This window comes from Mya arenaria, chromosome 9, assembly GCF_026914265.1.
Source record: "Mya arenaria isolate MELC-2E11 chromosome 9, ASM2691426v1".
Classification (NCBI taxonomy): domain Eukaryota; kingdom Metazoa; phylum Mollusca; class Bivalvia; order Myida; family Myidae; genus Mya; species Mya arenaria.
In genome coordinates, this window is record NC_069130.1 from 27,992,936 (window position 1) to 28,065,024 (window position 72,089).

The following is a 72,089-nucleotide window of genomic DNA, read 5'->3' on the forward strand; positions in this document are numbered from 1 at the left end:
TTGAGTGTGTGTTATTGCACACTGATACACTGGTATTAGACTTAGCACTATTGGAAATAAAAGAACTAGGTGGATACATGGAGGTTACTTGTCTAGAAGTGGAGGGTAAACCAGTGTGACTATGATTGCTGTGCCCAAATCCATTACCAGTGCCATGCCGGTCAAACGTCAGAACAGCTGTGCTGGTAACTTTAGTGCCAATCTTACTCGGTGGCTCACTAGAGACGCGATTTGGAGTAGCTATGTGACTGCCCCGAGATGAGACTGAGGTTATAGAATGTCTGTCTGTACCGGACTGAACACCGGACAGTAGATTGCCCAGTCTGCCCTTTTTCACCTTCATTGATGACCTGGATCTCTTCCGAGACTTCTTACCTGGAAGAATATTGTTATTGGAAGAATTTGATAATGCACTAAAAGTTTTCCAATACCAAAAACATCTAAATGCTTAATAATTCTTAGACAAAACGTGTGCTAAATAAGTTTCCATGACCAAAAAAGACTGATGAAAATACTCTTCAACATTTGTACATGAAAAAATAGGTCATACATGAAGAGTTCAATGATTAAAAAAAATAATTGTAGATTTTACAAAATGCATGTTGTCAAAATGAATTTTCAAATAATCAAGACTGAAGTATAAATTCCAACACATAAATCTGTTCTTGTTTTTTTTTTCAGTTAAACAGGAGGCATACCTCAATAGTCATTGTATGCACCATGCTATGCATGTGGGTATTGTTTCTGGCAATTTGTTTACCAAATTTTATTGAACGTCTTGGGAGGAAAAGTGTGCCAAGTGTTGGGCTTGAACCCACGACCGCCAGAACACTAGCATCGCACTCTAACCAACTGAGCTAATCAGGCAGCTGGTTCTTACCCACTCTTACTGGTGACACCAGTGAAGAAAACTTTGGGAGTAAAAGTTAGCCTGGTGTGGGGTTCAAACCCACGACCAATACAGCACAGTGCAGCCGGTTCTTACCCCCACAAACTTTATCTTTGAAAGACCTTTGAGTTATAGCCAAGGTCATTTTTTTGCATAATGTAGACAGCGAAATCAATTATTACAACATAACATGACATTTTTTTTTAAATATAGCCTACCTTTTTTTATATTTTCAATAGCACCATTGTGGTTTTGAGCATTGTTGGAGCCATTGGTTGTGGGAACAGTTTCTAGTTTCACATTGTTGTTTGAAATGCTTTTATATAATACCGGCTGACCGTCATTTTCTATCAGAGACTTTTTTATATCACCTATTGTCAGCAAAGTTTTTGATCTTGACTTTGGTCTGACATTTCCAGAGGAAAATAATAAACTGTCATCTACATTTCCTTCTAATAATTGAACATGTTTTGTTTTACGATAATTTTCTTGATTATTCAATTTATTGTCTGTACTGCTTTCATTAGCATATTCTTTATACACTTCTCTGAAAGGTAAACTCATAGCTGATATAGAGTCATTGTTCAAAGAGGTTCGACTTATTGAATCTAAATTAGTTTTACTGGAATGCAAAACGCTAACTGGAGAGGTGCGCTCAACAATTGGAACAGTTGTGAGCGTGCGTCCAAAACGGGAAAAATCGTATACTCCGGAATAAGACGCCACATTATTTGAATACATAGTGTAAGAAAAAATAATTGTCTTATACGATTGACATTTTTGAGCTGTTGACTATGGTTTGTGACAGCTGAAACCAATCAGCTGATTTTTTGACAGTTCACGAGCTGGAAGCCGCCATTTTTATTTACAAGACGCCATGGTAACGTGACCTTGACTGGTTATAGGTAGAGAACTGCCGACAAGAAAATGAGAACACATATGGGGTTCAATAGAAACGAGCCATTTTCCATTCACAGAAAATTATTAATATTAATGTATTTATTCAACAAATAAACGTTAATATTTGAGTCTATTATAACAATAAAATAAATTTCATTTATTGTTATAATTAACTCAAATATTAACATTTTGGATACAGTACAGGATTAACTTTAACAGCGTTGTTTTAAAAAAAATCACCGTTACACTTATTACGTATATCATACTCGAGCTTGAGTATACGGTATCATTACTGATGTGAAACACATACATACTATATAGTTATGAAACCTCTTTTGACAAAAACAACAACAACAACAATGACCGTTAAATCAAAACAAAATAGCCTATTTTCGCGAAAATAGCTGGCATTCGGAACTCCTCGGCCATTTTTTCAAAAACAACCTCGGATGTATGCCGGTACATCTGTTGAAGTAGTCCGTATTTTTTTTAATAAAAGCATTAATTAAATGTAGTGTTTAAGAGTTGTATTCATTGCTCTCAGTTTAAATTGATTGCCAGTGAAGTGTATTATTGCAAACATAATTACGATTCCCAAGAGTTAAGTCATAAATTTTAACTACTAAATAAGATTACTACGCGATCTATTTGCAGCGGACTTAAACGTACCACTTTTTAAGTATGTAAACCGTCCATATACATCCGAGGTTGTTTTTGAAAAAAATGGCCGAGGAGCTCCGAATGAATAGCTGGGCGATACTATTTCCCGGTCTCTCTTTGTAAAATCCGGTCTCATCCGGTCTCATAATTCCTTGGTTCATAACTTATGGCCTCGGGCAGCGGATTGCGTTGCCGATGTATGTTAAACTAATTTGACAATCTTATTTGCTTTTATATGTAACAAAATTGAATAAAATATATAAACATTATGTTTTAATTTATGCAAATTGTTATAGGTGTAAACTATTTATGCAATTTGTTATAGGTGTAAACTATTTATGCAATTTGTTATAGGTGTACACTATTATGTAGATATACGTCTCCATTTTTTCGTGCTATTCGCTAACATAGAATAAATTCGAATACTTTCGTCATGATTACACAACTTTAGCAGAATATATTTTATTTGTCTACTGGAACTTTGTAATGAATCTCTAACTGTTTAAGAAATATGATGCTGATTATATTATTTATTTTCAATTTTGGTTATATGGTAAAATCGTATTATTTCTAAACTTTATTAGAGCCTTTGCATAACAATCATTTATTCTATATCATTGCCTTTATTATAAACAACAATATTTTTTGAATATAAATTTGAGAAAAAATAGGTAGCGACATAACTAAATATGCAGTAGCCGAGCGTGTGTAATGAAACTGGCTAATCCGTTTATCATGTCCTTAACTAGGGACAGCCGCTAATCTCTGACACGCGTCACAGTGTGACGTGCATTGACACCTTTCATGGTATGACATTATTGTGTATTGTAATAAATTTGTATAAAGAGTTCGTTGAGAAAATATAAAAAGTATAATAATAATAATAATAATAATAATAATAATAATAATAATAATAATAATAATAATAATTTATTCCCCATGTTATGATAGTTGATCACTGTAAATCTTTTAGCATTCACCAGTCATTTAATATTGTTGCGTACTGTCAGCTATTAAAAACACGGTTACAATATTTTTATCAGTAAATAACATTTTGCATTAATGCAATACTTAGTAAAAAGTTAAATTTTATGGTTTTTTATCATTGCCTTAATTTATTATTTGTTTTATTAATATGAAATAATTATCATCAAATATCTAATATTTGTTTTCTTAACAACGTTAAACAACTGTAATCTTTTGCAATCCTATTACCCCCCGCGGTCATTCACACCTTCACGATCACGCCCGATACCTACTATAAAATTTTGAAAACAGAGACCGGATGAGACCGGGACCGGATGAGACCGGGACCGGGAAATAGTATCGCCCAAAATAGCTTGCTATATCATTATAATGAAATAAAGCAGAGATGTATGTATATACATACTTATATTTAAACGGAACATTATAGAAAAATGATTTTATGATGATTTTTTTTTTCTTTTTTTAAGTGAGTTTGAAAGATGTTTTTAAAAATAGCCTATTTCTGCGAAACAAGTCATATTATAATAAGTAAACATACCAGATATTACTGCACATAAGTTATTCGATTTAAACTGAACGTAATAGAAAAATGAATTTGATGACAAATTTAGCACCTTTACTATATTTTTGCGTATTTTTTAATAACCTTTTTCACGAAAATAGCCTTCAAAATCATAAATATTAAACAAACCAGAGATCATTGCACATTTACTCGTGGATTAAAGAGCATTCAGTTACATATGGATATATTTGTATTCTTGCTTTTTGTTGATAAATAAGCACGCTTTTATAAACATACTTGGAAATGAACTTTTGATGATTTGTGAAATGTCATCAATAATTAATATCAAATGTATCCATTTGCATCCAGGCCACATCACGGGGAGGCGCTCTTGTCATGGCCCGTGACTTCCCCTTCCCTCGTCATACATTGTTGTATTTACAAATGTACCTTAATTAACATCAGTTCAGTCATCGGCTGGTAGAAGGCTGTTAAGTTCTAGAGGACTGTGACCATAGTCGATGTGTTGTACACCCGGTGAGGCCACTATGATCTCCTTTCCCGACTACAGCCGCCTCTTAGAACTTGGAGTCGTTTCAGCCCTTTTCCTTTTAACCTGCTGTGGCTTTCTTCCAGCTGTTGGTGTCCTTTGAGTGGTTCTGTTCCCGTCAGCTGAAATGATTGTGTTTTGGGTCGATTTGCTAACGTCCATTAGAAATTTTCTTGTCCTTTGGCGCGAAGTTCTTCTGAGATGTTCGTCCAGTGGTCATTATCAGTTAGGTGGTGCAACTAATGGTCTGCAAGTCGAAAGTTGCCCATGTCTCTGGTCGCTCTGCATCACTCTTCTTGTTCTCCCTTGACAATTCCAAGAAGTGTTTCGATCAATTGTGGGAGGTCTTGCATCTTCCACTGAATAGCAGACTTTAGAACGTGGTTTGCGCTCTCACAGTTGTTGTTTGTCCAAGTCGGTGTTATTTTCCCTTTTATCACAGGTTCGATTATATGAGTATAAAGCAGTCGCAACAGTTTATTTCGAAGTAATTGATGCATTTCTTGTCGTCGACACCGCTGTCTTTTTCGTTGATTGTTTTTTCAAGGTTTCTGATCTCATATTGAACGTATCTATGTCCGTTGGTACAAGTAGACCGTCCTGACCGAATATATAAGAAATTATTTCGTCTCTTTCCTTTTTGGGATATCCAACGACGTTTTCCATATGTCTAATTGTGTTTTTCTTAAGATAGCGGGTACATAGCACGTGTATGCAACCAGGTAGTCATCGTCTGATGGCGTTCTTGAAGGTTAATTTTTCGTCGTTGCCTACTGTTACATGCTGAAGTTCGGTGTCTGTCAGATTGTCAGCAATGTCATAAAAAAATGAAGAGTACGCTCTTGTGGTCGAACTTTGATGAAGGAACTTCGGCCCAAAACAGATCGGATGATCGTTTGTTCGTCGTTTGATAACAGACATGTCCTTGTATACCGTTGGGATAACATGGAATTCCCCAAGATTATAAGTTTTGTCCATCCCCAGAACTGTGCCAATCCCCCCCCCCCCACACACACACACAGAAACGCTTGATGTCATTGATTTCTTGTTCTGTGGATAGTGTAACAATTTGATGTTGAAGTCCGCTCATATGTCACAATCTGTACAAATATATGTGACTTTGTCATTTCTTCAACGCAGATGATTTCGGTGTTTTTACTAGAACAATGTGTCGTTTTCTTCTTCTTTTTTTAATTTCGCATTTTACATTTCTTAGCTGTTTTTCGTTCCTTTGTTTGTCACAATCATCAGAGTTGGTCTGTTCGTTTCTCACTGATGGTTTGGTGCGTATGTACTTGGTGTTATTTTTTCGATCTTTAACAGAACCATAGTGCGCCCCTCCTGGAAATGTACCTATATATTTAACGATCGCTATGCTGTTTGACACATCCGGCATGACTGAGTCTGACTTCTCTATCCAGGTAACTCGTTTCTTGAACTGTTCTAGACAGGCAGGAAAAGCTTTCAGATGCTGGTAGAACCGATAGAAAGCTATGATAGAGTTTTCTTTTGAATGTGGATCGAACGGAATAAATTCGCGCTTGTTGTTAACTTTTTTATTGCACAGTATAGTCCTTTACGTTTGAACACCGTGATGAGCTTTCCGTCACGTTCAATATAGGTTGAACAAGGTGATGCACCACCGACCCATGCGCCGCAATCGTCCCAGAACTCGGACCGTTTACCACTTTGTCTTTTCCATGTCGCGGCTGTTGTTAAGCACAAAGTAATTGCCGTCTTCTCGCCCAGTTGGAATTTCTGTTAGAATGGTGTGTGGACCTTAATGTAAGTTTAAGGCTGTATCAAGGTCCATGAATTTTGTGAGTGATCTTGGAGTAAACATTTGTTCTACGTCCTGCACTTTGTCGTTCTCAGACGTAATGTCGTGTTCAGGCCTACCGCAAGGCTCAGACGTGTTGTCTTTCTTTGGTGTACACAAGATCTCGGCTGTACAATTATCAGTTTCTGAGTTTTGTTCAGATTTGGGTGATTCCTGAATAGTTGAGAGATCAGGTTTATGAATTGACTTAAATCGTTCGATTTCATCTATTTCATTATCGCTGTCAATCTCAATTTGCTCGTCAACTTCCATATCACGGCAGCTGTTTGGGGACCCGAAGATCGAGCCAATATCCTGTGCATCCAGATCCATCTTTTCAATTGGACCTGTGGTATGCAATAACGGCACGAAGTGGTTTGGTGACCATTCCAGTTTTCGTTTGGTTAAGAAGCTGTTCTTTCTCGGAGGATTTGTTTTGGTCCACATAAGTGTTATGATAGGCTTGTCGGGATCAACGGAAGGCTGTATTCATGTTCAAGAAATTAATTGTAATTAGTGGAGCCTTTCAAGTTGGGATACTGACTTTGATGTTGAGTACATTTGATAACGCCATCATGTTCCACATCGAAGCCCATTCCCCACTTCTTGAACAGTGGAGACGGTCTAAGTCTTATTCTGGACTGATCACAGACAGTTTTTTGTTTCTGTTGGTCACCATCTCTATGCAGCATCGGTAACGTAGCTCATGGCTTCTTGACTCATCACCAACAAGACTCGTCAAGAATGAATTAAACAAGTAGTCGCCGTTGCCAGTGCTGCGGAGTGCTGTATTGGAGGTAGCATATAGTACTCTGACAGGATGGAATTTAAAACGGGGTCTTTTGTCAGAACTGTCCAAATTCACCTTGCGCACAAGTAGTAACTCGCGCCTTACACCAACACGAAGTTGTTCAATACCTCAACGTGAGTCTTGTTCAAGTCTCTGCAGACCCTTTATCCAGCCGAACGAACCAGCGTGGGCGGTATGACACGACACACAATGGTGTACCGGAAAACTAGCTTATTTGTGACTTTGTTTTCTTAAAGTTTTGACAACTTTTTTTATTATATTTGACTAAGAATGAGCATTTTTTCGTACATGTCTGAGAACCAGTGATATAAGAGTGCAGACAAAGGATCAAATCACAGGTTTTCATATTTACGTTAAAAATAGATGTTTTGTGCCGAAAAATCATTTTTCTTAAAGCGTTAGTATGGAAGAAAACATACACGATTGAAACGTACTGAAAACAGGGAATAAACTGCCTGCATTCTCATTCTGCATGCATCGGACAGACGTAAATCTAACGCCTAGCATCATCGCTCTGTTACAAACATACGAGAATGACTGCCTAAGAAACAGCAATTATTGATATGGGAGGCTATTTACACCCCATAACTGGCATGAAGCATTTATGAAGAAATTCATGAAGATGCACATCGTTAAACATCGTTAAAATCGTAGGGGCACACGCTGTTATGGGGAGGTCACTGCGTAGGATATTTAGTTATTTCCTTAAGGAAGTGTTGTCTGCCATGCTTATTAAAATCTAAAACCAGTCGATTGATCGCACACGTGAAACAGAAGAAATTGTAAACAAACATTATCACAACCAATAATGCGGCCGTTGACAGAAGATGAAACTCGAACATTCTTCGAGAAATTATCAAAATAGTGCGTCTTATATTTTACGTTTACTTATGTTTTAAATTGGCAAAGCAAATTGAGAAATATGGAAATGTCATGTTATTTCGCGGCACCATGTAATAATTGACATGTTCTTGAGTAGTCATTCTAAAATGCCGTCCAGGCTTTTTTTTTAATGACTAGTTCTTGAGTAGATATACTACAACGTATCAATCACAGTTTTCGTATTATTGCATTACTTTCAACGTCTTAGAAACGTAAAAAATCTTGTCAAATTAAAAAAGTCTATGAACGTCTTATTTTTTAATGATACCTTCCTTTTGCGTTATTTTTATTTAATCAATTTTAAATTGGTAAACATTATATAGTGTAACGTTTCTTCCCTAACTAGCTCTGACATGCTACCTTTAATTAAACTATAAACCTATTCTCGGACTGCATTGTCCCAAAATTTAAGTATGAAATCAGTAATATATACAAGTGATTAACAAAGATTGCTTACAAAACCAATGATTGGAGAAATAATTATTATTCTTCAAGAATCAATGTTTAATTATGCCAAAACCAAAAACGCACAAACAGAAACACTACAACACCTATGCTATAACTTCAAACAGGACCAGCATACAAAACGCTTATAAACCAATCACAATATATCAGCGAAACCCACAGTCCTAAATGTATAGCTTTTACGGGGAATCAAACCATTGACCCTGTTCCGTCTGTATCGCAATGATCCAGGCTTACTAAGAGGCCAAAAAGAAACCCCACGGATGTCCGAACCTGGAAACTAGAAGCTGTAGCGCAATGCTTTACTTTAATTCTCCTAGCCTCCAATAGTTCAGAACCCGCCCTAAACAGTACAAAAAGATACTTCAAAGCTTCCCTGTATATTATTAACTTGATGTTCTCACATCGGCGTCGAGACACGAACTAACTATTTCGTTTTGTTTGTTTATTTGAGTTTATCAAGGTCTGCCCGCGCCCATTGGCTGCATTATGGCTTGACCCCGCCGTGACGCCATCACGACTTAAATTGTGTTTGAATGCCATAAGTGACATGAGATAGAAGTGACAGCATTGGAAGACTTGAAGAAACAGAGTGAGATACAAGAAATCCGGGTGCGATACCCTAGCTCTTTGCGAAGAGACTTCTTGGTTCTTTAACGTGCTCGGTGTAAAGCACCGATACACGGGATACAACTTTCCTGGGTAGGACCAGTACTGAGTACACCACTTTCCCAAGCACTACCCTTTAAATGCCAAGCGCCAGGCAAGGGAGCTACTTGTACCAGCTTTTAACGTCTTTCGGTATGACGCGGCCCGGGATCGAACCCACGACCTCCCGCTCCGTAGGCGGACGCTTAACCACAAGGCCACGGAGGCGGTTGACTAACTATTTCTATGCCTTTCGCTTATTATATACCCTAACATCACGTGACCAGAATGGAATGGTCCATTCTTAACAAACTCTAAGGGTGAAACCATTATATATAACTAAAGTTACAGAGTAGGGGTGTCAAGTTTATCAAACATACGAAAACGTAGAAAACTATTAAGAATACAACTTATTCGTATTAATTAATCATTTACTAGCTAAATTTAGACATTTAATACTAAAACCATAACATAAGTATTAAATACACGAAATCATCATAAAGAAGTCATAGCGATAAAGCGAACATCAAATACTCTATAAAATTCACTAAAACAGAAATGATTATTTTCCGGACTACATTATTCCATGAACATTACAATAGATCTGTGAAACTGAAATTGTAATATTGATTTTATTTCTCTATTATAATAATGACTTTTACATGACATATGTATTGAATAAAAATGAAAGATTTAAATGTAATGAAATTAAAAGTTTAATACTGAGGTTAGGTATTCACATTGACAGAACCTATCCTTATTGCCACCCTGCCCCCTTACAAAAAAATGAATGAATAATATCCATATGTATATGATAAAAACATAATTTTAAAAGTAATTTCAAGACCAAAAAACATTGGGTCATGATCATTAATCATGAAAACCAATATATTAACCAAAAATTCCACGGAAAAAAATATCCAATATATTCTAAGACTTTTATTACATATTAAAGGTTGACATATTAAGGCCCTCGTACGGATGATGGTGTTTTTGTAAAGCTTGTTACTAACTTAATTTCATAAAAATAAAATGTCTCCCCCGCCCCTATATAAAAAAAGAAAAACTAGCAACAAGTTTTAATTGGCCTTATTTGAATAGATTAAATACAAATTTCATTCAGCTCGGCTGAGAAGACAGCTTAAGCTGATACGAGTCGCTCTTGAGTCTTTTCCCTGGGTAAAAGCCAGTACCAATGTTTTTTTCTAAGAAATAAAACGAATGTTCTTATGGTGGGCTCAAATCCACAACTTCTTGTTTGGGAAGCACACACTTATTCAATGGTCAAAATTACAGCAATCCATGCACTGTCTAAATCCTTTTTGAGCTTGCTCAAATTCTGTATTTTACTTACAATTGTTTATGTCAAGCAGAAGTATAAGTAATCTGGCTTCCTATCATTTAGTGATGAAGCTATTCTGATACATATTTTGTCACAGGTCTCAAAAAACTTGTTTTAGGTCTCTTGCCCTGCAGGACGAGTGAACCTGAGCTTCTACTTGCCCGGTGCAAAAATAACTCTCTCTACATATTCAACAAAAATTTTGAACAAAATTAGGTAACATTGATTAAACATGAGCTAGTTTTGCAGCCAATCAAAATTACTTTCAAAGACGTTAAACTTTGATCCGCTCGATTATCATAACAGTGTTCTTTCACCTAATCCCAGCCACTCACTGCTGCACAATTCATTTATGAAGAAGTTGGGAACCAGGTCATATATAACCAGCTTTTAATACATTATGAATTATTAGCAACATTTAAATAATTGAATTAATAGTAATGAAATAAGTAAAAATACATAATTCGTTTTCTTGGATTCGTGAAGAATTATCTCAACATACAATTGATTAAACAGTCTCTGCGCTTGACCATGTGAATTTGATAAAAAAAACATGAGGTCACATTTCTGGTTTCGATTTGACTGTTTACATCTGATATTTGATTTTAAGGTTTATTGCAGTATTTCGTTTTGGAAAATAAATAGGATCAAAAATTGAATCTGGAGAATCTGTGTATTTATGGCCCTGTCCATGTCCCATTAAACAGGGTTTATATTTACATTTTTGACTACTGGCTTGTTCCTGTAGTTTTTAATGTTCAATGGCCATTACTTGACTTCTGGACCACTCTTGTACATCTATTTTCAGCATCGGTGAGAATATCAAGATGCTGTTGGACAGACCTGATGGCTCTTACTGTTTCAGACTTCACAAGGACAGGGTCTACTATGTCAGGTAGTTCAGCATGTTTCTTGACAAGGTTTTCTGTTGTTTCACCATCTCATTGTTTAAGACTTCAAGTAAACTACTAGAATCCCAGTGTGTTTTTCGGCCCTTTTTGGGAGGATTAATTTTTTAACATTAGGTAAATGTAGCAATATAGTGCCATTCATGAATATGTCGATAGGTTTGTTAAATAAAAGGTTTGAAAACAAGTTGGACATTTAGTATTTTTCCCATTTTTGCCAAACAGCGCTATTTTTGCCTAATAAAGGGTCTGCCACTTTTCCCTTGCTTAAATCCCACTGAGTTGCTCGAACTGCGTGGAGTAATATGAACAGTAGTGTTGTTATGTTTATTGTTGTTATAACTTTGTTTCATGGGTAATCTTTGTAAAAATAAGTTAGTTGAATGGTTTCAGAAACTACAGAACATTTTGTTCTGTTTTAGTTGCGCTTATGATATGTGTCAATCTATTTTCCAGAGAAGAACTCATGAAGCGAGCTGAAAACATTGCCAGACCGAACCTGGTCAGCTTTGGTACATGCTTTGGAAAGTTCACAAAGACGGAAAAGTTTCGGCTTCAAATAACAGCTCTAGATTATTTAGCACCATATGCTAAGGTAGGTTTGATGGAATGTATGTTTATTTTAACTACACTGTTGGACTTCCATCTTAAGTCGGTGACTGGTGTGACTATCGTTATAAAAGAGTACTGTATACTGCTTTAATTTTGTGAAGGTTTTTTTTTTTTAGCTTATTTCTATGATTACAGATAACAAATTGTTGTACAAATATAAGCTTTGTTTTATTTTGCATATAATTGTAATAAAATGACCATTTCTCCAGAAGTGATTTATAATAGCAGGGCATAAACACAAGTTGTTCACCTTGATCAATAGGAAAATGATCATTTAAAATGCAGAAATGAAAAAAAATAATCTGTGGTTAGTTACTAAGCTGAACATTTTCTTTTGCATTAAAGCTTTCAAATTTTTGTACATCAAAAGCTATTGTATTTTGTTACACCATTACAGTTTAAGGTATGGTTGAAGCCGAGCGCGGAGCAACAGTTTGTGTATGGTCACCACGTAATGAAGTCCGGTCTCGGCAGAATTACAGAAAATACATCCCAGTACCAGGGGGTAGTGGTCTACAGTATGGGAGATATACCATTGGTAGGCTTATGCGATTTGTGTTATACAAAAATGTGTTTTTTACAAAGAATAGAAACCATCCTTGTTCTTGTTATTAAAGGTTTTCCTATCAAATGTACAGTTATGTAATTTCTGGATGCCTGGGGACCCCATATTCTTTTTAACAGTTATTTTTAAGAAAACAAATACCTTTTTTCATTCTTAAGCATTTTTGTTCATTGTTGGCAAAATTGAATTTCCAAAATTAAAGTGAAATGATGAATTGTTCCCAATCATAAAGGCCCAAAATGATGGGGTTAAAAACACTGTATTTATATGAATGACTGTCTAATGTATTTGACTACTCGGCCAGTATTCAATATTGATCTCATCCTTATCCTTGGACATGCCTCAGTGATTCCATTCAACCCATTGGTCAGCTAAATATACAGGCAAATCAAAACACTCTGTTTCTAATCTTAATTTTAAGTTCAATCTAAGTTCCTTATTCCACAGGACACATTGTTATGACGACTTTGGTTGCTGGAAAGCTTCTACCTTTTTACTCACTTAGTATTTGTAAGATTGCAATTTTTGCGATGTGCAGAAAATGGAGCAGGCGTACATCACCTGCAGCTTGCTCTATTTTTCGGTTTGATTCCTATCTTCTTTGGTATTTGCTGTGATTCCTATCTTCTTTGGTATTTGCTGTGACATTCGTCAGAATCAATTTTCGAAATTAATGAACAGAAAATTTGAAAATCTTCAATTGTCATGGGCCCACATAAAAATGCACCAAGTATATGCCAACTTTTACGTCTTGCACTAGTTAAACAAGTATGCCCCGGTGAAAAAAATAGGCTGTCTGAAATATACTCTATGCGACTATTTTTGGTGCCTCCGTCACAATTGATCTAAGTAAAATTATAGAACAGTAAATTTGAAAATCCTTTATTTGCCAGCACAAAAAAGCAAACACCAAAGAGTTTATGGGTGAAATGAAGGTTTTTTTCCTCTCCATTCCAGGGGTTTGGAGTGGCAGCAAAGTCCACCCAGGAGTGTCGACACACCGACCCAATGACACTTGTGTGCTTCCATCAGGCTGACATTGGCGAATACATCAGAAATGAGGCTGAACTTACTTGATCATAATTGTTACTCTTGTTGTGACAATTTCCTGGTGAAAAATACCTAAATCTGTTACGTTTTAGTGTGAAAAGGCACTAAAAGAATGTGATGTTATTTAGTAGTTATAAAAGATCATGAAAGATTTTAAGCTTTGTTGCACAAAATGTGCGCATCTTATTTACAAGTGTTTCAAATGATCACTTTTTTAATTAATATTTCTGAAAAGAAATAATTTCTTTTTTGAAAATTGAATTTTGCAAGATGGTTTCAAAATGAATAAAAAGGTGAAGGAATTCTAGACATTATTACGTGAAATTGATTTAAAAATAATCTGACACATTTTTGATGAATTTGTTTTTGTGAAACTGTTAGAGGCATGAATTGGTCCATCTAAATGGATGATTTTTGTACTTGTCCCGATGCAGGACAGGGATACATTAGAAATGCCTAAATGATTAAAAAGTATCCCTGAACGCTCATAATTGTGGCTGATATGGCTGCGGTACAATCTTACATTTTCAAATATTGAACATGAACAGAGTTGTTGGCACTCCTATTGCCATCGCAATATTTCTTGTGTTTACTGTTGAAATCACATTATAACTTCAGTGTCACATCTATTTAATGTCTATGGTTAATTGAATTTCTTCAAATGTTAAATATTTAATTTGACTTATTTTTAGAAAGTAACACTTGGTAAGTCCTAAGCATTGATAAAAACATTTAAAATGTACCAGGTAATGTGTCCCAACATATTTTTATCCACTCCAAGTCAATAATTTATTGCAATTAACATGGAGTACTTGCTTGTATGAAGGTACATCACTTCATTACCAAACAGCTCGTATGTGTTCATTACCAAACAGTTTATCTGCGCTCATTACCAAACAGTTTATCTGCGCTCATTACCAAACAGTTTATCTGCGCTCATTACCAAACATATTCTCTTGAGTTCAATACCAAACTGTTCATGTGTGACTCTTCATATGGTACATCTTCATATGGTCGTTTTGTTCTTGTATGATTGTATTTACCATTTTTGAATTGTAATAAACTTTTTAAAGCATTAAAGTTTGACTTTTGAAAGAAGCTCGTTGTATACATGATTAAGTTTAACTTTTGAAACAAGCTCGTTGAATACATTATTAAACGTTAAAAAATGTTGACTGGAAACATTTAGATACTACTTTTCTCACGGCCTCTAAACGCCAGCTCCACCACTTTACGCTGGTGCAAAGAAAAAGAGCTGTCGGCACTTCCGTGGTGGAGCTGTGCCCTATGTTTACATGAACAAACGTGAGTATGATTTATATTTTATTTGATAATTTCATTTAACGGATATATTTCGAAAATCGGAGAATGTGGTACCGTGTAAGAACCCTTCTACTGTAGGCTGGTTACTATTTCGTTTCAATATTGTGCAAACTCGTGTCGGGAGCTTTTCTCCCGAATCGGACTTGCGCATATTTTGAGATCTGATTGCATAGCAAGTACATTTCGGTGCTTATACACCCCGTAAGAACATTCTCACGCATGCAAACATAACTGTTATGTATAGTACCTATGCCGGAACACAACAAAACTGATAGGCACTTCTTAAAAAGGAAAAATGCACATATTTATGAAAGTGGTGGCGCTGTTGCCCTAGTGGTGGCGCTATCGAGTATGTTTTGCGCTTGAAGTAATATTAAATGTAAACGCCTTTTCCCTTGTTGTGCAAACAATTACTTGGGTACGTTGCTGAGGCTTGATGTAGTTATATTCTAAAATGTGAGGTATAGCAAGGAATGTTTGATGTTATCCAATTTTGAATACACTGGTTTGAAACACTTAATTATTACAGATATATTTTTCTACTTTTTAACTGATATGATCTTTAAACCATTAAGCCTATGACCCTGAGCCCCAGGAGTGCGGTAGCCTCGCGTGTAAATAGCCGGTACGTTCCCCTTAACCACCATTGTACATGCAGCGGATCTCTGGATTTTTTCAAGATAGTTGGTTTCAGTTTAAGTATAAGGACCCCACATAAGAATGCCGTATTCGAGTTTGGGACGTAAAAATACAAAGTAGGCAGTTTTCCTGCATGGTTTTGGACAGTGTCTCAAGTTTCGTCTGAAGAATATGTTTGTAGATTTGACTTTTTACATATTATGTTCTTTATACTTCATGTCTTCCATAAAGGTCATTCCTAAGTATGGAATCACTAGGGACACGTTGGTAGTATATTGTTTCAAACGGAAAAGGAGACGGGTGTATTTTTCTTCGAGTTAAGCAAATAAAAAACCTTTTACCCATCTTTTGAGTATATCGATATTCTTTTGAAGTTGAAGATGGTCGTTGTGTGACGACCTGAATACAACCTGGTTTCCCTTACAGTTTCCAACAATATTTGATATTCATTGGAAATATTGTCTTGTCAATTTTCAGAAAGAAGAAAAAAAAACAACATATTTTTATCACTAAAGTAAAGATAAAAGTTACAACACGTACACAATATAAAATGAACTTTGACAATTGCGAGTGTCCCATAAAGACTCATTTAATTCGCATCAAAAGTGCCTTTCAGACTTAGCACCCAACCCTATTCAAATTCTGGCTGGAGCACAGCTTGACGTACATCGGATTCCTTTTTATATTTCTTGTATGTCACCTTTACAGTCTTTATACATGTTGGACATTTTGTTATGTTAATTTTAAGACGTCTGGCATGGCATAATTTTTACAAGCTTTAACATACATGTAGGACGCTCTCCAAGGTGTCTGCCAAGAAGTACTGAATTATAATTAAAGATATCAGTTGAATTTTGATTCTCTATAATTGCATTTCACTGATTTTATTAGACTAATACCTTCCACAGGTAATATCAGTGCTTGATAACTTATATCTGGATTCACTGATTATCAAAAGGGAAGTAACGTTGCGTAGACCAACTACCCAAAAACAAACATTAGTGGTATGTAGCCCCATATATTAAGTACCTTTTATTTTCTTTAGGTTGGTATGTAACTCTTCAGATAGAAACAAAGGAGGCAGTCAATCAAAATTAAATTAACAACAAAACAAATTACAGCACATAAATCCACGTTAGCGTCAATTCCCAAGTGCTTTAAACATGGCTGTCGATTTAGAAATGTTGAAAGACATCCCAGGATATAAGGCCATTCTTAAATCTGTTTTGAAGTCTCAAATTCAGATGCTGGTAAGTCTTAAAACCAAATATTGCCTTTTGTGTTCTGCTAAATCTTTAAATAGTTTTACAGACTAAACAGCCCATATCAGATGTTTCCTCTGCCTAAAACAAACTTTTTGTTCAGGTAACCATACCCTAAATACAACATGGGCACCCCTACCTTTTGACAGTCAGTTGGTTAAAAGAAAAAAAAATAAGTACAGTACACTCCACGCGGAACTACCACTTTCCGTTTTCCTCGGCGGATTTCGGTCATCGCGGACACGACATCCAATTGATCATAATCCTCTTTCCTCGGCGTTTTTACTCGTTCACCCACCAAGGCTGATCAGTGGACCATATAATTACAATCGCCGCGTTACTCGGAGGTAAAAACACCGCGAAACTCGGAGGAAAACCGATAAGAATCTCCCACTGTATCTAATTTTGTTTAATTTATTTGATAATTTTTGCTACACCCGTAATTGTTTATAAAAATAATTTATTTCGCGTACCTAATTTTCGGACACCCAAAGAACATCAATCGTAACTTTCACACTTACCAAGTTTCACAGACGAAGATTATTGATTTTCATCTTTTATCCTGGCTAGATTACCTAACCGTATAGTACACCACTGTGACAAGTTAATTAGTAAATACCCATCTTAAACGATGTATTGCATGTAGAAAGAGAAAGTGTGAAATATTTATTGGAGGATTAAATAGATAACAAGGGCAATCAAGGGATTAAGAAAACAAAGACATGACATTTTTGTAAAACAAACTTATACCACACTTATAGACTGTAAGAAGCAATAATGTACAGGTATACTTATTGAATCATCAATAAAAGTCAACACATTCAATGATATAGGTAACTAATTAATGTGATGAATTAAAGTTGGAAATGCAATACTCCAGTTACATTCGAAAACACCACTCAGACACATTAATCCTGCATAACAATATACATGCTCTCCATGAGATCCTCGTGGGTAAAACTGTGAGTTATGTGACGTCACACAGTGTGACTGTTTGATCTGAAGCCGATAGAATGTGTTATTCATTTCAATGCATGTATAAAATGGTGTTTAATGGGATTTTAATGAACTTGATAAAGGATTTACACTTATATGCGTAATAAATAAGTTTAGAATCATTGATAAGTACGGATAAATTAATAAGTCAGGTAAAATGCAAATTAGGAAAAAAAGACCGAAAAATTATCGAAAAATTATCACACTTACAAAGTTCTCAACACCTTCATTACTCCAATCTAATTTAAGTTCTCAACACCTTAATATATAGTAAGAGAAAGATAACAATAACAAACACAAACGAACGCTATCTTTTAATTACATAATGTGAAAAACAACAGTTGTTAGACGATGCTGATGAATATTGATATGGAAATTTTCGATAATTGTTTTTAAAAAGAAACTTACTGTACTTTGAAAAATTAATTATCTAATTATTTAATACTGTTTTAACAGAAGCAATGTACTGTAGTAGATATGCACAACACGCGGAGTTCCGCGATTAGGTCAATAAATCGATACGATCACCGGCGCTACCGGCAATAAAACCCTCCATAGAAAATGATTAACTCGGTGCAACTCGGCGAAATTTAGCGAGGAAAAAGGTTGCGTACTCGGCGGAAATCCGCGATAAATTAAAAACGCCTCCGAGTCACCGAGGAAAGTGGTAGTTCCGCGTGGAGTGTACTGTATAATTTAAGTGTGTTTTGAAATTTAGTTAAAACTTTTAAAGCTGTATACAGAACTTGAGAAGGTTATGCACCAGTCAATTGTATACCGGGGATAGCCGGTGAAATGGGCTGTGTTTTTACCTTTCAGGTGGCCCCGTAGTCATTCTAAAATGCCGTCCAGGCTTTTTTTTTTTACTGATGTAGCCTGGAACAGGCTAACCATCATTAAAAAAAAGCCTGGACGGCATTTTAGAATGACTAGTGGCCCCGCAGTGCCGGGTGAATGTGGTAGTTTTGTCTTCGCTTTAAATATAGCGGGGAATTGGCCTTACCTTGGGTCCCTGGGGCACGGGGTCATTTGTCGGGAATTTTACCATCTGATCGTTGCTGCAGAGTGGGGATTGTAGCCAAGGTTGGCTGGAGCGAAATTCAAAGTTCCCTCTATTCCCTGGACTTGGGGGGAAATAAAAAATAAAACAAAATTAGCCTACATGTACCTACCCTACTGCACTAGTCAATTGTAACCACGGAAATGGGCAGTGTTTTTACCTTTCAGGTGGCCCGGCAGTGCCAGGTGAATGCAGTGGTTTTGTCTTCGCTTTAAATATAGCGGGGAATGGGTGTGCTGAAGAGATATAGTAACAGATATAGTTGTATGTAACCATTACCATTTTCAAACCGGTTTATTGTTAAGAAAAGTCAATCGATCGAATCATGAAATAGCGTACGTTGAAAAATAAACAAGAAACGTTTAAAACAAGAAGACTAGTCCTTTTATCCCCTAGTAGGTTCAATTAAAATATACATGGTAACAATGGGCATATACCTAGGGTACCTGGGGTGCGGGGGCATTTGGCTTGGATTTTACCATCTGTTTATCCCTGCAGGGTGGGGATTTTAGCCGGGGTTGGCTGGACCGAAAGTCAAAGTCCCCGCTATTCCCCGTACCTGGGGGGCCGTGGTTACAAATGACTGGTGCATAACTGTTTTTGAAAAGGATGTATCCTACACAAAACCATTTTTTTCCCTATTAAATATAAATGAAGTCTCAATCTTATCTTCTTGTCAGACTATGGTATTTGGTTTTCATTTTGATCCTTACTTTTTAATACATTTTACTATTATTTTCTGCTTCTAGCTAGAACAGCTGTGCAGCAATACAGGAGAAGAGTCAATAATCCTGACAGCTAGCGCTAATGACGGCACTATCTCCCATCTTGGCACGGCCACAGGGAAGGGCTTCCTTGATGGACGAGAAGATATGAAGTCCCAATTCCTTGGTTACTGTATCAAAAGTGAGAACTTATTGAAATAACTGTTCTGTGGAGACACTCTATTTGTCCCACAGTATTTTAAATTTACCAAATACAAGTGATTTTGACCAATGACCCTTGGGTGTCGCCTGACAGAATTTGCCAAAATCTGAGTTAAAAAAATGATTATGTAAAAAGTTGTAAATAGGGACTTGGTATTAGACTGCATTGCTCAAGTGCAGTTTGCAGATACACAGTTATTGCAATAAAACACAATATTGTTATTATTATTTACAAGGGATCTTTGTCATCAATTTATGTTTGCAAACTTACTTTTACTGAAGAACTGACTGGCATATTATAATTTCAGTTCACCATCAACCAAAGATAATGGAGGCGAAAGTATCATATCCAGAATACAACGCCAGTCCAAAACACACTGTCCACAATGCCACTTCGCCCAAATGGCCTCGTTACAACCCCCTCTCTCGACCAACCAATACAAAATCTCATCACAATCAGAAAAAGCTACATGATACTAGTCCGATATTCCAGTCAGCAACTTTTACAGCAAACAACAATGCACCCTTGACTTCAACTGAATCTGATCTTCCCTTTAAATCCGAGCTTTCCCTAGAAAGTTCTGTTGGTAGTGAGCCGAATGGTTTTGGTACTTCGAATGCAACAGATACATCTAATTTGTATGCAACGAATACAAACGATTCGCAAAATGCTAGCTTTGACAATCTGGCTGTAAAGGTTGAACCAGAGGAAGATAATGACCTTGAGATGTTCAGGATTGAACTGAATCCAAGCGCAGGTTTCCAGGGTAATGGTAGTCAAGACGATGGACAAGGTCGAAATGATCCTGACCACAGTATGCCAATGTACAGTAAGTGACTTTCAATGATTTATTGCTCTATCCAGCATCCCTATTCCAGAGAAGCAACTTCAAGCAAGGGCGCGAATGAGCAAACATTAACAGTTTTTACTTTCGCCTGTTTTTAGCTCTACTGACAAAGGCCAGAAGAACTTATGCGATGGTAATGTGTACGTAGTATGTGCATCCGTGCGTCCGTGCGGTCGTGCGTCTGTAAACAATTGCTTTTGAACACAATACAGTCTTCAGTTTTGATTGTATCTCGATGAAACTTGTACAGTATATAGATTTCCATTAGAGCTCGGTTGCTTTCGAAAACCAGCCAGATCCGTCCATAAATGCCTAGATTATGGGCCATGAAAGTTTTAAAGAAATGCTTTCTATTTTTAGCCAGGTCTGCATGAGTGAATTCTATTTTTAGCCAAGTTTACATGTACATGTAAATTCAAGTCTAGAGTTAAGGGAGACAATTTGCAAGTCGAGGATTTTGAGAGACAATTTGCTTTTTGCTTCTGCAGTTGATTTTGTGAATTACTCTGCCTTGTTCTTGTTGAAAGCCCAAAGGCCATTTTTTAGCTTTAAGCTCTGTAGTTTGCACATTCATCTTAACAAAATTGGTTGTGAATGTTTAAGTTATGCACCTGGTGTCATTACTAGCCACACCCAGGGTTCACAGGTTTGGTAAACATAAATCTGGAAAGGTTTGAAAATCTTTTTGTGTGTTCGTGCATTCATCTCAGCACAATTGATAGTGAATGTTTGTTCAAATTGATCAATGTTGTCCTAGGATGCACTTGACTTTGACCAACTTTTTTAACTTTTAAAACTACAGAAATTTTTACTATGAGTACAGTTTTGAAAGCATTTTTTTTTGTCGGATGACTTTTACTTGGCACATATTAAAATAGTTCATGCAACTAATCTGCTTACAATACTTTCTGGGCTCAGATGTTGAACGTGCTACGTTTTCAGGTAACCCAAACACAAAACAAAGTATATGTCTGTTGCCTTTTACCTATACATACATGCTCTGGATTGATTTGACCACAAAGGCCATGCCAGTAGAGCATAGGCCCTTTTGGGCCTCTTGTTTGTTGAAAGCTTAAGTTATGGGCATTGATATATTAGTGCATAGTTGTTTCTAGCAACAGCAAGTGTGACAAACAAGTGACAAGTTTCATTTGTTAGTTATGTTCCAATGATCGATTATAATTGAAAATTGATTGGTTGGGCCTGTAATCGGCAACAATCGATGGTATTTGGTTATAATCGATTATTAAAAAAAAATTTTTTTTTTTTTAAATATATATTTTTTTTTAAATACAATTTTTTTTAAGAAATATTTGTAAGTGATTAGATGTAATCTTTAATAAAATGGCTGATGAAAGTCACAATGAGCAAGAAAATGAACAATTTTTTATACAACAACTCGTTAATAACTTAAAAAATATATATGCAAATAATGATTTAGAGTTTAATACTGTACATGAATAAAACAATTCAGGTACTATCTAGTATACAGAAAAACCGATTGTACTATCGATAATACAATGTAGATTACTTGAGTGGAACGGATTATCGATAGTAAAATTGGAACCGATCCCAACACTTTTATTCGTACCTTTTGAATAATTTCAAACCAATAAACTCCTCACTTTGCAAACACTCTACACAGTGCTGATATATAGGAGCTGAATAGTAAGACACTAAAGTACTGCAATGCTGGTATACACACCAATATAAACAAAACTAGTATATAGTGGATAACAAGGCATGAGTATTTTATAACTGTGATTCATTAGTGTCACTGTCTTTAAACATTTGGGCAGTGCACGCTTAGTGAAGACTTCATGATTATTCGTGCACTGACCAAAGTTTTCCATACCTGAATCAGTGTTTTTTTCCAGTTTTTAGACAATGATGGTGGGGCCCTATTAAAAGTGGAAAAAGTCAGCATTGTTTCGGCAAAAAGGGGGAAGATACTATCATGATTCATGTATAATATGAATAATGTACAACTTGGATTTCAAACCTTTTATTCATCAAACCTTCGACATATTCGGCACTATACTGATACATTTGCAATTAAGTGACCAATGCTCCTCAAAAAATAATTAAAAATTTATGTATTTTTTAAGGCGGTTTTTGTACCTGGGTATACCTGGGTAGGCGGGAAAAATGTACACTTTTTTAGGAGGGGGATGGGGTCGAAAAATAACACTGCAGATGAACCGAAAAATATTTCATCCTTATATCTGAATCTATTATTTGCATAATCATTTAATGTATCGGGGAAAATTCAACAACGCTGATTAGTAAATCTTTAATGATTATCAAATATAGGTAAAACCGGTTGTTTGAACATCGCTGGTATCAATGACATCGGTTGTTTGAACATCGCTGGTATCAATGACATCACTAGTTTCATCGACGTCACACACATTTTACTATGATCATTTAACCAATCACATGTGCTGTTTTTGTTAAGATGCGACACATTCTGAAGATGATGTGTTCAACCGCATATTAATTGGATTGAAGCAACATGTGTCTAAATAAGGAAGTGTAATAGAGGTGTTAATATTAGCCATTCTATATTAATATAATTATTTGTATGTACACCACATAACTTTTTTACACCATCTAAATACAAAGTTTGAAGGCACGGTTATATATTTGTATGGTTGATTGGTTAGTTGGTTGATTGGTTGGTTGGCCTTACTCTACTCTGGCAGGTGGTCTGTAGTGAGAAGTTTGTGGAGTGAACTACTTACACTGTTTAAGAACAATTGTTCTAATACCACTGTGAAGTAAAATATTATTTGCTAGCCATGAGCTACATGTACATGTTTGTATTCGTCTTGAGAGTAACATGTAATAATATTTCACATTTAAATTTTCTGTTAATAGTGTAATATCTTTATTTATATATTCAACCGGAAAATATATAATGTACTTGGGGATAAGGAAGCGTCATCATTTCTGTTATAGCTGTACTTTACCTTGTTGAAAAGTAATGAAAACGAAAATGACAGTATGTGTTTTGAAAGGAATATGAAGAACATAGATGGTACTTTTAAGACTTGGAAACAAAGAGTGAAACTGACTGAGTGCTAAATATTTCAGATAATGAGATACATGTACCAGAGCTGACTGGTTTACAGACAGATGCAAGAAGCAACATAAATACCTCAGCAAGGGAAACAATTCAGGAATTAGCAAGGGACGTAACTGCTGACCCGAGCTTGTTATCAGAGGAAAGAAATTATATGGCTTCTTTTGTTAAGATGCAAATACAACACAAAAGAAGGCAGAAAGATGTCTCTGATGTCATGGTAGAACATGGTTTCATGTCCTCAGATCCACTAAGACCTTTTGGATGTAAATACTGTGCCAAATGTTTTACGTTTAAAGGCGATTTAAAACGACATGTTCGAATTCACACTGGGGAGCGGCCGTTTGTATGTCGCTATTGCCGTAAAGGATTCACCCAGAGTACTCATTTAAGGGTGCACGTGGCTGGACATTTAGAATTGAACGAAACATGTACTGGAGAATGATAAGAAGTTAATCAATGATGAGGATATATTATGACGTGTTATTGATATGAACAGAAATATTTTATCAAAGTTCCAGTGACATTTTACTCATTAGTGTTAAAATAATGCTAAATTGAGACTTTAAGTTGTTTCTTGTATTTTTCAATAACTTATTAAATTTATTAAATTAAAAGCCTTTCACAGTGTGAAACTTGTATGATAGACCAAAACAAAAAATGCTTTAAAAATCATTTTTTTAGAATTTGAGTTGCAATTTTAAAAAGCATAATACATATATCTGTTGCAACATGTCTAGCTGTAATTAGGAGTTGAGCAAATTTTACGAAAAATATTTTTTTTCAGATTCCCAATCATTAAGCATTTGCATTTTTCTTGAAATGCCTTTAAACAAAATGAATGTTTTGTTGTCAAAAAAGTCAGTATTACCTAACCAACAACCTCTTTTGTTGGTTATTGGAGCTATGTTTAGAAAGACATTTGCATTTTTGTGACCAGGAAATTAATTATTGTGAATATCCTTATTTGTAAATATATCACCAAGAACAACCAAGACATTGTTGATAAGGTAGTCTGGGGCTTTTTGACACAAAACAACATAGTTCTATTGTCGACAGACTTTTTTGAAATATTGCAAATACTTTTTGATCCAAAATCGGATATCTTCCTTGGTAATATTTGGCCAACTCATTACTACCTTAAAACATGTTGCAAAGGATGTTTGTTTTACTCATGAAAAATCTTGCTCAAAACTAAATAAAACATGACTTGTTGAACATGACTTGTTGAAACGTTTTATTTTATTTTTTTGCCTTCCCCACCCGCTTTTGCACTGTGGAAGGCCCTTAAAGCACGATATAGTAAAAGTAAGATATAGTTTTAAAGAAAGGCCAGATTATAATTGAAAATATAATGAAGTCCTACATTGATCCAAGATTTAATGTTAGCAGGGAACCTAACTTTAGTTCAATATAATATGATTAGAAATTTTGTTTTTGTTATAATGGAAAGCAGCATTGGACAAATGTGCTTAAAGTTTTGTTTATAATTTCTGTCAAAACATGATGCATTTTGATGTTATATGTAAGGCTTGAATTGAGAAATAATTTGTTTGGTCTTGTCTGACCTAATTTTAAATGTTTGGAAGGAAGCTAAAATAGTTCTATTCAACTTTCTTACCTCTTAACCCAGGAGAAGCTGAATATGCTGCATCCTACTATTTTATACAACAATTTTGTATTAAATAGAAAGAAACTACTTTTAGTTTTGAACATTTTCCTTGTATTTTTGTGTCGCCTGGGATGCATGGCAGACTAATTTTTACGCGTTGTCGTCAAGCTTAATTTTGAATTTATAACTTTTTAACAAGAGTGTAGGGTGTATTGAATATGGAGGTCAGTATATTTAAAGGTGAAGGTCATTGTTACTTTCAGTTTTTAAATTTTTCATTGTATTTTTGTGTCGCCTGGGAAGCATGGCGGACTAATTTTTCCGCGTTGTCGTCAAACTTCATTTAGATTAATACGTTTTAAAGAGAGTGTAGATTGTATTGAATATGGGGGGGGGGGGGGTCAGTATATTTAAAGGTGAAGGTCATCGTTACCTTTACTACAAAAATAACAGGCGCTTTTGTCTCTGATCAATAACTTTTAAACGTCTATGTTTTGAGTCTTCTAATTTGGTTTGATCATTGGCATAGTCAGTAGATGATCCCTATTCATTTTAGGGTCATAAGGTCGAAGGTCATGGTGTCTTTTACCAGAAAAAAACGGGCGCTCCAGACAGGCTACACATTCGATTCGTGGAATTCTAATTTTAGATTAACAAACCCATGTAAGGGGTGCTTATAAATGAGCTCTTATGATCACCTTTTTCTGATGTACACTTTCATTCTTGCATAATCTACTTGTGTTTAAATAAATTCTAAAATTTAAATGATTGTGGATTATTATGAGTGGATTGATTTTCGATAATATACGTAAGATAAATGTTATAAATGTAAAAATGATAGTTACAATTTTATTTCTTTTCTTTTTGGGTACGTGGATGACACTATCCATTTTCCAGTATTGAAGATTCGTGTTGAAATTCTTGAAAATATAGTTATTTTTGACAAAAACATATCAAGATATTTTATCAACCACCTGTGATGATATATGAAATGTGTAACATTGCGCTGGTATTGATCTATAAGTTAGTTTATTCTTGAATAAAAATACAACACAGACACGTGTATAATACCGGCATGAATAAAGAGGCATTAAACAGTTAACATAGCACATACGAGTATAACTACGTCATTCATTGCTCAAAATGAAGATTATGAAACAGACAACATACGCTATCCTTGTACCATGTACACAGTTCTGCAACTCTCTTTCCTTGGATGAATTAGATTCTAACATTTTGACCTTTATTTGTTGTTGCCTGCAGAACATTGCAGACACATATATAAACTTTGCCCGGCGTAATCGTCGTCCATGTCCTCACACTTCCGTTTTAGATTATTCACCTTTGAATTCGGGTAAATGATGTGTATTTAAACTTGGTTTGCACGTTAGACATGGTCAGAAGATGGCTTCTTATTTTTGGGGTCAGTAAGACAAATGTCAAGGTGACATTTAATGCTCCTGACAGGAGAGCTTCAATACAGCAATCAAATTAATACTTGTTGTACAGTTTATAGATTATAATATTGTCATTGACCTTGACCTTTGACGACATAATTTCTTAATTGTGAAGCTTCAGCAAAGAAGTTCGACATTGTGTACTGATTGCAAATACATTTCAGCCGGGTTCTTTAAAATTGTCATTGACCTTGACCTTTGACGACATAATTTCTTATTTTTGAAACTTAGAAAATGAAGTTCGACATTATGTTCTGATTGCAAATACATTTCAGTAGGGAATTTGGATGACTTTTGAGATGACCTACTTCCGTTTTGTTTGAAAGTACACTTGTTTGATTTAAACATATTTTATTCAATATATACAAACAAACTACACAGAATATGCACACACACATAAAGTACACTTTTTTGATCTTAATCACGACTTGTTGACCTACTTTTTCAGTTAATCATTATTAAAATTTAAAAACAAATAAATCTTAGTATATTGAGACAACAGTTTTACACAGCAAAGCACTTTCAAATAATGTCAGGTGGTAATAGACTTATCAGAGCAGGCTTATATTTGGTTCCATTACATGTTCCAACGGATTTTGTAAAATCTCCAACACATTTAAAGTTATCAAATTTTTAAGTATTAACTATTGAAAACAAGCTTGTTTCTATATACAACAGATCAGAACTTGGTTTATATATCAGCATTTTGAGCAAATAGTTTTTACACTAGTGTTTCAAACGTTATGTAACTTACAGTATTCAAATCACGTTGCTTCTGTAAAACAAAACTATACTTCATCCGCAATGAAAAACATAATTCCCATGAACTTTTTTAAAACCTCAAACAAATTAACAGTTATCAAACTTTTACTAATATGAGCGATTAAGGACCAGCTCTTATCTATAAAAAACAGATCAGAACTTGGTTTATACATTAGCATTTTGAGCAAGTAGTGGTTACACTCTTGTAGTTTTCTAATCATGTAACTTCTGAAAAAAAAGATTCTTGTTCTTTAATGAAAAGCATTATTTCCCATGAACTTTTTTTCAAATCTTTGATGTGGGTGAGCGATTATGGACCAGCTCTTGTCTATATAAAACAGACCAAAACTTGGTTTCAATTTCAGCATTCCGAGCAAATAGTGTTCACTCTTTTATTTTAACGCACTGTAATACAATGTATATAGTTTTCCAATCAAGTTAGTTCTGAAAAATGAAAAATAAATATACTTGTTCTGCCATGAAAAGTATAATCAATATCCAATAGGCTTTTTTTTAAATTATTTCAATTTGAGTTATTTTTCAACTTCAGAGTGTTCATCAAAAAAGATGTTCTTACAATTTCAGACAACCCCGTGGAAAACGTTGATGACACCTGCCAATCATCCCTTTATCAGTTATATGTCGACGCATCAAACATATCCTTGACTTCAGGAAAACATCTCAGCGGGTTTCAGTGTGATTTGTGCAACAAGGTCTTTGGACAAAGAAGTGATAAAACACGACATATGAGAATACACACAGGGGAGAAGCCATATGTTTGTTCAGTCTGCAATGCATGTTTCCGACTTAAACACCATTTAAAGAGCCATAAAGTCAGTATGCACATGCATTGAAAAAGGTGTTTCGTCATTTGTGGTTTTGGGGATGTCGCGTTATTTGTTGTTGTGAAGAGGTGGCAGTATGTCTAGACAATTTGTGGTTGTGAAGGGTTGATACAGTTAATTCGGAGATTCACTTGCTTGACCTATATTTAACAGTAGTGAGGTTTTCGGGATGCTGGCGTGGTGGGCGAACACATGCTTGGAATTAAAAGGCCTAGTTTAATCCTTCTATAAGTGAACCCCCCCCCCCCCCCCAAAAAAAAAAAAAAAAAAAAAAAAAAAAAAAAACGTGTATTTTACACTACCTCTGTGTGTTTATCTTAATCTAATTGCCTAATTGTCTTATCAGATCCCCGATCTGTTTTGGAGGTTTTATTATGGAAATGGAACCTAAATGGCTCTCAGCCAAAAACATAAAAAAGGAAAATTTGCCCCTACTGTGACATCAGTGCAATTAGCAGGAGATGCACAACAGAGCACTGTCATGCCAAACATTCCTTAAACTAGGCCTTTAAGCCCCCTATTAGTGATCCCTCCAAATCCGTGTATTGTACACAGCTTCAGTGTATTGATCTTTATCTTAATTGCCTGGTACTGTTTATCAGATCTCTGATCTGAGTGTCAAGCTGCGAAGATATTTAGATTTTATTGTAGAAATCGACAATACATCCTATCGTTTATTTGTTGTTGTTGTTTTCAAATAATATTTTAATACAATGCCTTTGAATATTATAAGAATAATAGTTATGTTATATAATTATGATAGCTCAGTAATATGACTTAACAAAAACGCATCATTCAATTTGGATATAACAATGGTGACCATGCATTTAAAATGGATTTAATATACATGCTATTTAACTATTTAAAAACTTATCACTCCTATTTGTATATTATTTATTTCCACTCGGTTTAATTAATAAATACATTAGCTATGCCTATTGAGTATATGTATTAGTGAGACAATAAGCTTGTCTACTCGAAAAGTATCAACCCTAAATGGCCCTAAGGCAATAAAGAAATACACAGGAAATGGCCCCCACTGGGACACCAGTGCAATTAACAGGTGGTGTACAGCAGGGGTTTATCATCCAAAACATTCCTTAAAGACTAGGCCTTTAATGGGATAGGACGGTTGGTTTAAGTTCCTTTCGAGTTAGGACTGGCCAAAAATAGGTATTCTTGTATTTTGAAATGTACGCACAAAGCTGGATATTTTGAATGCACAATGTATGCGCGCGCGCATGTATGTGTGTGTGTGTGTGCGTGCGTGCGTGCGTGCGTTTGCTTTTATGCAATATCTGCAGCTGCTATGATACTTATCGTGTGTATCTACTATACGGGCTTAAACCACTAAGTACGCCCGGGGAAATAAATAATATAAAGAGTTCCGCTTATAGCAAGTATGTAAAGTCCAAATCGGGAATGAAATTCGAAGACTATGAGATGTACACTGTATTGACATGTACCTTTCCAGTTGATGGGTAATTTGTCTCAATGTTAAACGTGTTCAGAACGGTTAAAAATAGTTCCTTTACAAAATTAATGTATTATTAAAAATGCCCTACCATAAATATAATTATGTATGCAATTTAAAAAGATAAAGTCTAACTTGGAGACCAGTTCATGAACTGCAGAAGAAGCTGTTGATATTCTCCACCGTAGTTCCACGACGAATATGATGAGCGGAATGTTCTTTGTAACAAAACGTTTTAATCATTTAATTGAAAATGAACACCATTTAACGGCCTATGCATGGTTTTCTGAATATATTGATTTTAAATACCAACTTCCCCCTGAATATAAATGTTTCTGGTGCTGACGGTTACAAACTACCATAACAATGTCCGATACTATCATATGATAGGCAAATAACACTTATGAGTTTTCTTATATATTCTATAGTCAATTAAACAATTGGGACGCTATACAACACTGATTTCTAGTGCTTCAGGATACTTTGATTACACTTGTTTACTAAACATTACACAACATTAGAAATTTATTTTATGTTTCTTAAAAGAAAACTGGTTGAACGTAACCACTGTGTATTCGATAAAGTGACCATATCCGGTGTCAAACAATACGGTAAAAATAAACAAAAAATATCAAGTAGATCCAGCATGCGCTGTCTGTTTTTTGAAATCATTTAGCTTCAAAATTCATGGACAGAACGTAGCCAACGGTCTGAGATGGCATAAAACATTCTCTGCTTCAATTTCATGTGTAAAAAAAAGAAATAAGGCATGAAACATTGCGTTGGTACTTCCTTTTGTTGTTGTGTTTTTCCTTTAAAATGACACTTTTTGTTTTTGTCGAGCTCGCTTACAGGGCACATGACTCTGGTCTGTACGTCAAAAGTGACAATTAGTGGTCAAAGGTTGAAATGATCCATGTCACGGCTGTATCTCAACCATCCATTAAAGGATTTTCAAAAAACCTGCCATAAGGTTTACAATGATGAGGTGGAGAGTTGCACACAAGACCCTGGTTTATACTTTAAAGGACAAGGTGACGCTTAAAAGTCAAAGTTTAAAATTATCCTTGTCAGGGCTGTCTCTTGACCTCACATTAAAGGAATTTTAAACACCTTGCCATGAAGGTCATAATGAGACGGCGTTACATGCACAAGAAGAGGGTCTGTATCTCAAAGGTCAATGTCTTGCTTAGAGGTCAAAGGCATATTTATAAACCACTGATATAAATCTGTTCATTTTGTCCACGAGTAACCTAGGTTGAGGGCAATATTAATATACATTAATACATACAGGGAATAAAAAGTATGTGAGTGATTTGATCCAGAATAATTTTGCGCGAGGATCCTGTCATTGTATAAAGAAACCTTAAACATGTATTTACAGCTCCAATGCATTTTGTTGGATGCGTGTGGTGAAGTGGGCATGCTCTCCACATAAGCTACCCACACATCAACTTTCAAAACTATACATCAATTCAAACTTAGGTTATTGGGCGAAAACCATATTTATTGTTTGAGTAACAGTGGCCTTGACCCCACGCCCTCAAAAGCAACCCCAAGCATTGACTTAGCTACCTACATATCAACTTCATCATTACTATCCATCAATCTTGACTTAAATTATGTGGCGGAAACCAATGTTTCCGGTTTTTTTTTATTTTTAGTAACAGTGAAATTGACCTTGACCCAACCACACTCCAAATTAATCCCAAGCGAGCTTTCCACATAAGCTACATACACACTGTTTTCATCACTAATCATTAATTTTTAATTTTAGCAAATTGGCGGAAACCATTTTTCTACCTTGACTTCCATCAGAAGCAATCCCAAGTTAGCTCTCAACGTTTCCTTCACACCAGCGTTCATTACTATCCATCAATGCTAACTTAATTAGTTATTGGGCGGATACTAATGTTTGGCGGCCGCCCGACCGACTGAACAACATCCACATTCTAACAACCGTTGAAAACCTGGTTCAGAAACAAGAATGATAACTCTTGAGTGCAAGTTTCTTGACATGGTATGTAGATAATATTCAATTTGTAGCCGAATAAGGAACGAATAAGTAGGTCGGCATACTCATCCTGAGGTGGTACTGAAGAATGGTGTACCGGGGTTTATTGTAGGATTGTTGAACGACTGACGAGGAAGCTGTCGCCATGTGAAGCTATTTTTGTCTTTAGTTTGCTATACGTGTCTAAGATAGTGTGCGCCCGGGAAATGTTCTGAAAATACAGCTATGTATTATAATTATTTTCAAACTGTTCGAACATTTCAGTGAAATTTCAACAAATAGGATATTGCATGTGTATACAGCCTATTGGCCGTCAAAGTTTTAGTCTTGATTTCGATATTATAGCACTGGCTACTTTTGAAGAATAAACTATGTTTTTAATTGGCAGATAGTTACGCCCTTTTTATATTATAGTTAGCAGAAATTGTTTGCAAGGGTAAACGCAGAAATAAATATTCCCATTTTTAAGCGTTGGATAATAAATTTGGACAGTAGTTCCTTCTACATCGCTGCCCTAAACATTAGCCGATCTTACATGACCACGCATGGAAGTGTGAAGAATGTTATAAATGAACGGGGATAATTTATTCAGTTTATTGTAATTTTTCCAACCCCCCGTTAACACAATTCAAAATAGCATGTTCAAACAATATCGTTCGAAATATATAAACGATACTTAAATATGATTATTAAGAAACTAGCTAACAAGCGAAACTGGAATTCAGAATGTTCGATAATCGAATTGGCAGAAAAAAATATATTAACAAAGGCCCTTTTCAATAAAACTGCAAGCGGTTATGTGACGGTCAATATATCAAGTTAAAATTTTGTAAAAGGATGTGATGTAAGTGAAATATACCGTTCATAAACTTAAGGCGAATATCCGGATAATAAACTAGTTGAGAAAGGTATTAAATAGATGGAAGAACGCTGTCGTCACAATGCATAGGGACAGGTATGTACACTTTGCACACCCTTTTGCTACACTTTCGCAGAACCGAAAAACTGGTTTTCTTAAGAAATAAATTTAAAATTATCAATTTTTATTTTAGTTTGAACATATTTCATACTGCAAAATTAAACAACATTTAAAAAAAGTACATACTCAAATTTCAGGATTAAAACGGTATTTTAATCTTAACAAGAAGTGCCTACAGTTCATTTGTCTGATATATCAGAACGAAAGCTAGGTTAAATTTTGAGATATATATTTTATTCTGTAAATAAAACGGAAATTCCGTAACATTTTATCTGGACCAGTAATTATAATCTTATGCCAAGAATCATCTGTTTTTGCTGCGTACTCTGACGAGTACACGTCTTTGACAGTAGACTTCAAATCCACAACAAATTTAACTAATTGCAATTTTGATTCAAAAGAATCGCATTTGTTGTTGGCCCTCACAAGTGGGTGGGGAAGGTCAAAAAAATAAATGTTTCAAAATGTTATTTTATGTAGTTTTTGAGATTCGTTCTTTATGAGGTACATTTTACTCAATTCTTGATCACACATCTTTTAAACATGTTTGGTGTAATAAGGAGATGAGTGTTTTTAGGGAGCATATTTTACAACATGTTTGAACATTTTGATGCAATATCCCGTTGCAATTTACGGAAATGGGTTTTCATCTTTTTCAATATGAACTGGGAGAAAAAGGTTTGTTCAATGGTCACAGATATGGTTTAATGTAAACCAATGTTTAGTATGATCCAATAAACAAAATCTTGTGACTTCTTGCGGTATTTTTATGAAATAACAAAGATGTTGAATACAATGAGAGAAATTAGTGCCTTAAAATCATGATGTTGAAAGGGGAAATAATGGTAAAAGTGTGTCTTAAAATCATGATTTTGAAAGGGGAAATAAGGGAAGAGGGTGCTTTAACATCATGCTGTTGAAAGGGGAAATAAGAGAAAAGGGTGCCATAAAATATTGATGTTTAAAGGGGAAATAAGGGAACATCGTGCCCCTAAATCACAATTTTGAAAGCGGAAATAAGCGAAAATTGAAATAAGGGAACATCGTGCCTCCAAATCATAATGTTTAAAGCGGAAATAAGCGAAAATTTAAATAAGGGAACATCGTGCCTCCAAATCATAATGTTGAAAGCGGAAATAAGCGGAAATTGAAATAAGGGAACATCGTGCCTCCAAATCATAATGTTGAAAGCGGAAATAAGCGAAAATTGAAATAAGGGAACATCGTGCCTCCAAATCACAATTTTGAAAGCGGAAATAAGCGAAAATTGAAAAATGTGCCTTTAAATCATAATGTTGAAAGGGGAATTAAGGGAAGAGGGTGCCTTAAAACCATGATATATTGAAAGCACAAATAAAGGGAAATGTGCCTTTAAATCATAATGTTGAAAAGGGAAATAAGGGGAAAGGTGCCTTAAAATATATTTACTAGTCATAAAACAATAATGTCGATGAATTATGTCGTGATATCTGAGGCCGAGCAAAATGAATCACATAAATATTTTGAAAAGTTATTGAAATCTTAAATTGAAACGGAACGGTTTACTCGAAATGGAATATTCTTATAAAGTTAATGGACACAATCATTTCTAAATCATATTTAATTGTCATAGAATATGTTTTACACGCATTTTGTCTTTAATGATCAGAATTAATGAATAATCATACAATAGAAGAAACACACGATCACATATACTACGAACAATAATAATTGTTCGGAGTGAAGATATATGTGTGTTCCCTTGTGGAATTAATTTTGATACACGATAGCGCTTGTAAAATGTTACTGTGCTTATTTCTATAGTAAGTTTACAGAGACTCTCGGACGCTGGAAATACAAGCATGAGAAATCCTTTTGAAATATATTGACCAAAATAAGAATCAGCAAATGTCAGTTCAGTCTTAACCCGTATAACATTACACTTGTTTATATTTTCACCCATTAGTAAAAGGCGAAGTTCATCAACACAAAGAAATTGAAACAAAATGTGAAATCTTTAAAAGTAATAACTTCCTTAGACTCGAAAACGTTGTAACAGAAATAAGGCCATATTCTTACTTGGTATAAACACATTGGTCATAGATCAAGTTAAATATTTAAAAGATAAATCGATGTCGAATGAGGACTTAATGAACAGGCTTTGTGTGAATGTTAACGTGCAACAAAAAGTTTATTTTTCGATTTTATAAGTTAAATTTCAATATAAAGGCTATGTATCACAGACTCGGATACTTTACTCAATATTGTTTACCTAATTCATATCGAAATGTTCAATAGTTTGTTCCGTGTTTAAAACTGCACTCTCTTCGATTGACCGTTTTGACACATTATTTTTTGTCTTACAGTAAGCCAGTTTTTGCGTTATTGTCTGGTAACAAGTGATACAAGAATGCTGACAAAAGATAAGCTCGCAGTTTTACACATTTACGCTCGAAAAGCGATGTTTTATGGCTAAAAATGTTACTAAATTGTCTGCAGTTCTCCGAACAATTGAGATCTGTTATATTGTGAGTTCTCTTAGATGACTGAATTGAAGGCATTTATACCAAAATCAGCTGATTTTGAGAAAGAAACTTAAAAAATGTCAAAACTTTCAGTCTGTGAGAGTGCAGATTTAAATTATAGATTTCGGGGTTTCCTTTGTAGCGAGAGTACATATTTACAATTTTTTCAATCATACATTATGAAGATACAATAACGCAATTTATGAAAAATGAAGAGAGATACAGCAACTGTGCAATGTAACATCGTTAAAGGGCCTTCCACAGTGCAAAAGTAAGTTTGAAAGAACCAAGACCTTATTGGTTAAACAAATATTGTTATTTGGTTTTGAGGTTCAATATTTAGCAAGCATAATACATACATACGTTGCAACATGTGTATGTGTGAAAAGGAATCGAGCAACTTAAATGGAATAAGATATTATCAGTTTTTCATTTAAAGAACATTTACATTTTTACGGAAATGTCTGAAAACAAAATTACTCCGTTTTGTGTCAAAATAGTCAAGACTACCCTATCAACAGTTAATGTGTTGCGGCCTTTTGATGATTGCAGGTATTTCATGAAGGATAAATATGTTCAATATATAATATATTTTCCTAATTATATTAGGAAAATAATTTAATCCATACTTTGGCATTATTTTCTTGAATATCGTTTTTTGTTGCTGTTCAAAACCCTCAAGAAATTGTTGATTTGGAAGTGTGGAGCATTTTTTCACAAAATATTTTAATATTGTCGATAGACTTTCCCGAAAAATGCAATGCTTTTTTATCCAAAATCTGATAGAATATTCCTTTGACAAGTTTCCTAACTCTTTATTATCCCAAAACGTATTGCAAATGTTGGTTTTTCTACTCCTGAAAAAGATTGTTTCGGAAAACTAAGTGAACTTTTCCAACGTTTTAATTTTTGGTTTTCCCTACCCACTTAAGCAATGTGGAAAGCCCTTAAGTTCATATAAAATGGACATGCAAAGGGATTGTTCCACGAGTGTATCGAACACCAGTTAAAGCCCATTTCCAGTTAATTACAATGTTTATCATGATAAAACTATTTCGACAACAAAGCGCTACCTAACAATCCTTGATAAATATGCCTAGTTTTTTATATGTATGCACTCTGCTGTTTGTGGAGTGTTGTGCTGTTCTTCCATGTTTCTTGTTTGTGGTTTTATGTTCTATGTCTTTGGCGTTTACCCAGTTCCATTAAACCTGGTTTATGTTTAAACATTTTGCTACCGAGCTTGTTTCTGTAGCTTTTCGCATAAATATACATGCATTTTCTCTGTTTGTGTTGTTTGGGGGCCCTCCAGAACATTCCACTCATGTTACTAGGATATAGAAAAGACAGAGACAGAAAAGAACAGAAGTTTATTTCGACTTATGCAACAAAGCATCTAGTCAAACAAATATATACAAGTAAACACAGTTTTTGGACTTGGGCACTTGTGGCCTAGTTCATAGCCGTAAACGCGCTATCTGCATTCTCAAGCCGCATCTGGGGGTTCACTGACGTAATGTATTCATACGCTGTATTTTGATTGGATTGCCGTTAGCGAATTTGAAAAATCAAAGTAGTACCGGAACTGATTACAATGAAAACATGCAATAAAAATAGTTATCCTAACAATTCAAGCTAACTGTATGTTCTTTTAATGAAGCACAAGAAATTCATACGTAGCGAGTGAGTTAATCGGGTTAACTACATGAATGTTCTTGCATACGGTCAGATTATATGCAATAAGAATATGATCATATTGGAAAAGTACGCATCGAAATTTTTCCGTTCAATGCTCTGTATTGATAGACTGGTACCATCTTTCTCTTTAATCCGAAAAGAAACCAGTATCAGCTAACCGCGGTGCCCGTCGCGCATTCGAAATGTCTTGTGAATTCATACGTAAAGCGAATAAAGCCTACGGTCTAAGTAGAAAACAACCAGGAAAGTTGGTTTAAAAAAAGTATTGTTATCCTTTGTTTACAATGTTGGTATTCCGAAGTCGGTCCCTGATTTTTTTTCGACATAATTTGCATGTTTCCGTGATATTTTCTTTTCGATACAAAGTTTTTTAACCAATCATCGCATGGCATTTAGCACTTTTTTAAATACAACATGATTTTTGTTATTTATTGTTCAAATACTATTAATGTTAACAAAAAACCATATGCCGCGTACCTGTATAACTTTTTTATTTTTGAGGAAAAGTAAAATCATGGTACCAGTCTACTTATTGACCTAAAATTTACTCTGATCAGAGCGGCCGAATAATTCAGACATGTATGTTATCACTTCTTCCGGATGCTGATGATGTGAATTTCATAGTGTTTTATTGAGGAAATTTATCAATAAAGCCGCCATTGAATGATTACCACCATCAAAAAAATCATGTTCTTCAATTTTGCAAAATGGAGATATAAAAATATCAAATATGCGCATACTTATTTATGAAGTTTCATTCTAAATGAAGCCAAATGTATGAATATGTGCACAGCATCTGTGAATAAGATGATTGTTTACCTCTGTGCATAGAAAAATCTTGGAGCCACTCTCAGTGTAAGTACATGACATGGTGATAAACCATCGCCATTGATAAAACAATCTTGCATGCTCAATTTTGATTTCCTCTCTTATATAATGCACCAGTCAATTGTTACCACGGCCCCCTCGGGAATATGCCAGGGAAAAGGGCTGTGTTTTTACCTTTCAGGTGTCCTCGTACTTAAAGAACTTCAGCAAACACATTATATATTACCTTTTTGGACGTGTAAACATCAAAAAAAATATCAACATTAAAGTTATGGAAGCCAGAACTAGTGTCCTCGCAATGCCGGGTGATTGCGGTGGTTTTGTCTTCCCTCAAAATATATCAGTGTATTGCTCTTACCTTAGATCCCCGGGGTGCAGGGTTATTCACGAGATTTTACCACCAGTTCGTTCTCGCAGGGCAGGGATTTTACTGGGGATTGGCTGGATGGAAATCCGGTGGGGGGGGGGGGCGTGGTTACAATTGACTGGTGCATACTTTGCAAATTATTTTTTCTGAAGACGCTTTGTGCTCACTTTTTGTTTTCTAACCAAGAATGAAAATCAAAAATCAGTCAGATACAATAGAGTGATGCATAGTTGTTGATTGATCAATATAAATTTGTGAAATATTTGAGGGAAAGGTTAAATAATTTACAAATGTAACTTTTGAGTTTTACCTAACAATGCAGTGCCGAATATTGTGGAGGTAGAATTGACCTTGTATTAATTAATCAGTTGACTTGTGGTGTTTAGGGAACAAAATATTCAATCAAGTTCCCGTATCACCCAATGTTGTGGAATAGTAATGAAGATTTAACATCACAACAGTCTTTCTCAAATGCTGTCCAGGCTTTTTTTTGCTTAAGAATATCTAACCTCGCGATGTCAGACCAGAAATCCACTTGGCATGAGATTGGATCTCTATGGATCATTATGCACCAGTCGATTGTAACCACGGCTCCCACATCCGGGGATATACTGGGGATAGCCGGCGAAATGGGCCATGTTTTTACCTTTCAGGTGGCCCCGCAGTGCCAGGTCTTCCCGGAAACTACAGTGTGGAGGGGGCTTAACCTAATGTCCCTTGGGTGCGGGGCATTTGGTGGGGACTTTACCATCAGATTATCTCCGCAGGGCGGGGATTTTAGCTGGGGTTGGCTGGACCGAAAGTAAAAGTCCCTGCTATTCCGGGACTGGGAGGCGGGGGGTATGGTTACAATTGACTGATGCATTAGCTTGTGTTAAGAATATATATTTATTTATAGTTAGTTATACTTTGTAATCTAAATCAAAGATTTGAAAAAGGTATCCTTTATCAATAAATGCAACTATACATAAATGACTGTGCAAATCGTTATGTATCATCCAAATATGAGTACCTTGCAGGGTGAATGTTATTTGTAAAAATTATACTAAGTGAGCTTTCAAGATTACCTTTCCAATCGCATGTGTACAATTAATGCATTGAAACTTACTAACTATGATCCCCATAGTTTAAAAATGATTTATTAATAGCAGTTATTTCGTGTTTTCCATTAAAAAAAAGATTACGTAGTATGTCTACCGAGTAGAATTCATTCCTTATGCGTGATCTGCCGTTGATGTTATTACATGATATTAGCGAGTTAGGTATACATCTGGAAAATTTCACTCAGTAAAAGTAAGTCTTCATAGCATAGTGGATACGACACTTCACTGCATTTTTTTTCATTTCGGTATTTTATTTACAATAACGATATCAAAGAGTAAAATATTTTATTAAAAAAGTGTCCTTAGATTCGTTTCAGGAAAAAAACAACTTTTTGGTGCCAATCTGGTGTACAGTCCCTTTCATAAACAACAAGTGAAGCCAATGCTGTATTAATTTGAGACAAACAAAAATAAGACAGCACAAAGTTCAAAAAGTGTGACCAATGTCAGAATACCTTACATAATTTATAAATGTTCATGCGATTCAAACAATTCTAATGCTAGAAATCAAAAAAAATCTTTCCCTTGAATTATTCCTGTCATAGTTTAAAGCTACACTCTCACAGATTTACCGTTTTTACAACTTTTTTTGTCTTGGAAAGAGCAAATTTTTGCGTAAACATCTTCAAACCAATGATATCAGATTGCTGACTAACAATCAGCTCGTAGTTTGTCATATTTCCGTTCGAAAATTAATGTTTTATGGCTTTAACCGTTACTAACAGTTTAAGAATAATGCTTAAAACATCATTTTTTTTAACTTTAATATAAAAATCTGCCATCTAAATTTTGGTCAGCAGTCTTATATAACTGGTTTCCATGGATTTTCGCAAAAATTGGCTTGTTCCAAGACAAAAAAGAAAAAAAAGTTGTCAAAATGAGAGTGCAGCAGCTGCTTTAAACTCATAATAAAATGTCAATGCACTTCATTTGACATAATTTTAAACAAATGAAAAAATGTTATTGTTAAAAAAATGTTATTTTTAAAAAGCACAATATATCCTTTATGTGACCTTACATTATAATGAATTTATTCAAATCAGTGAATTTTCTTGCACTTAAATGTAAACAAGAAAGCTTGGGATTGAACACTAAATGAAACAAGAATAAAATTAAATGAATCACAAAATATCATCAAAATTATTTAGACTTTCAAAAATTTAACATTCACAAAATACGGTTATATGAAATGATGAATACATTTGTAGGATTTGATATCCAACTAGATGTAACTCGGCTTCGTTCATTTTTCTAAACTTTCTCTCAGTGATGAGGAATAAATTTTATTCACTGCAGTTGTTTTCTAAGTTTATGAAAATAAGAACAATTGAAACAATTCATTAACTACTGTTGATCAGGGCAGATTGTGGGAGGTCATGGCTGATTTCAATGAACCACCAATAAGCCCTGTCAAAATTTTATACTGATTGGTCAGTCAGGTGCTTTTGGTAGGCATGATTAGTATGAATGTTAATTTTAACCATCATTTATGAATGTTTACACAATCATTGAATATTGAAATAACAAGTGAAATGTTAGTTTGAATGATGAAAGCCATGAAATATGTCAAGTATTCAAAAAGAGACCATTTGTTCAGCTTGTGTAAAAAATGAGAAAATTGTTATTAAAGTAAAATTATTTATTGTTTATCAGGAAAATGTTGAAATCTCATGTTTAGGCCTATAGTGATCATACTTGATTGCTATGTTATTGGCACTTATTGCAATATGTTTTATTCATTGCAATATGTATGTAAAACATTAATTATTATGTTGACTTAAGTTTGTAGATAAGAACTAATGGTATAGGTGATGTGAGAATGATCTCGTAAGTCTTTAAAACCCCTTTTGGTATTGTGATTTTTTTGCTCCATTCTTGTTCAGTTTAGCTTTTGAAGATTTTCAAAGTAACTGCAAAAAACGTCCAGCTGTCTAGAAAGACTTTGTCAAACCCTGACCAGATATAATTTCTTGTCTTTTCAAATTACCAACTTGGCAATGGTTTTATCATAACATAGGATATTGGTTTTAAAGAACATGTTAGTGTTTTTGTATGTGGAATGAAATATCATTAGTGGCACTAAATTGAACATAATTTATAGTTCTCATTGATTTTACACATAGCCCCAAGTACATGTTGATCTAAGATTTAAGGCTTGGATGGAGTCAGGGCAAGAAAAATGCATGTTAATACATTGTACTTTCCAACGCAAGAACTGTTTGTTTATTCAAGTAAATAAAGTAATCCCAACACCAAGGAACTGCAGTATTGCATAACCAGCTTAATTGACATTATGAGTTGGACTTCAAATTGCAGCAAATTCCCCTGAATGAAGCCCTAGTCCATCAGTGCTTTCAGCACTTTGATTATGCATGTGGTTATCGTTACAGGGTAGCAAATATCAACAACAATACAAGAATAGCTTAAGAAATATGGAGAACTTCATGTATAACAGTATTGTGAATAATAATAGATATAAAAAGCATTACATTATGAAAATGCAGATGGTTAGTGGTTACAACAGTGATTATACGATTATAACTTAAAGTGACATTCTTATTCAAAATCAATACATACACATGTATAACAAATAAATTTTGAGTGATAAATCTTAATCTACTTACGAAATAATGCATATATGGAAAATATTAACTACTGATAACAAGATTGTATTGCGAATTTAATAGCGGAAAGCGCTTCAAAATTAAATCATTGGTGAATGCTCAAATATTAATGGTAGACTACTCTAGTCTCTTAAGGAAGAAATACGGTGTTTTATGCTCATTTCTTTAAAACTAAACTCAGTATCCTTCATTGTAGCCTTTTTTCTGACATTTATTCATCCTTTTTTGGAATTTTAAAACAATATTATTAATTGTGATAAATCTTGTTTGGGAGAAAGAGTGCATCTTTAAACAATACCATTGATTTATAGGTTTCTTCTTTTATTTGCCTGTACCAAGAACTTGAATAAATTTACAATAGTTATTACTACTTACTAGCTGAGTAAATTTAACATGCTGGGTTTTACACAAAAATATTTGCCTGTACCAAGAATGTTCATAAATTTACAATAATTTCTTTGTTTAACTAACTAGTTGAGTAAATTTAAACATGCTGGGTTTTACATAAAAATACTTTTTAATAAAAATTGACATTTGACATCAAAGAAGACATTGGCTTCAGATCTAGTATTGGATCAACTGGGTACCAAAGCCAAAGTTTGTCCATAACATTGTGTTCCATTAGTTTCTTATCCAGTGTCATGGCTAGGTTAACCACGCCGTTGATCATTATCTGCATGGTGATTTCGATGTTAGGTGAGTATTATAATGCATCAAAACATATTTATTTATAGTTAAAAATGTATTTTCTTTGGAGTAAAAGATAGGAACGACTTAAAATGACAAAACAAAAATCGACAAATTAATTGTTACAGATCTTTGTATATATTACATTAATACATATGTATTTAAATGTGACGACTTCAAATATACAAAACTGCTACACTCATGTTTAATTTGATTGTAGCAGTTTGGTATATTTGAAGTCGTCACATTTCTAAGTTTCTAAATATATATTTTGCTTTCTTTTACTAGCAGGTAAATTACAATTCTTAGTTTATACTTATTTATTTTAGCTGGATGGTGTTATCAATCATTCTCGACATAGACATCGGCTGAGTTTCGAAAAGAACGTTTAGTCTAAGATTTGTTGTTGTTTTTTTTTACTTTTAACGGTAGTTTCAAATCGGATTATTAGATTACATGTGCCAAAATAGTTCATTGACTTGGAATGTTCTTAATACTATGTCTTTTGTAGTGACATAGAGAATGTTTTCATCCCTGGAAACTGTTTAATTTATTAAGGCTACCGAGACGTCTTTTTCTCAAAAAAGGTAAAAACGAAGTTACTAAAAAATCCTTATTTTCAACCGACAGACAAGTTCATACTTCAGTTTAGGAGCGCAATGCTCCGTTTGTTTTAACAGATAAATGTTTTACGGCGACAATTTTCTGTGTGAGTACATGTTCGATTCAGCACTGTTGTATTTGTTTTCAACATATACATATTCTAAGGTGGTGATACCCTTTGATAGTTCAAACTGTAGTTCAAGATCGCAGCATTTTGTGATAACCAAAGTTTTTTTTTTCAACAGACACATATTCTACGGTGGTGATACCCGGTGATAGTTCATACTACAGTTCAGGATTGCTGCATTTGTGATAACCAAAGTTGTTTATTTTTTAACAGATACATATCCTTCGTTGGTGATACCATGTCACAGTTCTTGATTCGGTCTAGGAGTGCTGTTACAGTGATTACTAACGTTTTATTCTGTGTTCGTGTCTCTTACAAGACGAATGGCCTGCGTAGGTACATCCTCGACACATTAATGCATTTTGTGTGATTACCACAACGTTCTTTATTTTTAACAGACGAATGTTCTGCGGTGGCAATGTACTTTGAGGGTACTAATTTGAATAATGAATGATTGCATTGTAATTATCAGCATGTTCCTTATTTTCAAAAGACGAATGTTCCACTGAGCATATGAACTGTGAGAGCCTTGTCCGGGAGTGCTGGAATTGTAATTACGACTGGGCCGGTTCTTGTGAGGAGAGTGAGCATGATCTCAAAGGTGTGTCAACATCACCCCAAAGTGGTCGTGAAGCGGCTTGTCGCGCATACCTTGAAGATCAGTCCTCCGTTATGTCGACAGTGTATCGTTGGGATGAGGATAAATGTTACTACTACGATTGCTCGTCTAGTGTCACTTACAAGGCAGGATACAAAGCATTTGTGAAGACATGTACAGCGGGTAAGTTATTATGGTTTAAGGATTAAGCTAAGCTCACTTTTTCTGGTTTTCAATAAATTGCGAAATGGTAACTTCTTTAAGAGTTTTTATTCTTTAGATAGGAATTATTATCATGGTTATCAGAATAAACATTTTTTTTCATTTAACAAAATTCTATTTAAGTATGTATTTTGGCTAATTGAAATATGCTTCTTAAGCCTGGTAAGCTTAAGAAGTTTCGAGAAAGTTGGGCCCCATAATCGATTATAATCGGAAAATGATTGGTCAGGCCTGAAATCGGCGACAATCGATTGTATTTGGTCATAATCGACCATCGATTCAACTGGCGAGTTATTTTCTTCTTTTATCTCGTTATTTCTGTTCGGTTTATTTCCACCAATTTTCTCCTTGAGTTAATTTATACATTCGGAAGTGTTTAAATGTTATCGTTAACAATATGGCGGAAAGCAACACTAATACTTGATAACTTCAAACATACACATGACATACGCATTATTAAGGATAACCAGTTATTAAACAAGAATAAAACTACAATTAGAATATTGTCGAAAACCGATAGTGTTATCGATAATCGGTTACTTCTGTGGAATGATTATCGATAAACTGGACCCGATTCCCAACACTAGTTAGGCCTAAAAATACATTTGGTTCGGGTTACCCGACCCTACCTACGAAATAGGCGCCGACCCTACCATTTTTATAGTCAGTTTTTTTTTTAAACTTGCTTTTCAATATGTAGTTTAAAACCTTGATTGCTTTGTACAGAAGATTACTTTAACACCATTCTCCAATGATGAAAATGACATTCTTATATATGGCCCGATAAAAAAATATAAAAGCCTACCTACACTAACTATTTTTTGAAAAGGATGTAACGCCAAACCTTTTTAGGCCTTACTTCTAGATAGGAAACGTACCGTTAAGTGTATGGTTGGAGTTTTTATTATGAGTGTATGTGTCTTTCACGTGTTTTTTATGCAGTAGGGGAAGTCTGACACGTGGGTGTGTGCAGAAGTCAGTCAAGTCATTTCGAGCGCACGCCTCGTTATACAGGCCTCATATCCGCATGTGCCCGTTCGTCGAACTTTCCAATTAACACTTGAATCAATAGATTGAAACTAATAAACATAGCGTAACGTCGTGAAGCGTGTATTGGGGATCTGATTTTAATGAGATTGAAATAAGCTGGTCCTTACATCCAACTCGAGCCAACGAGGATTTCGAGCCAACCGAGTTCGAGTCAACGGGATTCGAATGTATTTAGAAACAAACGATTATTGCTGTACAATTGAGACAGTATGCACTGTCTTTAAAGTACCACGTTAATATCAATACAATAAGTTAATGACCATGGCTTTATAGTGAGAAAATGAATTGCCCAAAAGCCATCATCAACACAATCTGATTCGTTCAAAAAAACTGTTCACGAAAACGTATGAATTTATTTTTGAACATTAGAGGATTTAATTTGCTCCAAAAACGAAATATGATCACTAAAAACAGTAAAACATTGAATCGGTTGCTTAGGTTAAAACAATATAAAGATATATAGAAAATTAAAACAACGACGTGTTGTTTTCCGCATTTAGATGATACTACTCAACATTAGTACGGTTAGGGTCGATCCGGTCTAGAAGCAGTTTCAACAGAATCTTTTAATTGTGGGATTGCCAGCTCATGACAACCCGTTCAATTCATAGATCAAACAGTACATATACAATCTATACAAAGATCTGTAACAATTACAGCGCTTAAAATTAATTAAATTGTAATTATTTGGAATAGTTGCTTGAATACTATATAGTAATATCATTTACAAAATCGTTTATAACACGTATAGAAATGCTTTTATTTTTAAATCAGTATGAACTCCTGTCAAATCATAGAATAAATAGTAAATATTATTTATCGGTTTTGATCTCCTTTCACAAAAGAAGTCGATCTATCGTTAAAGGAAATCATTGGCATTCAATAATGTTCTGCACTAGTTCTGTTTTTGTTGCTTATCAGTACCAATGTTACCAATTGTATTATGATTAACAATATTACCATGAAACCTTAGCAAATTATTACACATGCATTACTTATACATAAGGGATTGATATCCGAAAAAAAATCATTTATTTTATTGCAGACCCATAAGAACAGGGGTGAATGTTTATACGCAATGTCCGTGTTTATAGAGGTCTTCGATATTTGTGAGAGATAAATTCATATCAGATCGATACCTGTGTGTCCCTTTATTTGTATCTAATTTATTTCGGTATGCCCTGGTCAATCTGGCAATTCCTATGATGTGTGCTTGAACGTACTTCGTTTCTCTTTTTAAAAATGTACCTTGTAGTGAAACTATTTTGATGAATTAATCCTTTATCAATGCTTACTTGAACACTTAAATCCATACTGTGTTGAAATTAATTAATTCAACAATTTTCTCATACTGTAGAGTGCCTCAACGCAGCCATGTATTTTCACCCTGGACAAAGATTAACAGGTTCTAGTCCAACGGCTAGTGTATCAAGCCTAGAAGCATGCACATTAAAACTAACCGCGACCTCCCAGTCGGGCGCTGTGTCTTATAGCGGGAATGGTGCCACAGAATGTGTGACAACAACCGCTTGCTCAACCGATTGTCCACTTCAAACCGCCTCAGCCCCTGAGTTTGACTTGGTTGTCTTTGATTGTTCAGGTATGTATATTTTGGGAAGTCTAGTAAGTCTTCAATGCCCGCATCCGTATTATTTAATACAAACAGACAGTTATTTACAGATAAATGCACGTTATATATACATAGAGAGAGGTTTGATACTTAATCGTAGAGAAGTAGCAGGCGTAGAGAAGAAGCAGGCGTTTAAATACATCGAACGACCGATCCAACGTGTGTTTTTAAAACTTATTGCTAGCGCTGTGGCTTTCACGACCTACGAAAGTCTTGAAGGGACAATACACCAGATGGTCCCCAAATCGGTAAATACGCTATTTCCTCAAAACAATCTTAGAATTGCCAATGCGAGCCAGTATGAGGTCGATTATTCATCATTTACAATATTAAAGAATAAAAGCAAGCAATCATGTCGCTGTCCCGTGGAAAGGTTTTTTCCGAACAACTTAAAGTCATACCATCGTTTCATCATTAAGTGTTTTAGCAACTGTCATTTTCCACATACCGACTTTTTAAACTGACTACACAATTTTACGTAGTAGACAACCCCAGTAAATTTCGATTTGGAAAACTGCGCAAAAACTGTGTCCTAAAGTAATGTGAAACATCAGTTAGTAAGATTCAATGCGTTATACACAACAATATCAATATATTGCAAGTTTTCGACATTTTTATGTTTTCTTGCAATTGTATCATATCGTGTCTAGTCCATGCAAAACACAAGTATTAACTTGAATTATTTATGAACTTTAAAGCTAAAAGCCAACTAGTTAAACTTGCCTTATTTAGTAAGATAATTGCTCTAATAAGCCGAATGGATCCAAGGGTTTGAAAAACACCCTAAATATTTTGCAAATTTGGAGAAAAAAAACGATCACAACAAAAAAATAACCAACCAGCTAAACATTAACGGCGATCTTGTATCAGATAAAAAAAAGTTCTAGCTCGTACTAAATTATGTTATGAATTTCTTTATAAGGAGGACGAGTATTTATAATATCCGGAAATTACCTGATTTATGCAAAATGAGAATAACTGTCTTTCAAATGAAGATCATGTACAAGAAGATCTTACTGAATATGAATGTTTTAACGCGATTAAAGCAATGAAAAATAACAGGGTCGGATGGCTTGACAGCGTAATTTTATAACACTTTCTGGAACGAAATCAAACTTTACCTTGTCCACTCTTTAAATTGTTCATTACTAAATGAAAGTTTGATTGAATTGCAAAAACAGAGTATCATTACCCTTCTTTCGAAAAAAGATAAAGATATAACTAAAATAAAATAAAATTGGACACCAATTTCTCATTTAAATATTGACTATGAAGTAGCTTCAAAATCAATTGCCAATAGAGTTAAACCATTCTTACAGAAGATAATAATAAGTTATGATCAGACAGGTTTCATCAAAGGGGAGATATATTGGGAAAAATGTCAGAATTCTTCAAGACGCAATTGATTTCACAAATGCAAACAATAACGAAGATCTTTTATTCTTTTTCCGATTTTGATAAAGCTTTCGATATTTTCGATCACGATATCCTAATAAAATACCTCAAGAGCCGGTCTAACGTTGTAAACTGACCCCCATAGAATAATGACTCCCCCTCACGTAGAAAAATGACCCTCACATAGAATTGTGACCCCCTATAGAATAACGACCCCTAACCCAAACCCTAACCCATCTAAGGTACACTTACAACATAATTGGATATAGGCATTGGAGGAGAATATGGGTATGGCACACTTCCGTGTGTGCGTGCGTGCGTGCGTGCGTGCGTACGTGCAACATTTTGTTTGTGACCGCAACTCTTCATTCATTATTGGACGGAATTGATTCAAACTTTCAGGGATTACTACTTCCGATGCCTAGTTGTGCAGAAAGAAAACAAATGGATTTGCTCCACGTGTTCGGGACTTATGGCCCTTAAATTCGAACAACATCTTATTGTCATAGGCGTCACAGGTCATAAAACATGGGACTTCCCCGTAACCGCTTTGCATATTTTATGCCTCATATTGATATAATTGTTTACTTTTTCTACTCAAAAACACCTGAAAAGTGACACAAATACCCCAAATCCAAAGAAGGGTGTCTCTTTAACAATATACTGAAATTTGAATAATTTCTAACGACGAGGAGCGCCACAGTTAATAAAACCACTGGGCTACCCCACACCCGTTTCGCATTTTTTGGAGATACATGTATATATGAGTGACAAATAGGTAACATAAAGAAGGTTAAGAGTATTTAACATCACTTTCAGGGGTGGCATAAAACATTGTGCTTTTCCACGTATGATTTGCCTATTATACAATCTTGCACTCCAGAAAATGAACTATTTTACCGTCAATAGCATTTTTTTGTTATTGAACCCGCGAGCCCATGCTATTACGAAATTAGTACAACATGTAGGATGCAATAATAAAATGATGTTTTTTCTAAAATTTCGGACAAAGTCACCGTAACTATAAGTTCCAGAATGCTTACACTACATTGTACAGAAGGTAAATTAATAATTATATACATGTATGCGTAACATAATGCGATATCACAAAGTTACGAGGCGGTTAAAGGTACTATCTCAACGAATTTTGGAAAAATCTTGGAAAAATAAAACTTAAGCCTGTTGAATGAAATATAGGTAACAAAAAGATTTAGATCTAAAATATGTTCTAAACAAAAAGTTTATCAAATGCCATATCTGGAGAAGCAAAGAAAGAAATCTTCTCCGTAAAATAGGCTATATAAAGGCCCAAAATCGATGACGAACCAGCATATAAAATATATTTCCAAAGGTTTCTATTTTCGTAAAGGATGATCTCTATTTTAATCAAGAAAACATGACCAGAATCATTTCCGATGACTACTAATAAAAGTTGATAATACACTGTTTGTAAACAAAACCAAATTATCCTCCAGCCTAAATATCGGTTCTCTCTATTTCTATAGTAACCTTAAAACGACTTAGGTATATGTTCTATTATTTAAATACTATTCTTTAAGTACAATAATGATAATTCAAATGAAAACCATTTGAAAAATTCATTTTCAATAGATGTACGCTTATTTCTTAGCGGGGCCTCTAAGTTATACTGCTGTTGTGTCAGCTGTAGACTCAGCAGCAGCAGCAGCAGCAGCAGCAGCAGCAGCAGCAGCAGCAGCAGCAGCAGCAGCAGTAACAACAACAACAACAACAACAACACATATAAGCAATAGAAACACGACAGTGACTTGAATTGATATAGAGTATGTTAGTAATAGGTTAGGTTTATAGATAAAATCGTGGGGTCATTATTTTGAGTGTCAGTATTTTATAGAAGGGGGTCATTATTCTATATAAAATAATGACCGTGGGGTAATTATTCTATGGGGGTCAGTTTACAACGTTACACCGGCCAAAATGCAAAAATGGGTGAGAAAGTTCAAAAACTAAAACGTTTAAATAGTTAATTTATTAAGTTTTGAGGAACGATCTTTTTTTGGGATGAAACATAAAATCTTGGTGACATGTTTTAGGGTAGTAAGGATTTAACAAAAAATACAAAAGAATGTTTTATCTAATTTTGGATCGAAAAGCATTCACATTAATTTGGAAAAGTATGTCGACATTTTTACTTTGTTTTTATGACAAAATGCCCCAGACTACCTATTCAACAATGTCTTAAGAGTTCTTGATGATATCTTGTCAAAGAAGAACGTTATTCAGAAATAAATATGAAAAAAGTGGATGAAATGTATTTCCGGGTTACAAAATAGATATCTCCTTTTATATAACTGCAATAAACAGAAAGTCCCAAGTTATTGTTGATTTGGGCAGTTCCGATAAATTTGACTCATAAACATATTATTTTTGTTGTAAGACATTTCCGGGAAAACGTAAATGCTTTTTGATTAGAAATCTGATAAATATCCATTCGTTAAAATCGCTCAACATCTAATTACAGCTTTTCATATTACAACGGATAAATGAATCATGCTTGTTAAATATTGGACCTCTAAATTGAAAGGAAATTATTATAAACAGGACCATCGCTGCCGGCCCTTAAAAAGTTCAATTTTGGTAAAGATGTAATAAAATGTGTTCAACTAATGTGTTCAACTACTTTATTCAAATGCCAAAAGTTGTGATACGAGTAACAGTTTTTATCACAGTTCCGTAATATACTTAAAGGTGCCAGAAAAGGCTGTCCTCTTTCCCCGTATTTATTTATTTGATTCATCGAGCTGTTGTCTACTGAAATCAATAAAAAGGTGTTAAAGTAAATATTTTGGTCCTTATAATGCCATCTAACCCGATGCAGTGTGTTTATCGTCTTACAAATATTAGTTTTATAAGGAAAATTGTTTTTTCTTCAACTGCTCGTGCATGTAATGACCTACCTTTCCAAAGAAAGGTGAAATTTCGAGAAAAGTCTTACATATTCTTACCCATAAGTTATCTTTGAATGCCAACGAAATAATATGAGATTCCCAGATATCATAAACCCTAGTTTTAATTGTTTGGCGTTGATATGACGGTTCATTACTGTTTATTTTTTTATTTTTTAAGGAACAACGACGGCACAAGCACCTACTACCACATCTACTACAATTACAACTTCGCTGGCTTCTACATCACCAGCAACAACACCGACCACTGAATCATTAGCGACAACAGCGTCAGTGACTTCTACATCACCAGCAATAACACCGACCACTGAACCATTAGCGACAACAGCGTCAACAACGTCAGTGCAGAATGCGATAGAAACAACATTTGTGCAAGCACCATTGGCCAGGCTGTACATAATGCCATGTATCTGTTACACTGGCCAGGAATGGACAAACCTCTCTCAGTCTGAAATCATTAATATCCTTGTCAAGAATTTAACGATAAATACGAAGGAGACTTCCCTCAACCGATACAGATATAAATGCAGGCCTGATTCCAGAGAGTCGTCAGCTAATATTGGTCGTTTTGCCACTGCTGTTATGATCGTCATTGTTGGTGTTGTTGTGTTAGCAGATTTAGGAACATGCTGCAAAGGGAGATGTTTAAAAAAAAGCGTAAAAATGAAAAGAACCAGAAAGGTGATACCGGCTACTTTAGAATAAGAAATATCAAAGTTGGATACGATGTTTATACCAGCCAAATAAAGTGCATGTCTTTGGCAGTATTTTAAAGAAATAATTTATCGAAACTGTGACATTGTTTTAAGGGAAATTTCCGATGTTTGATATGTACATATAAGATCGTATTTAATCAGTTTTACTGACAGTGTATTTTTAACTCGCATATAGATACATACGATTATTGTAATGTGTGTGTGCATGTGTTTTGCATTGGTGTGTCTAATTCTGCGGCTTGTTTAACTACTACATTTTCCATCGAAAACAATATCGGATGTACTGACAGTTTACAATATCAGAAATCTTAAACTTATAATGACTTTACTCTTTGGAATCTTACTAATCTATGCAATAATACACTTCACTGGCAAACAACTTAAACTTAGTATTACAAAATACACGTTGAAACACCAATACTATGATTTAAAATTTTACGAACTACTTTAACTGATGTAACGGAAAACATACGAGGTTGTTTTCGATGGACAATGGCCGAGGTGTTCCGAATGGATTCATCTATGGTAAATTATAGCAATATAATAACCAGAAATTGTCAATCCCAGTTTTCATTTTCAATCTCAAAGTTGCTTATACATTGAATGAGCAAGATTATCTGTACAGATAAAATTTGCTGACAATACGTACTGAATTGGCCAAGAGATTCAACTAAGGCCAAAAAAAAAAATACCTGTGTTTCCGGTGACCCGACCGACCCTATTTTTTCCTCGCCGACCCTTATCGTTTTTTTGGAGATAAAAGTAAAAAAAAATTATATCGTAAAAAAAATAAATATATTTTTTTAAATATAATCGTCACTATTTTCGTTCTTTGTCTTTCTATGTTACCGGAGAATAAACTTTCATTCCTTATTATGTATTACCGAGACGCTATGTCAACAGGAATACAAAATGGCGGAGGGCGCCGAACCCTGTCCGATATCTTCAAATTGGCAAACGCATGTTTACGGTCCAAACACGTGGTTAATCACAAGAGACATATTTTGCAGTCTTTAAAATGAAAATATTTAGGATTATAGCTCGCGGTGTTATTTATTCATGTCCAAAATAAAACTTTGTTTTTACGATTAGGCATTGCGTATATCATGCAGGCTTCTTACGATTAAGCTTTGCTCCATCTAATGCAGGCTACTTGCCAGGTTCCAATACACATTTCACTAATCGTTACATTAATTTATCCGCAATTATCAATGGTTATTTATTTCGCCTTATTAAAAATAAGTCCCATCAACTGAAATCCAATTAAAAACCTTCGAAAGTTAACGACACATTTGTTGGAATGTGTCGGCTGCAGATCAAAAGGTACTATTTGTGACGTCGGTGCACGAGCGGTGATAATATCAAAGGCGCGTGGCTATGGTTTGTATTTAATTCGGTCAGTCGGATACCGTACGATCCCATTTGATTGCCAAGATTTTGCCTAGGCTGGTAAGAAAATACCATACGATCGAAAAAATAATAATCAATAATCGTCGTCTGGGAATCTTATAACAAGACCGAAATGTTTAAATTCACTATAAATATGAATGAAACTTTGATTGTACGAAAATAAGATAAGTTAAATAAATCCATATCCGCGTTTACTTGTTCTATTTTTAACCTACCTCCACTTGAAGGCCTAGTTTAAGGAGCTCACAGTTGACAAGAAAATCGGCGATTTTCCTCATGAAAATTAACAAATTAGTTGATAATTGACTTTTTGGGTTGAACATTATCACAGATCTGTAGAAATTGAAGTGCTGGATTTGTTTTCTAAAAACCGATCGCGACTTATAAACGAGTATTGTTTACAAAAAACACCAGATTTCAAGGCCAAAATTGGCGGGAAAATACGGTAGTCGAAGGCGTTTTTCTGTGACTTTTTGTGAATTATGAAACGCTTAGATATAACATAATTGTTATGATTCAACAGAAAATTGCATGCTATGGAAACTGAAAAAAAAAATCCCGATCGACCGACCCTACTTTTTTTCGCTATGTCACCGGAAACACAGGTAATTTTTTTTTGGCCTAACCACTACAATCCTATTGATGTACTTTATTAATGGAATAAGTCAATGTTACTTGCTAAAAACGTTCCACGCTATTAGTGAACGGAAATAACATTGGCCGGTTTCACAAAATACAATCGAAGCAAATACATTTCGGCAATCTGATTGGACATTTCGGTCACCTGATTTAAATTGTTATCATAACTGTAAAATTCGGTTATGGGAAAATATTTTGTCGGTTTTTCGTGAAATTGGCAGATTTTGATCTAGAATTCATTTCAAAAACTTGTAACGCCATGACGTTTCGTAGCCAGTTTGTTGTAACATACATTTATCGGGGTAAATGTAGTGGCAATATACATGTAGGCTGATTCGACAGATTTATAAATTAGTTCTACCATGTAAGTTTTGCTTAAAGATTTGATAGAATTACTCATTTGATTTCAGAATAATTTCGAATGAATTTATGTTTGTCATTGATTAAATGTTTTTAATTAAGATTAAACTAGTTTTACCTTTTACACAAGAAAGGTACATATTTATGAATATGCTTTTTATTCTATAAGGTTCAAAATTTTACTATCAAGCTTATTTATTTTGTTGGAATTATTACGACGTCATAGGAAAAACAACGTCAACTCTGACCCACGCTTTCATTAATCAACCTATATTATCTTAACTGTACATAAAAATGTGTTTATTGATTAATTGATTGAACGTATTGTTAATGATGTGTCAGATCACTTGCAACATAAACTTAGATATTTAAAATGATTGTTTGTCAAGAAAAGTTGAAAGGTTTGCGCTGGAGATTTGAGCGAAACTAAGATATGATAAGATAAGAAATAAAGTGTTTGTTTAGATTTAAAAATGACTCATTTTATTTTATTACAGTAAAATAATATACGAGCACTGTCCTTACTTTTTATTAAGAATACAACCTGCATTTACAGCCAATAAAATTACAGAGAGGCAATCATTAAATTCTAGGCTTTATCAGTAAGAATTCCAACTTTCACAGATAGCTTAATGTCTGCCTACAGCCGCTCATCCGATACCCACTCCCTCATTCGGCACTCCTCGACCATTATTTTTTTTCAAAAACAACCTCGTATGTATGCCGGTACAACAGTTGAAGTAGTTTGTATTTTTTTGAAATATATCGTTAATAAAATTTAGTGTTTTAGAGTTGTTGTTATTGATCTAAGTTTAAATTAATTATCAGTAAAGTGTATTATTGCAAACATAATTAAGATTCCCAAGAGTTAAGACACAAAGTTTAACTGCTAAATAAAATTACTACTCGATCTACTTGCAGCGGACTTAAACGTACCTATTTTTGAGTATGTAAACCGTCCAAATACATCCGAGGTTGTTTTTGAAAACAAATGGCCGAGGAGTTCCGATACTCACTCCCTGTGTAAGTTTTTGGGTTACCAATATATCAGCCTATGAGGTTATTCTAAGTCAGTCAGATGACGTGAATTAAATTCTTAAAGATAAAGACGGGCTTGGTCAATACGTTCACTCCGCCCAGTCTTAATCATTAAGATTTAAATTCATGTCATCTAACTATTACTTTTACTAACACATTTGGAATCATTTCATTTATTTAAATATTTGAGAAGCAGCCTTACAGTTAGAAAAAAACCTATTATCATTGAAACTTAAACTTTTAATAATAATATTTAAAAACCAGTTTAATATTACTAAGTTAATAACTATATTCTCTAGAAAAATGAGAAAGCAAGACATGTCAAAGTTTTTAACTGATTTGTATTCTTATCAGATTAATTTACTTTAAAAAAATGTACTTCTCTTATATTGACATTCAACGTGCTTTTGATAGTGTTAGTATACATAAACTCTATGTATTTATAGAGCAGGAGATGACGGGAAAATGCTTAGAATTGTTAAGAATATGTATTAAAATGTGAAATTACGTGTAAAAATGTAGCTCGTTGCCTAATTACTTTGATTGTGCTATCGACCTTTAAACAAGTGAAAATAATGTCCCCGATTTCATTTGCCCTTCTCATCCTTGATTTTGAGGGTTTTTTTAAAGATAATTCTGTAAGCGGACTTATCTTAGATGACACTGATGCTATTTGCCGACGATATGGTAGTTTTGGCAATAATGTTGATGAATTACAAAATAACTTAAATTTGTTAAATGTTTATTGTTTGAAATGGGGACTAGAAGTTAACACAGAAAAGACAAAGATAATGGTATTTCAGAAAAAGGGGCATTTTACGTGAAAATTTTAATTTCTTTGGAACAGTTTTTAACTACACCGGGTCTTTTGTTCTAAACCAAGAATCCATAGCAGGGAAAGGTCTTAAGTCACTTTTTGTAAGTAACACAAAGCATTTCAGTTTTAAGCCGAGCATTCTTTGTAAATTGTTTGACGCTTTTGTAGGGGCCACGTTTAATCATTAGTCTGCGATATGGGGATTTTCAAAATCGAAAGAGACCGAGCGTATTCACCTCAAATTTTGTAAATATATACTTGGTGTAAAAACGAGTTCATGCAACATGACCGTTTACAATAAAATAGGTAGATACCCTGTATACGTCAAAAGTGTGCTAGGAACATACATTGTTGGTGTAAAAGTATTTCTACCGAAAACAGTAGCACAAAAGAAATAAATAGTGACATGTTAGGATGTCTTGATTATCGTAAAAACTGGGCAAATAAGGTAAAATCTTTGTTAGAAGTGCATGGTTTCTCATATGTGTGATTAATTCCAAACTCCAAAAGTTAATTTGAAGAAATTGCATATTATGTTTAAGAATAGAGTGTTCGATGTTTTTAAGTAATCATGGTATGAATGGGTAAGCAAAATTAATACTGCACATACAAACAGTAAGGAACATTTTGAAATTAAACTATACCTAGATGGTTTACCAAAGAAACTTAGAATGTCTTTGTCTAGGCTAGGTTTATCATCTCATAAACGTCATATAGAAACCGGTCGATATGGCCGAAATAGAATAGATAGAGCTCAACGTTATTGTACCGTTTGTAACCCTAATGATTTAGAAGACAAATACCATTTAATCATAATATGTCTTGTATATAACAACATCAGATTAAATGATTATATCCTATTATATTAGAAACCCAAGTATGTACAAGTTAATCCTAGGTCATACGGAAATATTTATTGACCAGTTTGTAAATACACATGCCGGTTACAATTTCCATGTCATTTTGAATATGATGTGTCTATGTATTATCTAAGATCTGAGATTTAGCTGGATATTAAATTGTTTCAAAAAAATGTGCAGCAGGTTGCTTCAGAATACGTCACGAAAAAGGACGCGATCGTGTTACGCATGCGTGAGATTCTCGCTTGGTTTGAAACAACCGAAGCATACCGAACTGCTTAGCGACAGCACGCGACTACCTGCTATTTCGGCCCGAATAAATATAATTATTCATATTAATATATATTATTTATTATTTACTAATAGACGAGTTTTTAAATACACATGGTGGTTACTAATCCTAAGTCAGAAAGTGAATTATTAATTGACACACCAGTATGTTATACTGAATTATTAATTAATCAAGTGATGTTTATGTCCGCTTCTTACTCAGAAACTGGTGGATACGATGGAGGCACCAGGAGTGTGTTCTATGGCCTCTCAAAAAGGACACAAGTACTGTGGTCTATCCAGGAAGAGGACATAAATAGTCATTACTGCTTAAGGCTGTCTTTACAATTGACCTAAAAATCTTAGGTTTAGAAATAATGTGTTTTGTATAGCATGATTTAAGTGACACTCGTATTTAAAATCAAAACATACACATAAACAACAGACAACTTTCTTTTAGTGATAAATCTTGACTACTTTCCAAATAATGCATTATTAGAAAATATGAACTACTGATAACAAGATTGTAACCGTGTATTTAACAACTGAAAAGGCACAAATATCAAATTACTGGTGGGTCCTAAAATATTTACATTGATCAACTATCGTCACACAAGGTAGAAACATCGTATTTTCTGCAGCTTTCTTTCAAATTAGACACGGTATCCTTCATAAGAAACATTGTTTTTTATACTTAGTCATTCTTTTTGGTAAATCAAAACAACTTTATTAATTGTGGCACATCATGTTTTTGAGAGTGGATCTTAGAACAGCAACTTCCGATATCCAATATTTGTCTGGTTAGTCTGAGTTTCTATCAAATGATAGCGTGAGCACATATTAAATATATTAATACCCATTCTCGCACTCCTCAAAGAATTAAACTCTTTTCATTTTTACTAAGCTAATTTAACAAATATTTGAGAAGCCCCATGCCATTTTCCGTGTAAACAATTTACATTGAAACTGAAAGTTTCGAAAAATGATCTGTAAAGAAATATGTATGAATATAGCCGCAGCTGTGTTTCTTACAAGGCTCAAAGAACGTGCGAGTTGGTATTGACTTTGAACACATAATTATTATGTTCCCTTGTGTCAATAAAGAAACAGAAGTTAAAGGGACTCGATCAAGTTGTAAAAAAATATTTTTTATATGATAAAACAAAGTCAGGCAATGACAGTAATGTAGGAAAGACTGCCATGTGCAATAAAACACTCTGAACTTACGACAGATTTTGAAAAAATAAAATAAAAAAATAAAAAAACCTACCTACCATACCTAGAAATTTTGGGAAGGTTACCCTAAACAAACAAATTTTTTTTGGCCTTACTCACGTTTTGTTTATTTTGGTTCCCCTTGTGTTGTTTTTAAAATTCTATCAATAAACTCACATTAAAGCTATATCGAATGATCAACAATGGCGTTAGTTAAAATTTAGTTATTTAACTACGACAGTAAACAGTTATGCAACATTACCACTGCCGCTGGTACTTGAGAGTATCCTGAGCCACAGACCTATCTCAAATAACGGGGGCGATTTGATGAGTAGCTAGAATGGAGTCAGATGTATGCCATATTGGCGTAAGTATATTGTGTGTGCAAGTTTGCCATTTTTGTTGTGAGTATATAGTCTACTGTATGTCAAATTTTGATCCTTAGAATATAGTCTATGTAGTGATGAAACGATTATCGAGACCAATCGATAAATCGTCGCTGACAATGCCACAGTTGTATGTCGGCGACAATCAAAATCGATGTCGCTTATGTTACTTTTGGAAACTACGCACTGATATTTTGTTGTTTTTTTGTGGTAAGAGTAAAGTCAATGTCAATTTTTTCTTTCGGTCAATTCTTTTCGAGTTCATTTTAACATGGGAGGTCACTCTCTTACACAAATGCCGTGAATATAAACACTTTTGCTTAAAACCTTACAAACTCTTCCAAAATTACAAATTGTTTTTGATTGTTTATATATTTCATAAAACCTTCTATAATAACCAGTCTCCATGGTGTAGTGAGTTCGGTCTTACCTGCGAATACCGGCGGTCCCGGCTCGAAGCATTCTGTTTTTGAAACCTTTTTTGGTATCGTATGTAATTAAGTAATTCACTTTTTTGTGAAATTCGTATGAAATTAAGATATTTAAACGAAATGTTCAATATAACAGGTTATTGAATGATAAGCTGGTTCACACATATCTAATATGCTTTTACATGGATAAAATGCTAAGATAACTTACTTGATGCGGTGTGCATCATTTTGCAATTGATGTACAAGTATTAAGTATGTGTTGTGCTGTTATGTTATTTCGTTAAGTTATTAAAACATAAAAAGGTTATGGAAATTTACTGTTGCAAAAAGCATGACTATAGTATCACACGTACTGATTCCAGGTTTAACCATTCAAAGATCGTGATGATACTATGTATAATGAATGTATTCCTTTGCTGATATTATGAACTTCCTATTATTGTCCGATAGAAAATCCAAATTCTTGTTCCTATTCGATTCGATTGTCGATAGCAAATGTACCCCTAAGGTTGAGTGTGGGTGTGGAGAGAGGGGAGAAATGGGCGTGAAATCGGCAACACATGTGTTAGTGTTTGTTAAAGTGTCGATAAGGCCAAGACTGGGCAACAGTTAAACGGCAGAGGTAATGGTTTACTACCTCATTTCATTTTAATTTAGGCTACATGTTTCTGCATTAAAAAAAGAGTTTATTAACCCATTACCTTCTCGATTAAGTTTGTATCAGTCGATTACATACAAAGAATGTCTTTATCTTTCCAAACAGAACGCGTACTCCAAACGTTCGTCGTTCCTTTGTTATTAAATATCTTCCTAATTGTAACATAAGATGCTGTCAACATTGCTTGTTTCACAATGTGGTTGCATAGCAAAATTGAGTAAGAGTATAATTGGGCAGTGAATTGATAACATGACTTTAACATCTGATTATGGACATAAAAATGTTACGCTGAAGAATAAAGACATCCGTCGGACGTACAAACTGCATTGAAAGTCCATCCGCAATGAAAAGTGCAACACTGTGTCTGTGTACTGTCGAGAACAGACAGCATGCTTAGGCTGCAACTAAAACTAACATTTAAACATAGCAAACACACAATAATACATATATTGTATATATTGCCAAGTGTTGGAGATTACATACAGAGCAATAATGCAAATAAAACATACAATGCAGATAATTTGTTGCAGAGAAGGGCCAAGGAAAGGCAAACCAAAGGCACATACTGCAGAGTATAGGGGACGAATAATGTGCGCGGCTTACTATGAATACTATGATCGGATATATCATATATTACAGAGGCAAAATGCCCAAAAGCCATTTCTGACTTTGAATTAAAGAAGCAAAAGCATCTCTCAACATTCCCTTTGTGTGACTCTTGTTGAGTACCTCTCAGGATTTGAATGATATGTGTGGCCTGGAACCTTTTACGCCTAAACTGGGTCAGAGGTAGTTACATAGATGTTTGGCTTGCCACACTGTAGTTTTCATTGCATCATTTTTAATGCTCAAAGGTAGCTTCCTTTCCAAAATGATATGGAGGTGAAATTTAACAGTTTTGGAGCATTGGAAAGGAAGCGTTGCTGCCGTTACTTGTTTTTCTTACGTACCTTACCTTAAGCAATATCTTTTAAATCATATGTGTTGTTAAATACAAACACAGATAAGTTAAAATATAGGTACCTGCTTTTCAAGATGGAAGTGTTTTTTGGAGGGAAGGGAAAATAATTAGACAAAAAATCATCATAGATGAAGCGGAGTGCTCTCTCTTGGATACTTTAAGGATTAAAGAAACAAATATTTTCCAGAATAAACAACAGATCAACACTGATTTAACTACATTTCAATACTGAAAATAAACTTATGTACATGTATACAATAATTATTTTAATACCAGTTTGGGCGCATACCAATTATTTTGAATCTTATTTCTTTTAATTAAAGAGCGATCCGATAGTGCCTAAGGTTTCTGAATTAGTGGCTGTTGATAAATGCATTAAAGATGGACTATTACTCCCCGTAAAAAATAACCACAATTAAATAATACAATTGTTTTGACATACCTAACAGAATGAATAATTGTCGAAAACAATGGTTCTTATGAAGGATTACGAGTTTAATTTGAAAGAAAGGTGCAGAAAACACAGTATTTCTACCCTATGAGACGATAGTAGACCACAGTAAATCTTTTAGCATTCATCAATCGTTTGATATTTTTGCGTATTCAGCTATTAAATATACGGTTACAACTTTGTTATCAGTAGTTAATATGTTCCATAAATGCATTATTATGGAAGTAGTTAAAGGTTTATTACTCAAAATTTATGTTTGTTAAACATGTGTATGTTTTGATTTTGAATACGAGTGTCACTTTAAGTGTGAAAATGTGGACGTGTTGTAAATGTTATAGGGTTTAAACTCGCACCAAACAGCTCGTGGGTCCGAGCTCAATACGAGACAAAGTTTCTTAGCCTCTCAAAAAGGAATCTAGCCTTAACGTGGTGCGCCCTATACGTATAAATGCTGAGGTATACTTTTAAACAATTATCGATATTAATCCGGTTGTAATAGTAAAATAATAAATTTCGTCTTTTTTAAGTTCACCCAAGGTTGACTAGTTTAGATGCTGGAGAAATAAACAATATCAATTAGACATAATTGGTAGAGTCAGAATAAATTAAGATTAATGATACGAACTATTTATATAGGAGATACTTGAATGTTGTAGATTGTACCAACAGCTGCATTGGCTACCGTGTCAATGTAGTAGATTTAGCTATGCTGATTCTGAAATAAGAAAAGAAAGACTAAATAGTCGTATTTTTTATTGACCAACATAATTTTAAAACTATATATGCACTATTCAAGGCTTGAGGATAACAAAACAACAAAACATTTATGAAGTTAAAATTCTCCAATATTCTTGCACCACTGAACTGAAATGCGTATTTATAAATGCTATAAATCCATGTCAATCATCAGAAATGGCGACAATCTCAAGAATTGAAGTGTCTCTAGTTTATGTTAGTATTAATCCACCATGCCCCTTTCTACGAATATTTATTGTTCCAGTGTAAAAGATGAACATGGAACACAACATGAAAGAAAGGTTATTAATTGCGGCTTTCAGACTGATAAATTCCTCCAGTGTTGCCTGCCTTTGATGCCGAATAGTATCAGAAATGGTTCATTATCACTGCAAATAGTTGGTGCAGTCATGTGTGACGATGGTTGATGAGGCATGCCAACACCTCGGATCTATGTAAACAATACTTTGTCATTCTGGCATTGTGTTACGGTAACGTAATGGAAATATGCGCGGAACTTTGAGAGTGCTTAGAGGTACCCTTGGGAAAGACGTGCTTTCCGGCATGAGCCATTTGAGTCATTTAATCTCTTTTAAAAAACGGTATGTATACACAAGCAGATATCGGGTGTACTTTTAATGCCGATATCGGAGAAAACTTTACTTTGACCAACTTAACGCAAAAAACCCCAAACGTTTAGTTTAGTTTAGTTTAAAACAATGTAAAAACATTATTGAAAGAGATTCGTTTATCTTGACATGATGGACTTTTTAAGTCAGATGTATTTTGGAATGCATAATGATAATACTAATGAATTGAAATCTTCAAATAGTTCAGCTTATATTCTGTAAATTTGTAACACTAGATATACATAATGAACTTGTTTAAGAATTATACTATTATTCTTTAATTCTATAATATTGCAAATATCTTATATATTAAGGCGGCACTCGACGCCGCCCGTGATCCTCTCTGAAGATCTTGTCAGGCGGGGAGTTGGACTGGGGCGGTACATCTGCAAATCGGTAACGCAGGTGTCCTAAGGTGGGCTCAGCGTGGACGGACACCTCGCTTAGAAAAAAGGGCAAACACTCAAATATATTTTTTGTTAGTTGTTACAGCTTCCCCATTATTTATTAATAAGCCTGGGAATATTTATTAATTTTAGGGGTGGATGAGGCGTGGTCATATTTGGTGTGGCATAACAACGAACCCTACCCCTATGGGTGCACCAGGTATCGGGTTTTAGTTTATGTTGTTACGTTGGGAACTATCTGTCCGATACACAAAAGAAAATCAATTGAAATATTTTCTCTTCAAATATTGCGATATACATGTACCATTGTACCGACTCAACCCGTCCGATTTTGTCATTCGGAAGTCCTCGGCCATTTTCCGCCAAAAACCACCACGGATGTATGCCGGTACATCAGTAGACGTAGTTCGTAATATTTTGAATGAAAATATGTATTTGTGGTAGCGTTCAGTAACGTTTGTTTCTTATAAATAAGTTTAAAATGTTTGCCAATAAAGTGAATTGTTGCATAAATATTTAAGAATCCCAAGAGTAAAGTCATTAAAGTAAGCTGCTAAATTGAAATAACAACGCGATCAAACATGCAGCGTATATAAATGTAAAACAAAATCTGATATTGTAAACCGTCCATGTACATCTGAGGTCAATTTCGCCGGAAATGGCGGAGGAGTTCCGAATGCGGATTTTGTTTCTTTCTCGTGATTTGTAAGTATAAAACACGGGACCAGACAGAAGCGGTTTATGTTTGGTTTGATCCTTTCCGGAAGAATAATTAACGATACTTCAGCAGGAACTAATCAATGAGGGCTCTCGTGTGGTTGCACTATAAACAGGTGAATGAAAGTGACTCCAAATTTGCGCCGGCTCAATTAATGATTACCATTTTAATTAGGTGCTATGTTGCTTGTTTACCATCGATCTGTAATTGAAATTATTCCAGTTGTGCAACACACTTTTGCTGTATTTCAAAAAGGGTACTTGCATTGTACTATATATAACTTACATGATATGTACACATGGTAATAATTCTTTTGCTAACCATTTTGGAACGTGTCTTTTCTTTTGAGCTCTTGAACATCTTCGGGCTTTCCCTTTATGCTTCCAAAAACCCAACAACAACAACAACAACGACAAAAACAGCCACAGTAAACACTTCAATAAGTAATATTGTTTGCTTATAGATTTTTAAACAGTGACACTATCTGAATTATCGGAATCAATGAACGACAACGTAGCTTTCTGATTTCAACCATGTGAATAGCTCCGGAATACTTTATATACTGATGAAGTAATCATTGTCTACACTTACAAGTCCAGAGAATATAATTACTACCGATGTTTCATTTGATATAAGCCAAAAATGTTACCACGTATGTCATTTATAGAATCATTCGGATCATTTCCATCGAAAATAACCTCGGATGAATATGAACTGTTTACAATGTCAGATTTTTTAACATTTCTCTAAGCTGCAAGTAGATCGCATAAAATTTAAAATTTAGTATGTCATTTATAGAATCATTCGGATCACCCAGTCCATTTTCCATCGAAAATAACCTCGGATGAATATGAACTGTTTACAATGTCAGATATTTTTAACATTTCTCTACGCTGCAAGTAGATCGCATAGTATTTAAAATTTAGCAGTTAAATTTAATGACTTTACTCCTGGGATTATTTATGCAAAAACACATTTCAGTGGCAATCAATTTTAACTAAGTTACAAAATGCATGTTTAAACATTACAATTAATTAATATCAATATTTCAAATTTTACGAATCTAATCAAGTCCAGAAAATATTAAACGTACTTCTACTGATGTACCGGCATTATCTGAGGTTGTTTTCGTTGGAAAATGACCGAGGTGTTGCGAATGATAAAGAATTTCTCAACGCGATTGACAAATGTTCTTCAACACTTGGTTATGCTGTTTGGTCAAAACGATTGTCTTTGATTTGATTTCTTGAGAAACAATAAACAGACTGTCGTGGAGTTGTACTGTAAACATTTGAATGAAAGTGGTTCGAAATATGCGCCGGACCAATTGATTGATTTCTATTTTTTGTCAAGATCATATGTTGCCTTTTTACCAATTCCAAGTGTGCTTCACACTTCACACTTGTGAGTTATTTTATATGACTGAACTGAAGGCATCGAAGCCAAAATCAGCTGATTCTTAGACAAAAACTAAAATAATGTTAAAACAGTCAATCTGTGAGAGTGCAGCTTAAAAGATCCTTTCCAGTGTTAAATATTCGCCCCGAAAGTACGCTTTTCGAACTATGACACAGGAAAACTAATCTACAACCACAATTTCAGCGTTCCATCGTTCTACAAAATTCCGTCAATTATGGCCAAGTATTGTATCATTAAATTAAAAACAAATCGAACTTATTTCATATGTGTATATACGCAGAAAATAGCAAAGTCTTATGTAGGCTAAGATATGTTTTCATATGTTTTCTGTCCATTTAGAAATTAATGTCACTTTGTTTGTTTACATCACGTGTGACCCGTGGTGACCCATGTGAGAACCCATTTAAGTCACGTGATTTCTCGCCCGGTGTGTGCCTTAACACACGAATGTGTTTTCACTGTTAGTGTGATAAGTTCCATGTGTTTATATTGAATTACCTTCAGTTGTGAAAAACGTTGAAGTGTGTTGTTGTTGTTGTTGTTGTTGTTGTTGTTGATGTTTTGGCGAAACAACGGCGTCGACGAGGACGGCACCAACGCTTTGAGATGACTTTAAGAATTATTATATTCGTACAATGAAAATGTATCAATGAAAACGTTATCTAAACATGTATGAATAAACCTTTTCTTAATAATATGACTGTTGCACATGAAACAAATATATATGTATATTTGTTTATGGGGCTTGTGGCAAAAATGTGTGTCAACGTTAGTTGAACATTTCTGAGTGGATAAGTACTTACTTAGACGTTGACTTTGAAAACTGATTTTAATTTGTTAAAGAAAATGAAAATTTTATGTTAATGGATAATGACCGTCCACAGAAAAATTCTATTCTTTTTATTGGAAATATACGTGTCTGATTGGACAATATTATGAGATATAATTTACAAAAAAATAATAATCATGAGTCAGTATCGATAGTTTGTTTGTTTGTTAGCAGACCACCAAGGACTAATTGTTTATGCTTATATCCTGATTTTCATGCTGTGCAAGCATGGCGTTTTCCCTTCACTGTATCCCACTTCAGTCTGGAATTGTCAACATGTCAACATACATCACTTTTGGTCACATTTATCGCGCAAGAATTGAACCCTCGCATCTAACATTTTCTTACGCAATGAATATTAAATGATCTACAAAACTTGTGCTTGAATTGCAAACGCTGTTTGATGTGATTGCAATCCTATTTTGTACTGAAAAGCAATTTGCGGTAATAACAAACAGCTTCCTACACACGTTTTTTGCAAACACTATGCTATGCAATGCACAACATTTAGCTCATAAAAACCCAGGGTGAGTAATCACGTGTCCTAAAGGGGTTCTCACATCGGTCACCACGGGTCACAACCGATGTAAACAAACAAGTCAGTGACGTTCATTTCTAAATAACTTTTTTGACAGAAAAGATATGAACATATTGCTTTGCCTGTAAAAGACTATGCTATTTTTTGCTTCTACACGTCGTGTGAAATATTTTAATTTGATTGTATTTCAATGATGCAATCATTGCCCAGAATTTCATCATTGCATCGTTCTACAAAATTCCACAAGTTGAAATTTCATATATGGTTTATCAAAAAAGTTTTTTTTTTAGAAATTAACATGATTCCTCAACCAGACTGTATTGCACACCTTTCTCTTAATTCTGCGATTGATAATCAATTCAACAATTCCTGCTTTTTACCTCAGGCGATATCTAAATGTTACGTCACAAACCACGTGATATGACCATTAATGTTTAATGTTTATACCATCGTCATGAAAAAAGTTCCATTAATATCGGACAACATGTCAGTGTATCTGAGTAATACGTCTTCAAGGTTAAATAACAAAACAATATTTTACCAATATATTTTTTTTTTGGCGAACAGGTGATTAACATGTTTCAGTAAAGGTTGTTAGAAAATGGCAAAACATGTCATACCATTTATAACAGAACCTTTTGAAGTACCAATGTACGTGATAATTTTTTACATGACATGTGAACATATATAACATTTGATTCCTCAAAACCTTGTTTAGGTAAACAACGTGATTGACTGTAACGTGATATAGCTGATGGTGTGTTCACATATTGAAATACAAACATGCACAACTGATTTGTTTTTCGCAAATCGTGGTATCAAATTTCCAAAAAACGTAACGATTTTAACTGTGACATTATCTTAACTTATCCTGACCGATGACCGTTTTGCTTTCTGTTTCCTGCCATGTGATTATCCCCAAAACAAGTGTTGTGTTGACGAAGGAATCTTAACCCTCTTTTTCAAATCCAGAAAAGACTATTTAACATGAAATGTAAGGCCACTAAGTCAATTACTAGAATGTATTGTTAGAAACGCAGTTGACACATTTGCTTCAACATTTATTAATCTTAATTATTTCGATTACATGGTCAAATGGATAAATTCGAACATTGGTCATGTCTTAACTAAATCAAGTTCTCAGAAATGAACTATCTTTAAACTATGCCTGAAAATATGTCCATCTAGAGTTAGACTTTTTGCAACATGGTCAGAATGTTCATGACCAAAACTAGTTCAAACTCACATATTTTGGCCACCTGGTCAATTAGTAGGAAAAAACGTTGATTGAAAAGTATTGTGAGTATATGTCACATTTTCTATCTATGGTGCATGCAAAATGTTCACTTTTTACAAGCATTTGTAAAGCTTCAATATACGTCGAATGTGTTTAAAGCAAGACCATTACGTTAATAGACCATATTGTGAACACTAGATACACCGTTTATTTATCCCATGTATCCTGTCTTCATCGAACTTGGCTGAAAAGTGTGTCCAGCAAGACCAATTAATTCTGAAGGCGTGTCAGCACAGTAAATGTTCCATGTATGAAGATTCGATTTAAGTGAGGAAACTTAAAATATTTTCATAATAATGGTCACAAAGAAAACACTAGCATACTGAAGATTCCGATGTTCAATTTTAACATTTGAACATAGATAATGAAGGTACATTGTACTTTTAATGTAAATGCTCTAGAAACTCAGGACTCATTTTGTTTGATTTTATCTGTATCAATTTATGATGGCAATTAGAACGGGTTACACTTCATTGCGATAAAGATGACAAAAATACTGGAGAGTATCGGAAACCAGTCCATCACTCAGCTTCCGGTAGGAAGGTCGTAAACCACGCGCCATTGTCACGTGGAATGGGACTAATTAAGTCTCCTTGTGGGAGAGTTCGGCTATAGACAAGACGAGAAGCGTCACCAGGCTCGTTCGTACCAACTTTGAAGACGGCAAATTAAGATTTTTGACATTCCTTATTCATGTCTTAGCTCTTAAATTACATTTAGAAGTAAATTTCACTGATTGAGTCATTGTTACGTGTGACCTTCTTGTTTCTTAGGCGCTGGGAAATATTATTTTCATTTTGTAACTGATTGTAATTCATTATTTAAAGATGCACTCCCAAATAAGACTTACCAAAATTAATATTATTGTGTTAATGTACCCAAAAGGATGAATAAATGTCGAAAACAATGGTTTTTATGAGGGATGCCGAGTTAACTTTGAAAGAAAGGTACAGAAAACACGGTATTTCAACATTTTGAGATCATTGTAGATCGCAATAAATTTTTAGCACTTACCAATCATTTAATATATTTGCGTTTTAGCTACTAAATACACGGTTACAATATTGTTTTCAGTAATTAATATTTTCCATAAATGTATTATATAGGAAGTAGTTAATGGTTTACCACTCAAAATTCATGTGTGTTATACATGTGTATGTATTGAATTTGAATACGAGTGTTACTTTAATAAATAGCTTTATATTGCTAGTATGTATACCATATAACTCAAGGTTTCACAACATAAATGAGAAAAGGTTCTATGATTTAGTAAACGTCAATATTCTTAACCTGAACGTGTTACTTATAATTGTGAAAACATGTACATGTATGAGCGTATGTAACTTATGGCATCATGTTATTGACCAACAAACAAGGATCAGGGAGATCACTGGTAGATTCTCATAAAAGGACTCGGTTGATAAATAGCACGTGACCTATAATAAATGTTCCTTTCCACAATAAACAGTCATGGGGGTACAAGGTGTCACATTCTTTCTATCCTCGTTTTTGATCATTCTAAGCATTGTTCAGGTATTTATGATCATATAAGGGGCATGTGCTTAAGCGTATTTAATATTCCAAGGGAAAATACTCCTGTCGCCTGGTGGTATGTTCTGGCTTTTTACATCAGTGGTATATAACTTGTATTATTAAACGATTATAAAAATAGCATGGTGTTTGTGTCTCATAACTTGTTGGTGAGAGCATCTAACGTTTAAAAGGGCATATTACACCAAATCGGAAGTTCCTACTCATTGTTGCATGCCTTATTTCTTCTAATAAACACATGACAATGATTCAAAGCATAGTTAAACCATCTCAGAACATTGACTACTTCCAATCTTTATAGGTTTTGAACCTAAATTGTTTGTGATCTCAGAAACAGACTGAACATGCTCGATCTACTTGGTCTATTGTTTTGTTTACATTTTCACCGAATTGTTTGTATTCGTGCACGGATATGGTCATTTTACCGAATACACAAAGATTAGGTTCAAATTTTTAACGTCGTTTCATATTTAGTACACAAGTGGAGCTTTTTCCCCATATATGGTGTTTGGGGTCGTGAAGGACTAGAAATTTGTGTTATCTCGTGTGCAATTTTTTCAATTGGTTATGAAATATAAAAGATAATTATTAAGTAGTGTCTGACCCGGAATTACGAAAAATACCATAGTATATGTTGTTTGAGCATTTCTACCTCCCTGCAAATAGAATTATGACATTTAAAGCCGTTTCCAGCGTTTAATTATGAGAAATAGTGGTTTTAAACTATAACAAAACTATGGAAGGACATAGGGTCATCGTGGACTTAAAGCTGCGCTCTCGCAGATTGACCATTTTAATAACTGTTTTATTTTTTGTCTTGGAAAGAGCAAGTCTTCGCATAAATATCTGCAAACCAGTGTAAAAGATTGCTGACGAAAAATCAGATCAAAGATTTTCATATTTCCGTTCGAAAATTAATGTTTTATGGCTTAAACCGTTACTAACGTTTTAAGAAAATACATAAAACATCCATTTTGGAGTTTAAATATAATAATCTGCGATCTTACTTTTTGTCAGCAGTCTTATATAAATGGTTCCATGGATTTTCACAAAAAATGACTCGTTCCAAGACAAAAAATAAAAAAAGTGAGAGTGCAGCTTTAAGTATTGTATGCGTGATTGAATGTGAAATAGTGTGTTTAATGACTTTTTTAGCAGACAAAAAACGTAGAAAGAAGGCTTTTATTAAAATATGATTTGAGTTGACATCTTTGTTTAGTTTTAATACGAAGCTATATCGGTATGTATTTGTTTTGATTTCGTCTGCATTTGGTTTAATGAGTTGGTTACCCTTTGGCTGTATTTTGAATTTGTCACATATTTTCGTGGTTCTTGTAGATGCAAGTTCAAAATAGTAAAGTTGTACTATAACCTATAAATCTCTCGCATATTGCATGCAGTTGTAATTTATATGATTGGCAGTACTTTCAAGATGGAATTTACTTGACACGCGATCGTTTTCTATATTTATTTAATATAAATAGTACTTCATATGCTGTATTTGAAAATTGTTATTATTATGACCTATGTGTTATATAGATTGACGATGTTCTATGTACAAACTTATATGAAAAACTACAGAAACAAGTCCAGTAGTTGAACGTTTAAGCATAAACCCTGTTTAATGTCACAGGGTCAATGCCAATGACATAGAACACAAAACAAACAATCGAAAAGCAGAACATGGAACAACAACACAAAACTGCCAAAACAACACACTAGATACTATATAATGTATAAAACAAGGGTTGATTATAAAGGTACCCCCTTGGAACAGTCAGTAAAATGTAAATTCATTGGGGGAATCTTTAAGTTGAAATAAATTCTTCTGTCTGTATGTCTGTCTGTCTGTCTGTCTGTCTGATAAATTGAGGGGTGAGACCGGACATGGCTGTACGAATTTGGTACCATAGACCCGCACGTGATCCCAATGTTATCTGACTGTGTAAAGATTGTTTTTTTCTAGTTTTTAATCCTATTCAATATTATGTGGCCAGCAAGCACATACACTTAAAGGAGCTAGACACAATATGGTCCAAAAATGAGCAGATACAGTATTTCGTCAAAACTAGCTTAGACTTGTCAATGCGAGCAGAAAGGAGGCCATTAATACATCACTTTATATGGTCAAAATAATAAACGCAACAATCACAATGCTGCCTTGTTTGTTTTTCCCCGTTTAAAATAGCGCATAATGGTTTCCCAGTTTAAATCATATAACTGTTTATTAGTACAAATAAATAAACCGTCGCTATTTTGAAACTTGCTGGAATTTACGTGGTAGACAACCCTTGTAAATTTCAAATAGGAAAATGCGCATAAAACTGCGAAAGACGCATGTGTCGTGAGCGATGAGATACATCAGTAAGGAAGATTCAATTCGTTGAACGAAACGATGTCAATTTGTAATCATGTAAGTTTTTGACAATATTCATTCAGTGTTTTCTTGCAAATGTATCATCTGGCGTCTAGTACTGAGTGCATAACCTACTGTTTTTGAA

The 72,089-nt window shown here is 34.4% G+C and overlaps 4 protein-coding genes across 6 annotated transcripts in view; 3 read left to right on the top strand and 1 right to left on the bottom strand.

Annotated features, from left to right (window-relative positions):
- LOC128246411 (uncharacterized) overlaps positions 1-1,745 on the bottom strand; it is a 12,770-nt gene extending 11,025 nt beyond the window's left edge. Inside the window, exons 1-2 of the mRNA XM_052964600.1 lie at positions 1,108-1,745; positions 1-375 (exon numbers count right to left, since the gene is read on the bottom strand). The exon at positions 1-375 is cut by the window's left edge and continues 516 nt beyond it. Of these exons, the coding sequence (XP_052820560.1) occupies positions 1-375; positions 1,108-1,630 (898 nt within the window). The 5' untranslated portion in view covers positions 1,631-1,745. The remainder of the gene's footprint in view (positions 376-1,107) is intronic.
- A 6,108-nt stretch (positions 1,746-7,853) lies between these two features.
- LOC128202845 (60S ribosome subunit biogenesis protein NIP7 homolog) lies at positions 7,854-14,670 on the top strand. The gene is made up of 5 exons (XM_052904001.1): positions 7,854-7,982; positions 11,264-11,350; positions 11,820-11,958; positions 12,373-12,513; positions 13,498-14,670. The coding sequence occupies exons 1-5, from the start codon at positions 7,927-7,929 to the stop codon at positions 13,615-13,617; spliced, it is 543 nt and encodes a 180-aa protein (XP_052759961.1). The 5' UTR covers positions 7,854-7,926; the 3' UTR covers positions 13,618-14,670.
- Positions 14,671-16,627: 1,957 nt separating this feature from the next.
- On the top strand, positions 16,628-28,641 carry LOC128203548 (zinc finger protein 394-like). 3 transcript variants are annotated; one of them, XM_052905005.1, is made up of 5 exons: positions 16,672-16,802; positions 19,038-19,134; positions 19,620-19,776; positions 20,105-20,626; positions 23,741-26,480. In XM_052905005.1, the coding sequence occupies exons 3-5, from the start codon at positions 19,743-19,745 to the stop codon at positions 24,172-24,174; spliced, it is 990 nt and encodes a 329-aa protein (XP_052760965.1). In that variant the 5' UTR covers positions 16,672-16,802; positions 19,038-19,134; positions 19,620-19,742; the 3' UTR covers positions 24,175-26,480. The 3 variants fall into 3 exon arrangements, with proteins under 3 accessions (XP_052760964.1, XP_052760963.1, XP_052760965.1); XM_052905004.1 differs by lacking the exons at positions 19,038-19,134; positions 23,741-26,480 and adding an exon at positions 28,146-28,641 and having other exon boundaries at positions 16,628-16,802; XM_052905003.1 differs by lacking the exon at positions 19,038-19,134 and having other exon boundaries at positions 16,628-16,802; positions 23,741-26,473.
- A 15,285-nt stretch (positions 28,642-43,926) lies between these two features.
- Positions 43,927-51,958, top strand: LOC128245907 (uncharacterized). Its single transcript, XM_052964126.1, has 3 exons — positions 43,927-44,194; positions 46,641-46,883; positions 51,414-51,958. Exons 1-3 carry the CDS (start codon positions 43,927-43,929, stop codon positions 51,956-51,958), a joined length of 1,056 nt encoding a protein of 351 aa, XP_052820086.1.
- The last annotated feature ends 20,131 nt before the right edge of the window (positions 51,959-72,089 follow it).

Coding starts and splice junctions, on each gene's coding strand:
- LOC128203548 (XM_052905003.1), top strand. CDS start 16,716: ATGGCTGTCGATTTAGAAATGTTGAAAGACATCCCAGGATATAAGGCC. Junction 16,803..19,619: donor AGTCTCAAATTCAGATGCTG/GTAAGTCTTAAA, acceptor TTCTGCTTCTAG/CTAGAACAGCTGTGCAGCAA. Junction 20,627..23,740: donor CCACAGTATGCCAATGTACA/GTAAGTGACTTT, acceptor TAAATATTTCAG/ATAATGAGATACATGTACCA.
- LOC128202845 (XM_052904001.1), top strand. CDS start 7,927: ATGCGGCCGTTGACAGAAGATGAAACTCGAACATTCTTCGAGAAATTA. Junction 7,983..11,263: donor TTCGAGAAATTATCAAAATA/GTGCGTCTTATA, acceptor ATCTATTTTCAG/CATCGGTGAGAATATCAAGA. Junction 12,514..13,497: donor GTATGGGAGATATACCATTG/GTAGGCTTATGC, acceptor TCTCCATTCCAG/GGGTTTGGAGTGGCAGCAAA.
- LOC128245907 (XM_052964126.1), top strand. CDS start 43,927: ATGAACTGTGAGAGCCTTGTCCGGGAGTGCTGGAATTGTAATTACGAC. Junction 44,195..46,640: donor TGTGAAGACATGTACAGCGG/GTAAGTTATTAT, acceptor CTCATACTGTAG/AGTGCCTCAACGCAGCCATG. Junction 46,884..51,413: donor GGTTGTCTTTGATTGTTCAG/GTATGTATATTT, acceptor TTATTTTTTAAG/GAACAACGACGGCACAAGCA.